Here is a 72,089-nt window from a genome sequence, read left to right on the forward strand (position 1 = left end):
GATGTAAAAGAGTTAAGGAATCTGACATCGTATGTATTAGATCCCTTGGGTTTCAAAGCTCGCTATGGGAAGCTTCTACCCTGCTCACCACTCAGGTTGACGAAGGATTGATGAGTACTCTGGCTCAGTTCTACGATCCGTTGCATCACTGCTTCTTATTTCCGGACTTCCAGCTATTGCCAACCTTGGAGGAGTATTCTCACCTTATTGGGATTCCAATTCTGGATCAAGTGCCGTTCAGTGGCTTAGAGAGTATTCCATCTGCTCGAGATTGCTAGCTTGTTGCATATAGATGAAGATCTGATTAGAGCTAACCTGACTACCAAAGGCGGAATTCAGGGTTTTTCCTTCCGAGTTCCTCATTGCCCAAGCTACCTTTTATGGGAAGCCATGAGTGAGGATGCCTTTGAGGCTCTATTCGCGTTACTCATCTATGGATTGGTGCTATTTCCCAACTTCGACAAGTTCGTGGACATGAACGCCATTAGGATCTTCTCGTTCTTAATCCAGTTCCGACTTTGTTGGGTGATACATATGTCTCCTTGCACCTGAGGAATATGAAGAATGGAGGAGTCATTGTCTGCTGTTTACCCCTGCTGTACAAGTGGTTTATTTCGCACTTGCCGCAGACAGTTGCTTTCAAGGAGAACAAGGGATGTCTACGGTGGTCTCAGAGACTCATGTCTCTCACCAATGATGATATCACTTGGTATGATCGCGTGTACGATACCGTCCAGATCATCGACTATTGTGGTGAATTCCCTAATGTGCCCCTTCTTGGTACATGTGGTGGGATTACTACAATCCTATTCTTGCACGTCGGCAGCTTGGGTTCCCCCTAAAGGATAAACCTAATAGCATTCTGTTAGAAGGTGTGTTCTTTCAGGAGGGTAAAGATCCCAAGGCCTGAAAGCCAGATTTGTCCGTGCTTGGCGCAGTATTCACAAGAAGAGTAGGAACGAGTTGGTCCAAAGAACTGCATTGCTTTGGAGCCATACACCTCTTGGGTCAGACAAAGAGCTGCCACCTACTTGATGCCGTATGATCATCCGAGACCTACACCGTTGGATGTGGCTGGGCCTTCAACCCTCCCTACCCAACGTGTAGAGGAGTTGAGAGAAGAAGACCTTTCGCGTGCTTGGATCCGTGAGAGGGAGGAATTGCTGCAGCAGCTCAAGGAGAAGGACGCTATGATTGAATTCCTCGAGCACTGAGTGATCGATGATCCGAACGACGCTTGGACTTCTCTGCTTCCTCAGTCTTCCAAATTCTGGAAGAGGAGGTATGATCGACTTGCAAAGGAGAAAGCTGACATAGAAGCGGCCTATGAGAGAGAGATCAAGAAGTTGTGCACTTCTCGTCTTCCAGCATCCCGAGCTTTTAGGGATCCATAGGATGTCATTTACCTTTTCTCTTTGTAATTTAAATGCTGTACTTTTTGTCTTGATGTATTGAATGAAATATTTTCCATGAGGAATCAAAAATGCTTAAATTAATCAAAATATTGCAAAAATACCCTAAGGGTTCCTTGAAAACAAAGCATTTGCACAAGCATTTCATGCATCATTCTTGCATAAACAGGTACCCTTTGTTTCTGGTCTTCTTGTCCTAACCTCTGTTCTTCATTTATTTTGAAGACAAGCTGATTCACCGGTATTATACACGAGTCAACTCTGCAAGAATCATGGAGCAGTTGGAACAAGAGAACAGAGAATTGAAGGAAGAGGTCGCCAGACTTGGCGCTTTGATGGAGCAACTCCTTGCCGCTCAGAATCAACCTGCTCCGACGCCTGCAACTCCTGCTCAGAGGACAGTCATTTCAGAGGTAGCTACTTCTACAGTGCCAGTCAGCACCCACGCGCCCAATGCCATGCCGCCCGGGTTTCCTTGGGGCATGCCCCAGGTTTTATGCCAGATATTCCTGCGCCAACCTTCGCTCAAATGCCGGCGTCTAGCTCGGTCCCTATCGCCGCTCCTCCTGTCGTGCATACCATGCCAAGGGTAGACGACATCATCTATCACTCCGAGCCATCTGAGGGCGCAGACGTTCATGAAAAGATGGATGCCATGAACGATCAATTCCTTGAGCTGAGAAAGGAATTGAGGACTCTTCGAGGCAAAGACCTATTCGGCAAGTCTGCAGCCGAACTCTGCCTAGTTCCCGGTGTCAAGATACCGATCAAATTCAAGGTCCCGGACTTTGAAAAATACAAAGGGAACACCTGTCCGCTTGCTCACCTGGTCATGTACGCCAGGAAGATGTCAACACAGACTGATAATGATCAACTCCTGATTCATTATTTCCAAGACAGTCTATCTGGTGCCGCGCTCAGATGGTACATGAGCTTGGACAGCGCCAACATCAGATCTTTCAATGACCTTGGCGAAGCTTTCGTCAAGCAATATAAGTACAACGTCGATATGGCGCCTGACCGAGATCAACTCAGGTCCATGTCCCAGAAGGACAAGGAATCGTTCAAGGAGTACGCCCAGAGATGGCGAGAGCTGGCAGCTCAAATCACTCCACCGCTGGAAGAGAAGGAAATGACCAAGATCTTTCTGAAGACTCTTGGCTCATTTATTATGAGCGGATGGTAGCAAGCGCTCCCTCTGATTTCACCGAGATGGTGAACATGGGGATGCGTCTCGAAGAAGGTGTCCGTGAAGGACGGTTGGCTAAGGATGATAGCTCTTCCTCTAAACGATATGGGGCGTTTAAGAGGAAAGAAGGTGAAGCACATGCCGTTCAATCTCAGCCCAAACACAGAAGACCCTCTGCTCAGAGGAATCCTGCACGACATGTCAGTCATCAGCACCAGGTGGCTCACGTAGCACCTGTTTTCAAGGACAATACTCCTCAACATCAGCAATATCAACGTCAACAGTATCAGCATCAGCAACAATACCAACAACCGCAGTACCAACAACAACAATCTCGTCCACAGCAACAGGCTTATCAGCCTCGTGGGAGTACGAGTAATCAGGCAAACATGGGTTACGAAAGGAAGAAGATCAGTTTTGATCCGATTCCTATGTCGTATGCGGAGTTATATCCCTCTCTAATAGAGCGGAAGTTGGTTTCTCCGAGAGATCCTCCGGCTATACCGGTCAACCCTCAGTGGTGGTATAAGCCTGACCTACACTGTGTCTATCATTCTGGTGCTCCGGGCCATGATATTGAGAATTGCTTCCAGCTGAAGACTAAGGTGCAAGACCTTATGAGAAGTGGAATCCTGAGTTTTGAGGACTCAAGCCCGAACGTCACCAAGAACCCATTGCCTGCGCATGGGAAATCTGTCAACATGATTCAAGAATGCCTTGGGAGGTACAAGGTCAAGTATGTCAGCCACATCAGGCAGTCGTTGGTTGATTTACATAAGATGCTGTGTCAGTACAGTTATTTGGAGCATAACCACGACAAGTGCCGCGTTTGTTCGGTTAATCGTCTGGGTTGCGATCAAGTATGCAGAGAACTTCAGAAGTTGTTGAATGAAAGTACCATTGAGATTCTGCAGAATCGCAATGTTGATGAAGTCGAACCTGAAGTGAACGTCATTTCACCAGTGTTCAAGCTGCCTGAACCAGTTGTTATTTGCTATGATAGCAACAAGCCGAAGGCTTCCCCTTCCTTGGTCATTAAACCAGCTGGCCCTGTGCCCTATTCATCTGACAAAGCTGTACCCTTCAGATACAATCCTGTTGCTGTCCAGGATGGGGTCGAAGTGCCTTTGCCTTCAACTTCCGTAACCAATATTGCTGATGTCAGTGGGTTGACCCGAAGCGGTCGTGTGTTTTCTGCGCCTGCTAAGGCTACTGTTTCTGATACCGTTGAGCGCCCTGTGGGAACCGCTGTGAATGTTCAGAATCCGGCACTTGATGTTGCCCAACCATCCTCCTCCGTACAAAAGACTCCTGTTTCTTCAGTTGGCCCAAGTGGCATTGTTGATGAAGAATCTGATGAGATGCTGAGGCTCATCAGAAAGAGTGAGTACAATATTGTAGACCAGCTTCTACACACGCCCTCCAAGATTTCTATTCTTTCTCTACTGCTGAATTCAGAACCCCATAGGGAATCTCTGCAGAAGGTCTTGGACCTGGCATATGTTGATCACGACGTCACCCTGGAACAATTTGATAGCATTGTTGCAAACATTACCGCTTGCAACACTTTGAGCTTTTGTGACGCTGATCTCCCCGAGGAGGGAAGAGACCACAACATGGCTTTGCACATCTCTATGAATTGCAAATCTGATGCAATGTCCAATGTGTTGGTGGACACTGGATCTTCTCTTAATGTATTGCCAAAATCCACACTCTCTCGACTATCATATCAAGGTCCTCCTATGAGGCAGAGTGGGGTTGTTGTGAAGGCGTTTGATGGGTCGCGCAAGACCGTGATTGGGGAAGTTGATCTCCCAATCAAAATAGGACCAAGTGATTTCCAGGTTACTTTCCAAGTAATGGATATCCACCCATCTTACAGCTGTCTCTTAGGCAGACCATGGATTCACGAGGCTGGCGCCGTGACATCCACCCTACACCAGAAGCTGAAATTTGTGAAGAATAAGAAATTGGTTGTAGTAGGGGGAGAAAAGGCTCTCCTGGTTAGCCATCTGTCTTCTTTCTCGTATATTGACGCAGAGGATGAAGTTGGAACTCAGTTCCAAGCTTTATCTATTGATGAACCAATCGAGAAGAAGTCTCCTTCATTCACTTCCTACCGTGATGCTAAGCTGGCCATTGAATGTGGTGCAGTTGCTGGTTTGGGGAAGGTGATTGAACTTGAAGACAACAAATCCCGGGCTGGCATTGGCTATGGTTCTGGGGCATGCAATGAGCAAGGTCTGTTCAAGAGTGGAGGGTTCATTCACGCCAATCAACATGAAGAAGAGGAAGCTGCTGCCATCATTGAAGAGGAAGCAGAGGACTTGAACAATTTTGTTATTCCTGGTGGTGTCTGCCACAATTGGGTCGCTGTAGATGTTCCTACAGTCATCCATAGATCAGAGTAAATTGTTCATTTTGTTTAAAACCTTCTCCCATGCCAAAAGGAGAAGTGATGACATTGTTGGCGGCATTTAATACAATGATGTTTTCATTCAATTAATGCATTGTTTAACATTTGTTTTTCCTTTGTTTTCACTTTTTGCTTTTCTGCATGAAATCAGTGATCACAAAAAACCATAAAAACAAAAAAAAAGAGCAAACATTTTTTCATCTGCATAATGGTTTGCTTGTTTAAATGCTGAAGTTTTTTCCTTAACCAAAATCATTATGCAGATTGATCCTAAAACCCACTGAACATAATGATCCAACGCTATCTCCCAATTTTGAATTCCCTGTATTTGAGGCAGAAGAAGATGACGTTGAGGGGGTTCCTGATGAGATTACCCGTCTCCTTGAGCACGAAGAGAAGATCATTCAGCCGCATCTCGAAGATTTGGAAACAGTCAACTTGGGGTCTGAGGATTGTGTTCGTCTGGTGAAGATCGGGGCACTTCTTGAAGAGTCTGTCAAGGAAGATTTGATCAGTTTGCTACGAGAATATTCAGATATCTTCGCTTGGTCCTATGAAGACATGCCGGGTTTAGATACAGATGTTGTGCAACATTTCCTGCCTTTGAAGCCTGAGTGCGTGCCTGTGAAGCAGAAGCTCAGAAGAACTCATCCAGATATGGCAGTGAAGATCAAAGAGGAAGTTCAGAAGCAAATTGATGCGGGGTTTCTGGTGACTTCGACATATCCTCAATGGGTGGCCAATATTGTGCCTGTTCCTAAGAAGGATGGAAAAGTCCGTATGTGCGTTGATTACAGAGATTTGAATAAAGCTAGCCCAAAAGACGATTTTCCTCTACCCCACATTGACATGTTGGTAGACAATACAGCTAAATTCAAAGTCTTTTCCTTTATGGACGGATTTTCCGGTTATAATCAAATTAAGATGGCACCAGAGGATATGGAGAAGACAACATTCATCACACCTTGGGGAACATTCTGTTATCGAGTGATGCCCTTCGGTTTGAAGAACGCCGGAGCCACGTATCAACGAGCTATGACTACCTTGTTTCATGACATGATGCACAAGGAGATCGAAGTCTATGTTGATGATATGATCGCTAAGTCCCGAACGGAAGTTGAGCATGTTGAGCATTTGTTGAAGCTTTTTCAGCGTTTGAGAAAGTTCAAACTTCGCCTGAATCCGAACAAATGTACATTTGGAGTCCGTTCCGGCAAATTGTTGGGTTTTATGGTAAGCGAAAGAGGTATTGAGGTTGATCCTGCAAAGGTCAAAGCAATACAAGAGATGCCTGCACCCAAAACTGAGAAGCAAGTCCGAGGTTTTCTTGGCCGCTTGAACTACATTTCCAGATTTATATCCCACATGACTGCCACATGTGCGCCGATATTCAAGCTCCTCCGGAAAGATCAGTCTCATGATTGGACCGAGGATTGCCAGAAAGCTTTCGACAGTATCAAAGATTATCTGTCTGAACCTCCGATTTTGTCTCCGCCTGTGGAAGGAAGACCTCTGATCATGTATTTAACAGTTCTTGAAGACTCGATGGGTTGTGTACTCGGTCAACAAGACGAATCAGGGAAGAAGGAGTTTGCTATATACTACCTCAGTAAGAAGTTTACTGATTGTGAGTCTCGATACTCTACACTTGAGAAGACGTGCTGTGCTTTAGCTTGGGCTGCTAAGCGTTTGCGCCAGTACATGATAAATCATACAACTTGGTTGATATCCAGAATGGATCCGATTAAGTATATCTTCGAGAAGCCTGCTTTAACTGGGAGGGTTGCCCGTTGGCAGATGTTGTTGTCTGAGTATGATATTGAGTATCGAGCTCAGAAAGCTATCAAAGGTAGTATCTTGGCTGACCATCTAGCGCACCAGCCGATTGAAGATCATCAGTCTGTTCAGTATGACTTCCCTGACGAGGAAATTCTGTATTTGAAGATGAAAGATTGCGATGAGCCTACACTTGATGAAGGTCCAGAACCTGGTTCCAGATGGACGATGGTGTTTGATGGCGCTGTTAATCAATATGGAAATGGAATTGGGGCAGTGATTATCACTCCTCAAGGTTCACACATTCCGTTTACAGCAAGGCTAACTTTCAAATGCACGAACAACATGGCGGAGTATGAAGCCTGTATAATGGGACTTGAAGAATGCATTGATTTGAGAATCAAGTATCTTGATGTCTATGGTGATTCGGCCCTAGTTATCAATCAGATCAAGGGTGAATGGGAGACGAACCAGCCAAGTCTCATTCCGTACAGAGATTACGCAAGGAGAATTTCGACATTCTTTACAGAAGTTGAATTTTATCACATTCCTCGAGAGGACAATCGGATGGCGGATGCTCTTGCAACGCTTGCTTCCATGATAGTGGTCAGAAGGTGGAATGATGTCCCCAATATTACTGTGATGCGCTTGGACAGACCAGCTCACATATTTGCAATCGAAGAAGTGAAAGATGACAAGCCTTGGTATTTTGATATCAAAAATTTCCTCCAGAACCAGGTCTACCCGCCTGGGGCATCTGTGAAAGATAGGAAAACTTTGAGAAGGTTGTCAGGCAGTTTCTACCTCAGTGGTGAAGTGCTGTATAAGAGGAATTTCGATATGGTTTTGCTCAGATGCGTGGATAGACACGAAGCAAACCTATTGATGACTGAGGTCCATGAGGGTTCATTTGGTACTCATTCCAATGGACATGCCATGGCTAAGAAAATGTTGAGAGCGGGCTATTATTGGCTGACAATGGAGTCTGACTGTTGCAAGTATGTGAAGAAATGTCACAAGTGTCAAATTTATGCGGATAAGATTCATATTCCTCCGACACTCCTGAATGTGATTTCATCACCATGGCCTTTCTCTATGTGGGGAATCGACATGATCGGCATGATTGAGCCGAAAGCATCCAACGGGCATCGGTTTATTCTCGTAGCGATTGATTACTTCACCAAATGGGTTGAAGCCGCTTCATACGCGAATGTAACCAGACAGGTGGTTGTGAAGTTTATCAAGAACCAGCTGATTTGCCGTTATGGTGTGCCAGAGAGGATCATTACTGATAATGGATCCAATCTGAACAATAAGATGATGGATGAGTTGTGCGCTGAATTCAAGATTGCACACCATAACTCCTCTCCTTACAGACCTAAGATGAATGGGGCTGTTGAAGCTGCTAACAAGAATATCAAGAGGATCATCCAGAAGATGACTGTCACGTACAAAGATTGGCATGAGATGCTGCCATTTGCTTTGCATGGATACCGTACGTCTGTACGCACTTCAACAGGGGCAACCCCTTTTTCTCTTGTTTATGGCATGGAAGCCGTTCTCCCAGTAGAGGTGGAGATCCCATCAATGCGAGTCTTGATGGAAGCCAAGTTGACTGATGCTGAATGGATTCAGAGTCGTTATGACCAGTTGAATTTGATCGAAGAGAAGCGATTAACTACCATGTGTCATGGTCAGTTATATCAGCAGAGAATGAAGAAAGCATTCGATAAGAAGGTCAAGCCTCGTGTGTTCCGAGAAGGTGACCTCGTGCTCAAGAAAGTTTTGTCTTTCGCGCCCGATTCCAGGGGCAAGTGGACTCCAAACTACGAGGGTCCATATGTTGTTAAGAGAGCCTTTTCAGGCGGTGCTTTGATGCTTACAACAATGGATGGGGAGGATTTCACTCGTCCTGTGAATTCAGATGCAGTCAAGAGATACTTTGCCTAAAAAAAAAAAAAAAAAAAAAAAAAAAAGAGTATACGCAAATGAAAAAACAGAATAGCTCGCTAAGTTGAAAACCCGAAAGGGCGGCTTAGGCAAAAATAAGCGTCTCGGTGGAGAACCCGCAAGGGTAATCCAGGCAAAAATTAGAGACATGAAAAAAGAGAGAATATTTGCATCCCGCTAGATTGAGTACCTCACCCTGGGGCAATCTAGGCAAAAATTAGGGATTTGGCAAGTAACTGCATCCTGACAAGACTTTCTGGTTCATCAGTCGTCATTTCGTCAGAAGATTCTCGATTCGCCGTCAACCGAAGCTTCGAATACATCGAGATTCAAATTGGTAGAGAAAGGATCATTATGTTCAATGTAGCCCTCTTCCAATATATATCACTGATTTCAAATTTGTACAGATCTATGGAGTCTTGCCATTTGCAGGCTACCATTCCATCAAATCAATTTGAGCTTTTATCCAATTATTTGCACTCTTATTTGTTTCAATTCAACAAATGTTTTGCGTGTTTTAAATTGATAAAATATCATTGTTTTAAACAAATCAAAATTTTTCAAAAAAAATTGTTTTAAACAAAGTGAACATTCACAAGATTGAAAGGATACTCAAGAATATCTCAGTGCTCTCCCGAGGGTGGCATGATTTCCAACAGGTAGGACATTGGTTCATATTCCTGGTTTGGTGGTATCTTCTTTCTTCAGATCTTTGTTGGGATTGTTCCTCAAACAGAGTTGTTGTTGGGGTTGTTCCCCCAGTATAGTCGCAAGCAGAGTGTTGTTGAAGACTTCGTTTTCTCCAGCAGCAGTTTTCCCAGCATGGGTGTTTCCTTGTGAGTTTCGGCGGTTGATGGTTTGTCATCTTGGTGCCCCGTCACTTTCACCAGTGGGTCGTATGCCCCAGACTTTATTTGTCTCCTCGGCAGTCATGAGTAGAGCTGTTATTGATATCCCCATCGGATTCGCGAGCAGAGTTGTTATCACTCTTCCCAGTGCAGTTGCCAGCGGAGTTGTCTGTTTCCTCAGCACGATCGTTTTCTTTTGAAGACTCGGTAAGTCAGCGGTTTGATACCCGGTACTTTACCTTTTCCCCGGCGAAGTCGTCTGCGGAATTGTTGCTATCTCTCCATCAGAGTTTGTTCTCTTCAGCAGAGTAGGATTTATTTTCCTATTCAGCGGTTGATTGGGTCGACATCCCAGTGTTTTCAACCATCTTTTTCCTCAGCATAGTCTGCAGAGTATTTGTTATGGCAATTTCGCCTGTTGAGTACTCCTTCAATCCCCGGTATGGTCGGATGATGGCTCTACCATCCAGAGAACGGATTAATTTCCTGACTGTTTGTGATCCCCAGTAGAGTGGCTTATATTGCAGAATCTATTTGTTGTGATCAGTTTGCTATGCATATTCTTTCCCAAGTAGAGTGGTTCGTTGCAGAATCTACTTGTTTGATCTGTCCTCCCTCAGCGGGTTGTTCCCCAAGAGAGTAGCCGACAGTTTTCCCCAGTAGAGTTGCTTATGCAGTTAGATTCTATTTGGATGATATCACTCTCCCTCAGTGGGTTGTTCCCCAGCGGAGTTATGTGGAGTTGCTTCTACAACAGTTCGTGCTTGTGCAATGCATCCTTTTGTTTCTCAGTTGACACTGAGATCCCCTGCAGATACTTTGGGACTTCTCTTGTTCCCCTACGGATTCGTCTTGGTGGCTGCTTTGCCCATTGTGACTTTCTGTACCCTGATTGGGTTGTTTCCTGATATCTCTGATCCTCTGCTTCTTCAGCAGTACCCGCAGATCTTTGCTTTACAGCATGAAGATCTCCGCAGATTGGCTCTCCAGCTGGTTGTTCCCCTGGAAGTATAATACCGGACGTTTTGATTCCTGAACCTGTTTGTGTTGGAGTTGTCTGTTTTGTCAGCATTCATCAAACATAAATCACGCATATTCATGCATATTCATAAACATTCAGATATTCATGTTGCATTTCTTGCCATGTATCTTTTGCTTGTCGTGTTCTCCTGCACGGGTGATATAGATCTCTTTATAGATCTCCCCAAGCAGATGTCGGGTGTTTAAAATCTCTCCATATAGAGTCAGCCCCATAAGCAGAAAATGTTGCCTTTCCTTCTGCAGTTCCCCACTGAGATATATCCTCGTGGATGACGGTTTCTTCTGTTTCCTCCCAACACATATATTGGGATGGATGTTCCTATTTGAGTTACATCCTCATTAGGACGTGTCTTGATTCAGCCTGTCTTTTCGGATTATTCCCGAATTGGCTATTTGTCAAATGTCTTGTGCTTCCCAGTGGGTTGTTCCCCAGCGGAGTAATTTTGGGCCGCTACCCTCATACCTGTGGTTATAAGTCCTACTTTTCCTGGCTTTCTTGACAGAATTTGTGGTTATACACCTTTTATTCTCCAGCCAGAGTTTTGGTTTTCTACCTAACAGTCGGTAGTTGTAAATCCTATTTTCCTGCTCTCCAGCAGTTTGTGGTTTGTTATAAACCCTATTTTGGTTTCCCGTGCGGATTTGTGATTCGTTCTATCCCCACGTGGAGTTGTTGGTCTTCTATCCCGTATTCGGTAGATGTAAACCCTAATTTTGTGGTCATCTCCACCCTTTTTGGCCCTCTGCCTACAAACCAGCAGTCGTAAGTCCTATCTTTGCGGTTTTTCTACTTACAAACCGGTAGTCATAAACCCTGTTTTCTCCACTTGCAGAGTTAACTTTGTTGTTCATCTCAACCGATGACAATTTCCCTTGTGGTTATCTTCATCTAGTTCTTGATGTTGATTTTTCCTTTGCTTGGATAAGTTGCTCAGATCAGCACTTATATCCCTCGCAAGTCTTTTGTGGATAATTGCCGTATGCTAGCAATTTTATCCCCAGTGGGTCCTTTCACCTTGTGTCAGTGATTGTGTTCCCTGGATCATTGGTTTTCACCAGTGAATCCTCAGCAGATCGCCTTTCATTTACCCTTTTGTCGGTAATGTCTGTTGCTCCTTTTGATTGGTCATCATTATATACCTATTCTGGTATCCTGATGCCTTTCTTTTCGGATTTTTATCCTATAAACAACCTACAACCCGGTTAAGGATAATCTTCCATGCGAGGTCATTATTCACGTTTTGACGGCTATGAATAATATGTCTCATGCGCTCTTTGGTCGGAATCCTTTGTTGATCTTCCCCAGTCGAGTAAGATTCGTTTTCCCGTTGTGGATTCGAATGTCCATCCTATAAACAAGTCTGCTGTTCTAGCTTTCTTCAGGGTGATGAGTGTTTTGGAACACAAACCAATTCACGTCTTCGGATTTTATCCTACAAACAACCTACAACCCGGTTCAGGATAATCTTCCTTTGTGAGTATATTATCCACGTTCTGACGGTAATGGATATTATATCTCGTTCACTCTCGAGTCAATCTTTTGATTGTTTTCTCCACAGAGTCAGATTCGTATTCCTTGTGGAATCGAATGTCCATCCTATAAACAAGTCTGCTGTTCTAGCTTTCTTCAGGATGATGAGTGTTTTGGAACACAAACCAATTCACGATTTCGGACTTTATCCTACAAACAACCTACAACCCGGTTCAGGATAACTTTCCATGCGAGTACATTATCTACGTTTTGACGGCTATAGATAATATATCTCATGCACTCTCTTGTCGAACACTTTGTTTGTTTCCCCAACTGAGTAAGATTTGCATTCTTTACAGAATCAAATATCCATCCTATAAACAAGTTTGCTTTCGCTCTCTTCAGGGTGATGAGTGTCTTGGAACACACACCAATTCACGTCTTTGGTCGGTCACCTGTTACATACCTACAACCCGGTATCCTTGGTGTTCCTTCCTGATTTTTGTTACCCTCATACCGGTAACACCTCATTGTTCTTGTGCTTCCCTAGTGGAACTTCTTTTTGATTCTCCCCAAGAGTCAGCTTGTGTCTTTCCAATGGATTTATTTTCCTTTGGAGTTCTTTTCCCAGTGTGAGTCCTTCACTCCCCAGTGAGGCCTCCAGTCTGTTTTCTGTTATCCTCTAATCAGAGTTATGTCTTGTACACGCTGTGTCAGTTTTGTTTATCCCCAACCAGAGTCTTGTTAGAGTCTCTGTTCCTGGTGAGTGTATTACTCCGATAGGATCGTCTTTTCTTCTGTGTTAACCATATTCGCCACAGAATTTGTGTCTTTTGCATACATACATTTGCATCATGAGGTCTCTTAGGGACCAAAATTTGTCTCATTACTGTTATTTAAGCCCATTCTACCGCGTCGAGATGAAGATTTCTAAACTTCACTTCTCCGGCTAGCATGACCTTAAATAGGGGCATCTGTAAGACCCCAATTTTGGCCCTAAGATCCCTCATGGCCCATATCATCTCATATCATAGCCTCAAGGATCATTGCATGCCTTTGCTTCCCTCCTAGTGGGTAGGTTGCCTTGTGTGTGTGGTTCTTGATCACCAAGCATGTTTTGCATTTGTATATTATTGCTTTTCATATGTTTATCATCCAAAAAAGTACAAAAAAATTGTCAGTCTAACCTTGTTGCTTGCAGTTGAAGCAATTATCAGCAACTAGGTCAAAGACAGTCAACAGTCAGTCAAAGCAATGGACGATGGCCATTCTTGCAGAATTTGGGCACCATGACCAATAATCAAGAGTTCACACAACTTGGGACATCATTGGAAATCAAGGTCTCAAGGAATTAGGGTTTGGAATTCATCAGAAGTGGTTCAATCATGCAAAACCCTAGAAAAGTCAACAGAAAGTCAAACTTGGTCAACTGGCCATTTAATCAGTGATTTGATGGATGGAATTGATTTGAAGGAGTTCATTCATGTCTATACAAGCCTCATATGTCATGTCCAACCTCATCATGGAAGAATTTGAAGTCAAACAGAAAATTTCCAGAAATGGAAACTGGACCTGTAACTGAAACCTGCCATAAATGGAAAGTCTTGATCCTCAAACTTACATCATGATACAAGCTTCAAATGAATTTTTGCCCAACATGAAAGTTGAAGATCATGTTCTCCCATTTCCAAAAAGTCCTAGAACTCTCAATTCCCATGTGTGGTTGGCAAGTTATGATCGAATCGATTTCAGAAAATCTTGAACTTCAAAAGGCCATATCTCTCAAACCATTTGGCCAATTTTGGTGGGGTTTTTTCCTACAAGTCACATTTGATCCCCTCTTTCCAAAAATATAAATTTCATGAGCCAAAACTTCACCAATCAAAATGGCATATTTTGACATTTCTCATTTAAATGCAAGTTTGACCAAGAGTTGACTTTTTGATATAAACATTTTTTCAACATTTGGCCAATTGGGACAGCTCAGAAATATCATTTTAAGTGTGTTTGCAAGCTCATTTTCTGCAGTACATGTGGCCATTGCTTGGTTGCTTGAATTGTAAGGAAAGTACAATTACTCCATGCCATCCATACTTGCATTTTAGCCATGCCTTGTACTCATCAAAACAGAGTTTTTAGAGGCCATTCTCTGTCATTTAGAGCCTCATCTTGCAGCCTAAACCAACAACAATAGAAGGCCATGCTTAGTTGCTAAAAATTGGGCAAAAGTACATGTGTTCATCATACCTCCATACCATACTTGTACTGTCCCATTGCAGAATTTTCTCCATCATTTTTCTGTTTTGGATAAACACATTTTGGACAGCATCAAACCTGCAGAAAATGACTCATCCAATAGGTCATTCACCTTACCTTGGCCATGTCCAAAACACACCTGTCATGAAAAACCAATGGCAGGCACACAAACAAAGGGCAACACTCAACAGTAGGGGTTTTTTTTTTGAAAAGATGGCAAGGGCATTTCAAAATAACAGGGCAATATCTTAATCCCATTTTTTCTGTCATGAGAGACGATTAGCAGACCAGCAAAAAGTCTCACTCACCTTGCTTTGCATTCCCCATTTTTTTTTCTCCAAGTTTCCAAATGACATAGACCCTGCCTTGCCTTGCCTTGCACAATGCTCCTCACCATTTTTGCTGCTATGAAAAACAGTTAGCCACCAGCACACAACAGGCTCTTGGATGCAAAAGGATCACATCTTGCATTTACAAAAATCATTCCAAACTTCCAAAAAGAACTAAAAAACCTGGCACTGTTATGTCACCATCATTTTTCATCATGTTAAACTACTAGCACATAACACAACAGCAAAAAGGCCATTATTCACACTCTCTCAAACCTCACCCTCTCATTTTGCATTTTGGCCAAAACAGAATTTCTGAGCAAACCCTAAAACCCTTGAGCAACCTTTGGCTCTTGCTTCACTTGGACAACCTTTGGAACTCTCTTGAACCATCAATCATCATCTGCACAGCCCTTTCCTTGCTCTGTTTCTTCAAGATCACTTCCATGGCAAATCGAGCTGTGAGAGTTTTCAAGCACTAGTGAGCTAGCATGCTTCAAGCGTCCATCATTATTGACCATTAGCAGCATCTGTTCCAAGCTGTAACACACAAATAATCACTGCTACTCAACTGAGCTTCATTTTTGGTAAGAGTTCGACTCACTTATTTTTCCAAATGATGCCATGTTTTAGATAGCTTGTGTTGTGCTGATTTCAATGAGCTTCAAATGGTTAAAAATGGTCCAGTATTTATTAAGATATGCTGATCTAAAGTTTAATGTTCATGTGTGTTTTTGCTCGAATCTTGGTTGTTTGTGTGTTTTGATGAAAATGGCTAATGGATTCATGATGTACAATGTTTACTGAGTGCATTGCCATGCTTGACTGTTGTTTCTGGGGATGTTGTTCATGGTCGATTCTTGAAGATGATGATGAATACTGCTGTGTTTGAACCTTAAACTTGCCAGAATTTTGCATGAATGTGTATGGTTTATTGCTGTCTAGATATGCATGAACATGGTTGTGTCATTCCCCTGCTGTTTACCATGATTGGAATTTCGATTGTTGATGAATCATGAGTCTGAACCATTGCCTTGCTGTGCTAAAACCCTAGGGTTTATGTTAAAACCCAGAATTTGAACTGGATTGGTGGGTTTACTGTTCCATTGGGTTTGGACCAATGAGAACATTTCGTTCTCCCCCCTGAAACGCTGTGTTTAAGTAAGTGATGCCCAGAATTACATCTATGCCACCGTTGACCCCATGTTTGACTCCATACCATGCTATCTTGTTCATGCTTCATCCAATTTATTCCTCAACTTGCCAAATTCATTTTTAATTCATTTCAACTCCAAAAATTCTGATTTTTTTTGCATCATGTCCATGAGAGTGTCTAGTATTTGATTGTGATTTTTAATTAATTTTCCATTGGCTGGATTTTAATTGATAATTATTTTCTTGACATGTATGCATAATTGATACCTCTTTCCATTTCTTTTGTGAAATAATGATGATGCATCCTTTGGCCCTGAAATTTTTTGTGGTGAAATTAGACTCACTCATCTTCATTTTGGTATAAAGATTGTGCATTTATCATTTGTGGTTTGATAGTTGTGAATTTTTGAACTAAGGTGTGACAATTTGTGTCACACCAATGATGTGCATCTTCTTGATTTTTGTTCACATGTCTCCTGGCCTCCAAATGATCTCAAATTTTGCATGAATGATCTATCACATGTCTAGTTTGTGTATGAATTTTCTTGGATTTAATCATGCTGTTTTCCATTTGATTGTGAATTTCCTTCCATGCTTAGTCATTTGTTGACTTTATGTGGTACATGTTGCCAAATCTTTTGTGAAATTCTCAAATTTTATTGTATGACCATGAAATTTCATATGTGATAACTAGACATCTTGACCTTTGCATTGGTGTTAATCTCATTCATTTCTCATCTGTTTTCAATTTGATATGATTTTTTGAAGTTGACCCATGCTTGTTGACCTTCATTGTGCTTACTTGAAATTATGTTGACTTCATGATTTTAATTGACTGCCTTCCTCTCATCCAAATGCCATGAAATTTGACATGCTTGCCATGCTAGATGTTAGGATTGAATGTGATTTATTTGATAATTTTTGAGATTGTTTGGGTTGACTTTTGAATGAAGTCTTGCTGTTGACCTATTTGTATGCTTCCCTTGCCATGCATTGCCTTCCTATGTTCATGAAATGATAATAATGCATGATTTGAATGTGAATCCAATTGAGATTGCTTCTTAAATGTTTGAACATGAATTGGGTTGACTTTCCTTTGCTGTTTGACTCTTTTCTTTCACCCTTGACCCTAGGCTAGTCCTAGTGGTCTTCTGAGCTTACAATTGAGCTATTGTTTCAGGTTAAGTACCAGTGCTTCAAAGATCATTCAAATTTGATTGAGTTGAATTGTTTATCATGTGCTAACCATTGTTTTGTAGGTAGACTCATGTAATTTGAGTCTTTGTGCCTTGCACAATTGGTCCCTCTGTGGTTGACCATTGGTTCATTTCTTTTGGTTTGAACTGCTGACTTGTTTACTAATAAGTTTGACTTTTTCAGGTACACTTTAGTTGCTTTAGTTGCTTTGCTTTTCTATTTAGCAATTGCTTTTGAGGTATAAACCTTTCTTCTTCATGTAGTCTGGAGACCCGGTCTGTTATTTGACCGGGCAAACTGTCTGAAGTCCTCCTTAAGAGGCAATGCCTGTGTTTGTTTAAAATTGTCCCAAGCAGGAAAAGTCCTCATTTGAGGCAATTGGTGGAAGGTAGGGATAAGCAATCTATCCCCCACTATTCAGTGTGTCCTCTCTTTGCTCCCATTATATGGTTGAAGCATTGAGATAAAAACCCAAGATCTAATCGAGTCAATAAAGGGGAAAGAGTTCCATCTTTCTGAACTCCCCCACTTTCTATTATTTGATGCTCTCTCTGACCTGAGATAGAAGCAATGAGGCACACCCCTCATCTCCTATTCATCTGCTTCACCTTAGCCTCTCAATGGCAAGGTTAAGAGCGACCTTCACCTATTACAGTGGACTTTCAAAGTCAAACCCTCTTGTGTGAGCCCCCCCATTGTTTGGCTATAGAGTGTGCTGTTTGCTATTCATTGATTGATTGATTGCTTCATATGCACTTGTTTGCCTGTATGCTATGCATTTATCATCATCAATTGCCATTAATGCATGATCATCTCATTTGCTTTTGTGATGCTATCATTGTTGTTTGCCCATTGAGGACAATTGTAAGTCCATCTCTTTTGGCCATTTGCTCCTATGATATGGAAGGATAGAGTGTAAGACCTCATTGGTCACTCATAGCTTTTGTTTTGTTTGTTTGATTGTGAGGAAGCAATTGTAAGTCCCTGCAAGTTGGCATTTGCTCTCCTGTGATCATGTTGCATTGTTTGATTGTATGTGAGGATACAACTGTAAGTCCCTGCAAGTTGGCATTTGTTTCCTAGGATCATACTGTGTATGTGAGAGTAAGCCCAGACAGATTGGCATCTAACATCCATGTTTTGCTTTTGTTTGTTTATGTGAGGATGCAATTGTAAGTCCCTGCAAGTTGGCATTTGCTTTCCTATGATCATATGTTGGATATTGGTATAAGTCCAGACGGATTGGCATCCGGTATCCAAGTTTCATTTTGTTTTAGGAGATTAGTATAAGTCCATTGAGTGGCCTCTGATATCCAGTTTTGTTTTAGGATCGCGGTATAAATCCATTGAGTGGTATCCGGTGTCCGCTTTTTGCTTTTTGTTTGTGAGATTGGAGTAAGACCATTGAGTGGCATCCGGTATCACCTGTTTGTTTACATTATTATTACCTATTGCTTATTCCAAAGGACACACTTGAATCATCTGCTATATGATTTCAAGAAGTGAACCTTCTAAGAAGTTTTACTATCCATCTTCATCCATTCATCATTCATTATGTCCTAAACCTTTTCACACTTCAATTTTCAAACTTGACATAGATATTGTGCAAACATCTTCATGTTTTCCAAACTAAAAACCTGGACCCAAGTCCTTGACCTTTTTCAAACTTCATTTCATAATACTCATTTGAATTAATCTTAATCATACTTTGACTCCATTTTCATAATCACAATCAATTAACTTCACCCACTCACTTGTTTTGGCTTTGTCCATTGTTAATCTTTTCACACATTAGCCATAGGTTTCAATTATCATTGTGGTTGATGTAAACCTCACCTTATCTTTAGTGAGTCGACTATAAGACTTCCGTACTGAAAACAGGGTTAACCCCTCTAGTGCGTCGAAGCTATCCTCACATGGTGGATGTTGGTCTTGGTCGAGTTTTCTCCCATTGATAATGAAAAGCCTCAGTGCTATTGTTTAAAATTGAATCCACCAACCTTTTGGAAATCTTTTAGCCGAACTACGGCGTTTTGATCCTTACCTTTGATGGAAGGTACGTAGGCAGCGGGTTTATCCGTTCAAACCCAATAATAAAATTGTATATTCTTTTCTCATCATCCCAATCATGTTTGCACAATACTTATGTCATAACAAATAACAATTTAGTACAACAAGTGTGAAAAGGGCTCCCTAGGAGTACCTAGGACGTAGTGGGTGCCTAACACCTTCCCATTGCGTAATTTACCCCTTACCCAGACTCTCTGATCCTTTTATTAGTTTTCTACGTGTAAAACTTCTTAGGCTTTTGTTCGCTTTTTAGCCAGTCCTTTGGATAAATAAAAGTGCGGTGGCGACTCGAAAATCATTGTATGCTTTGCTTATGGTTTAATCGATAAATCATATAGCGACGAATACACCGCTACAATAAGTACTAACTTAAGTAGAGTTTCATGGTCAGAAATGATTTTAAGTCCTAAAGAATATCAAGGAAATCTTCACATCATTATAGTAAATTTTATCAACAAACTAAATTTGAAAATTTGGTATATATGGGGCAATTTTAAGCATAGGCTCAAGAATCAATCAAATCAATTTCTTTTGTGCATCAAAGATATTTTCAATTTCTTTTGTGCATCAAAGATATTTTCAATGGAGGATCTGAAAATAATCATTCCAAATATAATGATCTATTTAAGAGATTGACACCTTTCAACAAATATTCTTTTATATAAATTGGTTAAGAATTGAGTTCATTGCCACATATATTAAGAGATCTAATTCTCCTCAAATTGTGTCACATTACATTTGTCAAAAATCAACTATTTGATATCTTAGAGAACTAACATCAATTTGATCATTGACAACTTTAGGATCACCCCATGGTTCCTTCCTACCCCAAAAGCTTCCAAATCCAAACTCTCCCTTCTCACAAAGTTCCTCCATCACTTTCTCAACTTCATCTATACAACAACCACAATTATGCACATCATCATCTTGAATTCTAAATGATTTTTCATGAACTCTCAAAATGACATCTTTATATGATCCCATTTCTCTTTGCACCCCCTTCCTTTGGCAAAATATCCTCTTACCATATTCTCTTGTTTTCCTCACCATCTTTCGCAACAAAAGCAGAATAATTTGCAGCATCAAGCACTGGCAGCAGCATGAAATGACGACACAATCGGCCGCAAGCAAGTTCAAATCTTCCATGGTTGTGAAAGAGAAGGAGAAGAAGGTGGGGGTGTTGGAAGTAATTATTGAAAGAAGGCATACCTTGTTTAAAGAGTAGGTTCCTTTAATTTCTTTCCCCTATTCCTTGGTCTTGGTAAGGAAGAAGCAATAACAATACTATGATGAGGAAAAGCTAAGATATCTTTGCCTTCATTAAATGATTTGGTTGTGGCCTAAACGCGAACGATAGCTTCTAATAAGGGTTATGACATATAAAAGAATATTTAAAGTGAAGAATACAATCATTGTAAGGTATATATACGTGTCAATAATGATTGGTTATATGATTGTAACTTGTGAAGTAGGATTCTAATTTTTTGGTAGAAGATTTCTTATTCTTTCGAAGGGGCTTCATAAGACTTTTCAACCCTTGTGGTGATTCCATCAAAGTACTAAATCACCTTACTACTCATTTTTAAATAACAAAAAAATCGTGACACTCTTTCACAAGAAAACTTGATAGAGCATTTCTTTAAAAATATATTGAATTTATATAAGAAATATATTTGATATAGACCTCATATGAGATTAGAATCAATACATGTCAAGAGAAAAATAAAATAAAAATGGACGATAAAATCTCAAAGGTTCGTTTAATAATAAAAACTTCAGTCTTATAATGAGATTGATCGTAATATCAGATATCAAACTTTGAAAAAAAGTGATGTGATAAATACAATATGCAATATGAATAGAAATAAATATAAAAAGACATTTATCCATTTATCCATTTCAAACATTTAAATTAGTGTACATATAACATTTATAATATCAGAGTAATGTGATAAATACAATATGAAAATTAGTGTAGAGATAACATTTATCCATTTCTTAAATTAATAAATTAGTAATGAAGTTTAGTGATTGTGCGAAAATCAGAAAAGTATGTGTAAGTTCCTTAAAAGTTCTAAATCATATCTTTAATTTTTATTTTTATTTTATAAAAAATGGAGGATAAGATAGAAAAAATAATCGTTGACATCTCAAATAGATTGGCACTTCAAACTTGTCACCTAACCATTCAAATTTAATATTTATTAATAGATAAAAATTGAAGATTCAACTTGGAGGACTAACCCAAAACTCAAGAATAAATAACAATTAGCTCATAAAAAACCTTACATGGACAACTCATTGTCATTGAGATAAAACTAAATTTAAAAAATAAGCGTGTATGAAAAATCTATATTTAGATAGCCAAATTTATTTCTATTAAAAATATATATAAAATTATAAGAAATAATGTCCCGCCAATAATAGAATATCAAAGATCATCATAAATTTGCTAACATGTCTATTAAGAATAACAAGTGTGAATTAAAATTTTTGAGAAACAAAATGTGATAAAGTTTCACATTGATTAGAAAAATGGAGATTTAAACATTCATAAGTGAAAGAACTCACGCACTTATCACCTAGATTTTGGATGAGTTTGTGGTGTGTCTTTCATAAGGTGTGTTGCTCATAAAGTAAGACCCCAATGTAAAAATTATCTCTCGTGTTGAACCCTGAATTGATGTCCTAACAGTGGTATCAGAGTCTGGTTCGAGTGAAGAGCTGACTCATTTGTATTGAAAGTCCTCCCCACATGATGGTGGATAGAAGGCATGTCTTTTCCACATGATGGTAGATATGAGGCATGTCTCGTTGAAGAATGTTAATGGCGGTACAAGTGTATGTGGATGAAATAACTTCCGCTTGAGGGAGAGCATTATGGATAGACTCACACTTGAGGGTATTGAGAATAACAAGTGTAAATTGGAAACTTTAAGAAACAAGGTGTGGGAAAGTCCCACATTGATTAGAAAAGTGGACCCTTAAACATTTATAAGTGAGCGAACTCACACAACTAGCATTTTAAGAATTTGGGTGAATATGCAGTTTGTCTTTCATAAGGTGTGTTGCTCATCAAGTAAGATCCCAATATAAAAATATTTCATCGTGTTAATCCAAAAAAATTGATGACCTAATGTCAGCACAATTGATTTTTTTTCCTATATTCGAAACATAATACAAATCATCTATAAAGTCAGAACCAAACAATTATCTCATCTATTTTCTTAAGTAGTAACGATGGTAAGATTTTGAGTAAAATTACATAAATTGGAATGTAAAGGTATCTATATAGAATCTTCATTAGTGTGGCATTTTATCCAATAAAATTTAGAAGATTTCAGAAGATCCTATAAGCATTAGGGGATGAAGCTTATTGTTGAAATATTTTAGAATTTGAAAATCCTCAATAGAAGAGGAGACAACAAATTTTATATGATTACGAGTGAGATAAATATTGTTAGTGCATGGGGCACTTGTGTGAGAGAAGGGTTTGTATCGAAAACAGAGAGAGAAGAATAGAGAAAATAGAATTATTATTGAATGAGTAGAATAATACACTTGAATTATAAGATATATTTATTTATATATATGCTCAACCCTAACTAACTTTTAGGCTTGGACCTAACCAAGTAACTAACTTGGATTATATTCACAACATACCCCCTTATAATCCAAGTTGTCGAACGCACAAGCTTGTCAAACACATTAACTAGTCGACCTGAACTATTCCTAACTTCTTTCTCAACGTTAGAAATTTGTCGATCTTCAAACTCTTGGTGAAAATATCGGCCAACCATGCTTCACTAGAGCAATGCCTCACTACAAGTTCACCTCGATTCACCTTCTCATTTAAGAAGTGAAATCTAGCTTCGATGTACTTGCTTCTCCCATGCAGAACTAGATTCTTTACAAGATTTATGGCTGACTTGTTTTCAATCTGTAACACTATGAGTTTCTTCACTTTGACCTTCATTTCGTCTAACATGGATCTGATCCAAATTGCTTGACAAGATGCATAGGATCCAACTATATATTCAGCCTCACATGACGACAATGCCACCACAGGTTGCTTTCTCGAGCACCATGAGATTGGTGCACCAAACACTTGAAAGAAATGTCCAATCGTGCTTCTTTAATCTTCCTTATCTCCACATCAATCAGCATCTGAATAGCAATTAACAACAACTTCTTTGCTTTCAGAATCTCGTGGAAACCAAATTCCACAATTTATTGATCCTTTCATGTATCTCAGGATTCTTCTTGCAGCCTTCATGTGTGACACTTTTGGTTCACTCATGTATCTGCTCACTAATCCGACTGAGAAACCTATATCAGGTCGACTATTGTATACATACCTCAGAGATCCGACTATTTGTTTGAACAACGTTTCGTCGACTCTGTCTTCTTTTCCATGTTTTTCCAATTTCAGGTTTGTTTTGATAGACGAGGATGCAAGATTCGACTCATCCATCCTGAATGTCTTGAGTATTTCTTTGACATGCTTTCTTTGATATAACACCATCCCTTGCTTGGAAATTTGAAATTCCATGCCTAGGAAATATGACAAATTTCCCAAATCCGACATTTCAAATTCCCTCTTCATCAGCTCTTTGAACTTAGACAAGTTTTCCATGCTATTTCCTGTTACCAGCAAATCATCGACATACAAATAGATGATGGTTATATTTTGTGCCTCGACCTGTACGTAGACACCATCTCCGACCTACATTTAATAAATCCCAATTCGACTAAGTAAGAGTTGATCTTCTTGTTCCATGCCCTAGGTTCCTATTTAAGACCATAGAGCACTTTGCGCAACCTATATACTTTCCTTACTTCCTTTTGAATCACCAAACCGGGAGGTTGTGTGACATATACAACTTCGTATAAAGGACCACTCAAAAATGTTGATTTCACATCTAAGTGAAATGTCGTCCAGCCTTGCTTGCATGCCAAGGCTACCACTAATCTGATAGTTTCCAATCTTGCTACTGAGGCATATACTTCAGAATACTCGAGTCCTTCTCTCTGAAGAAATTGTCGAGCTACCAATCTTTCTTTATGTTTTTCTATCAACCCATCAATATTGTGCTTCAACTTGAACACCTACTTCACCTTAATAGCTTTTGTATGTGCTGGAAATTCGACTAATTCCCATGTGTTATTCCTTTCAATTGCTTGCAACTCTTCGACCATAACTGACTTCCACAGTTTATTCTTTAAGCTCCGTTATAGTTGATTGGTTCAACACCTGCAAGTAAAGCAAAATGATCTAATTCTCCATTTGGTGTAACTTCATCATCCCTAGCAACTTCATAGTCTTGAAGCCTTGCTGGAAGAACTATAGTTCTTTGTGGTCTTTGGCTTGTAACAGCCACACCCTCTCGACTATTTTCTTCGATGTCGACTATATCTGGAATCTCAGCAACATCTTCGACTTCGGCCTCATTAGTTTCTTCGTCAACGCCATAACCCATCAGTGGCTTGTTAGTTACTTCACTAGAATTCCAATCCCAAGCAGAATTTTCATCAATCACAATATTTCGACTCATTACGATCTTCTCATTTATTGGATTCAACAACCTGTATGTTCCAGTCTTATGATATCCTATCAGAATCATAGGTTCACTCTTGTCATCAAGCTTCCTTCTTCTTGCATCAGAAACATGCTTGTAGCACATAGAGCCAAACACCTTCAAATGACTCACTGAGGGTCGTTTGCCACTCCATACTTCTTCAGGAACCTTATTCTTCAGCTTCTTGGTAGGGCACATGTTCAGTATATAAACAACAGTCGAAATAGCTTCACCTCATAAGGATTTTGGAAAATTCTTTTGCTTCATCATGCATCTTGCCATGTCCAATATGGTCATGTTTCTTCTTTCTACTATTCCATTATGTTAAGGAGTATAAGGAGTAGTTACCTCATAATCAACATCATGTTCTGCACATAATGCTTCAAATATCTTGGATGTGTATTCTCCACCTCCATTTGTACGTAAAACCTTGATCTTTTTTTCTCTCTAGTTTTCAACAAGCTTCTTAAATCTCTTAAAATTTTCAAATACTTTGTCCTTTCGCTTGATCACATAGATCCACATCTTTCGACTATACTCATCAACAAATGAAACAAAATACCTGTTTCCACCAATGGTATGATCCTCAAACTGGCCACATACATCTGAGTGTACTACTTATAGTATGTAAGAGGATCTCATTGGTAGAATCGAAACAAAAGAGTTTCTGGATTGCTTCCCTACTAATCAATCTTCACAGAGCTTGTCGGGCATCACAAGAATTGGTATGCCATTTACCATCTCTTGAGCAATAAGTTGATTGAGTGGCCTAAAATTCAAATGGCCAAACCTCAAATGTCACAACCAACTATCCTTGTTGCCGGCAACTGTCTTCAAGCATTGTATCTCTGTCGAGCAGATCTTGATCTTAAATGTCCTATTCTTTGACAACTGAGACTTTAAGACCAGATTATTCTTTGTGTCGAACAGTTCTAAGGCTCCATTTTTCATTACGACCGAGAAACCTTTTTCGACCAGTTGTCCAACACTAAGCAAATCGCACTTCATTCCAGGTACGTAGAGTACGTCTTTGATTATATATTTTCCATCATTACTCCTCTGAATAACTATGTTGTTTGTACCTTCTGCTTGCAACGGGCTATTATCTGCAAGATTTATCTTGCTCTTCTTCGATTCGTCAAAGTCTGCTAACCACTCTCTTCGACCAGTCATGTGGTTTGAACTGCCTGTGTCGAGGAACCAGATCTTGAAGTCGACATGTTCATCGGCAACTGCGGCCACAAACACCAAATCTTCAGAATCATCTGAATTTTGACGTACAAGGTTTGCTCATTCGTCCTTGCCTTTTTTTGCTCCCTTGTCTTTTCTGGACAAACAATGTTTGGCCAAGTGATCCCATTTTTCACAATTGTAACACTCCACACCTTTCTTTTCTTCTTTATTAGTCGAAGTTCCTTCTCCTCTTTTGGAGGATCCAAAATTGACCCTATGCTTCTGAGGGTTCGACCAAGACTTCTTAATCTGAGTCTTGCCTCTGAACTTGTTAGAACCACCATGCTTCTTTCATGTTTGAGCATGTAGTGCTTGTATCAAATCTTGAACGCCCTTTCTTTCAATAATTCTCAACCCATGCGCCTCCAATGAACCAGTCAAATCTTCCAACTTCAGTGTTTCAAGATTGTTGGATTCTTGAATAGAAACGATAACGTGATCAAAGTGAGAGGTTAACGTACGCATTACCTTCTCAACTATCATCTTATCAGTTATGGTTTCACCACAACCTTTCATGAGATGAACAAGGTTTTTCACCTTAGCAACATAACCTGCAATCTTTTCGTCTTCTCCCATCTGCAGTAATTCGTACTGTCGTCGAAGCACCTGTAACTTGACGCCTTTAACCTTCTCACCACCTTCGTAATATTTCACTAGAACATCCCATGCCTCCTTTGCTGATTCGGCATGAGAAATCCGATCAAAATTCGTCGAGTCTACCGCTGATTGAATATAGAACAACGTCTTGCAATCTTTCTTCTTGGCATCCTTGCGGCTGACTCTCTGAGCATCAATTGCATTTGCAGCAAACACACGAACACCATTGGTAACCACTTCAAGGGTTTCATGGAAGCCAAACAAAGATTGCATTTGTTTATTCCATCGAATCTAATTCTTGTCGTCAAGAACCGGAAGAGGGTTTGGAATACCACCATTGTTGTCGTTCATCTTTGCAGCGGCCAATTAACAATCCACAATCCCAGAAACACGATCACCAACATGTGATTCTTGAAAACATGATCAAGAAAACCAGAGCTCTAGATACCAATTTGTTAGTGCATGAGGCACTTGTGTGAGAGAAGAGTTTATGTCCAAAAAGAGAGAGAGAAGAATAGAGAAAATAAGATTATTATTAAATGAGTAGAATATTACACTTGAATTACAAACTATATCTATTTATATATATGTCTAGCTCTAACTAACTTTTGGATTTGGGTCTAATCAAATAACTAACTTGAATTATACTCACAAACATATTTTATTGGTGAGAACATGAATTGAGAGAATTTTTTCATTGAACCTGACATGTTATCTGCAAAACCAAAGTGCGAATGATAATGATAATGGAAGCAAAACTTGAGAATTTTTTCATTGAACCTGACACGTTATCAAGTGCGAATGATAATAATAATGGAAACAAAACTTACATCGTTGTATTGTTTGAACCATCTTTATCATAATAGTTGAGGGTTTGGTTAGTGGAATAATAAGTCGAGTTAAATTTGAACAAGCCGCTAAGCCAAAGTCAAATATCTTAAGCAAACCTACAAAGAAAAATAGAAGCAAGCCTAGAAGAGAAAAATAGATGAACATTACAATTGATATCTTGTTGGCATAAATTACACCTTAAACTAACTAACATCCTCTAAATCTAAGATTATCATTAGTAGGAAGTTTGTTGGGGAATCTTTTTGAGGACATTCTTTAAAATACAAGAGATTTAGATGGGAAATGTTAACATGCCAGTCATTTTAGTCCAAGGCACGTGACCATTTGATTTGTAGAACAAGCAAATATTTTTAACTAAAATTTCTAGATGAGGATGACTCTAAATAAGATGATTAGAATTATCAAACATAAAAATGAGAGTCTTGCTCAACAAGTTAATCAAATTGGGATAACTTTCAACATTCAAACTAAGTATTCTTCAATTTCCACTATAAATTAAGTGATTAACTTCAACCACCAGATGAACATGTCTTATAGAATCAATATGTAACATATGAATCAAGAGTTCTTGGAGTCATTCGTCAATCCAAAAATTAATTTACCTTGTTAATTTTCTCAATCAATCATGTCCTTAATTTAATAATTATAGACTTAAAGTGACTCCTTCCCAAAGAAATGAAGCTTAAATGTATAGAAGAACTGTGATCAATCCAATAGAGTTTCCTATAAATGGAATGATATTTTTCTAATTTCTTAATCTTTTCTCTACCTCTCTTCTTATTTCAAAAGTTGCATAATTTGTCAATAAAATTACAAGTAATCATTAGTACATTATAACAAGGGATAAACTAGAACAGGTAGATATACATACAAGTACTGTTATATGAATAGTGAGAAAAACAAGTCTAAAAGATGTACTCAAACATCATGCATAATTATTCAAATCAACAACCAACGACAATGGTACCTCAAGTCATCCAAGTACCATAAAAAAAGGCCAGAAAAGTATTTTACTTAAAAACACACACAAAAAAACATGAAAGACACTAAATTGATATACTACTCTCCCCCTTCGTCTTTCCAGCATTTCAGAGTTGAAACAGGTGAACCGCAACGAGAAATCTTCGTAAATTTCTGGAAGAGAACACAGCCACCTCTTCCAAGTTCTTGGTAAAACCTCTCTTCGCGTGAGTATCCTTTAACATTCGCCAAACAGTTCTCCGCAAATGAATTGCTTTCAACGTCAACGTGCACAGCTATCAGAAATTCATTGGGCTGGAAGCATGTCAACACTCTCTCAACCAATTGATTCAGATTCATCAGGTCCAAATTATACCCGCATGTCTCAAAGCTGGCGTAACTGAAGCCATCTTCCGGAGTAACATGAATTGTAGAAACAGCAGCTCCTTCTACAGAATTCATTGAATATCCACACGGTTCAAAATCAAAATCACATATTTGTGAATCTGGAAGAATGTTTCTAATACCAGAATTTGCAGTCATCAGGACTGCTGAACTAAATTGTTCTTTGTAGAAAACCGATGCTTTCTCTCGGTCTAAACCGATCATGCACATCTCGAGAGTATAAACAGAATCAATTAAGCTCACAGACTCTGAAACAGCAGCAGAGTAAACATGCCATTTCTGTGAGCTGTCTGAACCACCCATAACATAAGCCATGCTTCCTGATCCAAGCTTCCCGAAATAGCTATCAAGGACTGCAACTTCCTCGGAGAAGCTGCGATGTGGAAAAGACTGAGCACATGGAAAAGTGAAACTTCCACGGGTGTATCTTACCGATCTAACCCCGAGGGAAAGCGTCTCGGATAATTTCAACATAGGTGGGATCGAAAGCAGCAATTTGGTAGTACCACAGGTTTTGATTATGATCTTGTATGGATAAACAAAAAGGCTGGACTCAGAGAGAACATAAGAGTCTACCTTTTCATTTGATAGTGAAGAAACAATAGTGCATTCTGCAGGTCCCAGAATCTCATCTATCTGCGACTTTGTTAACGACCTAAGACCCTTACCTTCAGGGTCCACAAATATTCCCGGCTCGAAAAATGATATCTCTAGCCTCTTTTCAAACCCTTCAAAACCGATTGCAGAAACTTCCATGGCCATATTAACACCACCACAACCCGAAAACAGAGAACAGAGAAAGCACAATTGAAGTAGAATACTGAATTATGATAAGCCTAACGAAAATAAAAGCAACTAAATAATCGGTTCCACGCAAAGTAGAGATCAATTTCAGGATGGCTTCCTAGAGAACTGCACAAAATTAGAAACTACATGGATTAGCATAGCATAGCACAGGTAACTAATCAAAAAAGTTTTTCTCTCTAACAAATCTATATAATTAGCATCATCTAATCACGAAAATTACAACTTACGTTGGAGTAAGCAGCTGATCGGAACTTCTTGATTCCACCGTTTGGACGAACGTATTCAATAGTGTAGCCAAGAGGAGCTTCGTAGAACAATGAATTACTACTACTGGATTTCTTCTTACTAGCTTTGGATTCCATTAGACCATTCAAACCTGCTTCACAACAGACAATAGAGAACAAGAAAACGCGAAATAGCTTAAAGATTAAGCGATTGTAATTAACAGAGAAAAAAGTGCTTATTTACGTTACGAATACGAAATGGAAAGGAGAATATAGAGAACGAGAAGAGTAGGAAATGAAAGAGAAGCAAGAGAGAAGAATGTGTTGAGTTGCTTGGTTCCGATGGAAATGAAGTCTATTTATAGACCTTCTTCAAAGGAAGCTTGCAAAAAAAAATTCGATTGAAATTTAAGTTAGTTAAAATATAAAACTTTGTGTTTCTATAAAGAAAAATATAAATTTTATAATAAAGATGCTTAAACGTTTATAAAGTAATAAGAAAAGAATCACATTCTTTGATGTGATTGGGATAACATAAAAATGTTTATAGATTTATATTCTTTTTATTTTATTTTATTTTATTTATTTGTTTGAAATATAAATAATAATATCATATATTTGTGTAAGTTGTTTTAAACAAATATTTTCTTAAAAATATTATTATATTTAATTTTTTTAACTAATGATTAAGTAATGAACATGAGGTTTTATGTGTTGAATAAGTGTAACAAAGTTTTGATGGTGATAAAAAGATCAAAACAAATATCTAAAATATCATCAAACAAAGAAGAAAGTTTTATACAAATTAAAAAGCGAGAAGTTTTCGGACTATTTGTGCAAAAGAATCAAATGCTAAAGAACATCATAAACAAAATTGTCATCTACTAAAAACTCGCATATGATTATGTCATGTGTTGTTTATTTGTTTCTCTAGGATCAAAAATGTAATATTAAAAATGTCACGCTCAAAGTACCAAGATCATAACACACACGAACTCTTTTTTCAAACTTTATATGTTTTCAAAACTTCTCTTAAAATCAATTTGGTTTTGACAAATCTCTTTAAAATCGAAGCATAATTGATTATGATGTTTACTTAATCGATTATATAGCAAAATTTGGTATATAATCGATTGTGGCACTTATGCAATCCATTATGGAGGCGAACTCCCTCAATAATCGTTTAAGGAAGTCTTATAATATATTATGTTTTGTATATGGTAAAATCTTCCATATATTTACGAGGTCATAATTCATTATGGTCGTAGACTAATCTATTATGAAGCGGATCCGACCCTACAAATACTCTTTATTGGCCAAATCTTTTACTATATAAATAGGTCTTGTGTTCTTTTGAAAACACATAATTTTTTTGAATATTTCTCTTATACATTTAAAATGTCATTTTAGTGTTGAGATTACAACAACGAACAAGCCTTATCCCACTAATTGAGGTCGGCTACAAAGATCAACTTCAACCATAATGTTCTATTTCGAACCATGTTTTTATCCAAATTGTTCATTTCAAGATCTTTCTTAACAACTTCTCTAATATTTTTTCTAGGTCTTTCTCTACCTCTAACTTTTTGACTCATTTCCATATAGTGATGAGACAACAAACAATAAGTTGAGTTTTTCTTCTATAAATGTGGTTTTATCCTTTATATCTGTAATTATAAAATAAGAGAGGAATTCTCTTTTGAACTCTGATATCTTATAAATGTTACAAGTTGTATCTGAGATAAATGTTTGGTAAGGAGGTTGTGAGTTAATCTCGTGTTAAAAGTCCTGTAATAGTGTAAATCTCAAGGTAATCCTTGGAGGCTAGACGTAGGTCTCATGGTTTTTGGCCGAACTTGATGGGAAATTAACACACAATAACAGACCTATACACAGCGGATATAAAATTCTCCAAATTTGTAAGAACCTATTATGATGAACAACAAATATATGACAACAAATCAAACAAATAAAGACACAAAAAAATATCGATATTTTAACATGGAAAACCCCTCAATATAAGAGTAAAAACCACGATTCTTCCAGACCAAAGAAATAGCTCCACTATAATCAAATAAGGGTACAAGAGAGTCTTAAAATGATTCACAAACTAAAGCTAACAATCGCAAATCACAAAGCAAAGTAGTTTACAAGTAATAATCAAGAAGCTGAAAAATCACCAAAATATGCAGCTTCAGTACGAAGCATATATCTCTCAGGTTAGACTTCATTTTGAAGAACGAACAGTCATAAGGTAGATACAGGTGTTGCGAACTTGCCCTCCAAATTTGAGCTCGATCCAACGGTTAACAAATCCAAAATTATCGATTTAGTGAGATTGGTTGTAGAAAAACGGGAATAGGGTTCTCTCCTCTTACAGATGATCATAATTTTTGGGAACATATGATCAAACTTTCCTTATACAAATTATCAATGTTAACCTTGATACAGATAGTCACCCTTGTTGACTTACATACAGATGATTAATGCTCTATTTTAAGGCACATGATTACTTCTTCCATTTATATGCAAATAATCATTTAGACTTGAGGTTTATTTGGTTAAACTTTTTGACTCTATTACATATGATTATGTCTTCTATTTGGATGCATATGATCATTTAGACTTGAGGTCTAGATCGTAAAACTTGTTGAATTTGGTACAAATGATCATTTTCTCTGTAGATGATCATGATTTTGTTTATTTGCAATGTTGTTCAGCCACAATTTACATTGTGAGGATTTTACACAGAAATTTAAATTTAAAACATGGAAGCGACTTTTCCGTAACAACGCTTAAACTTATATGCATTCCACATTCTTAGTGTATTCTCCTTTTCTAATGATTGTTCGTACCCCATAAGAACAGTTCTAATTTGATGCGAGCTTTCCTTCTCAAGCATTCCTTCCCCCAACATCAACTCTTTGGAATACAAGGTTAAGGGATAAAACTATATGCGCTTAACCTTTTTGTTGTATTTATATGTTATGTCATGCTTGAAAGCAAAACCAGTGAGGATGATGAAGCCTCTATTTTCATCTATGAAGTCTATCTCTTCTTGGATCGCTTGTTAGTTCTCTTTATTATAGAGGTAACAGGCCCAATGTCGTAGGTAATCCTAAAAGGTGTTTCCCTAGTGGTCAAGTGAGATATTGTCTGGTATGCCCATATGACATATGGGAGTTCTTCCTCCAATAACCCTTTTATTCTTCTAGTCGCCCATTTAATCTTATTAGTAGTGTCGGTTGGCAGACTTTGGTTGGCATTGATGTGAAGTGGTACTAAACTCCAAGGTCTATAAATATTTTCTTGAGTTTTTTGTTAGTGAACTAGGTATTATTATCAATTATGACAGACTAGATAATCCCATATCTCACTAAGATGTCCACTTGAAGAACAGATGAATGTTGGTGGTTGTTATAGTTTCTAAGGCCTCAGATTTATACCACTTAGGGAAGTAATCTCTATCTATAATTAAAAAATTTACCTGCCCTAATCCAATGGTAAAGGATCAAGAATATTTATGCCTCACTAAGAGAATGACTATATCATAATTAAGGAATAAGTTTGGGTGGAGGGGAGATCTGAATGTCTTTCTGTTTTTGGCACCTTTCTCACTTAATAATATACTCCTTGGCATCCTGTACCATTAAAGGACAATAATATCCTGCTCCGAGGACTCTTTGAGTCAATGCCTTTCCTCTTAGGTGCTCCCCGAATATATCCTCGTGGGTTGTACTGATGGTGCATTCAACTTCATCATGCACTAAACACTTCAAGTGGGGAGTGTAAATACCTCATATGTATAATTTACCACTATATTCGAGTACGAGAATGTTCTTATCTTCATAAGTCTAGCTTTGCCAAAATCTATTAACATACTTTATTCTCAATATAGCCATGATCAAGTTGATTCATGATAGCTTTGTCATTCTCATTGTTATAATGGACACAACGACTATTATGGAGATATTGAAGTTTTCAAGTGTCTCTTGGATAAAATAATGGTTGATTCTTGACACTCTTGTTCTTTCCACCTTAGTTAGGACATCATCCCTTGTGTTTTTTCTTCCTTGGCATGTGTGCAATCTCAAATGCTCCAAAATAATTCAGTTTGTCCTTGACCATATTTGCATATTTTTCCAATATGGGGTCTTTGTCATGTGTCTCTCCCATGACATGGAAGACCACTAGCTGGGAATCACTATTTAGTCTAACTTTTTTTCTCCCATTTTATATGTAAGTATAAGCCTAACTATGAAAGCTTTGTATTCTTCTAGGTTGTAGGTGGTGGAAAAGTTAAAATGCAAGGATACTTCTACTATGAGACCTTCGTCACTCTCAATAATTATGTTGGATCCACTTCTTATACTATTTAACGACCCATCTATGAAGAAGTTCCATTTTGTGAATGACTCTAAGGTGGTTCGTGTAAACTCAACAAGGAAATATGAAAATACTTGTGCTTTAAGAGCCTTCGTGGGTTCGAAATAGATGTCAAATTTTGAGATCTCAATAGAAAATAGCACCCTAATTTTCTTGAAGCCACCAACGACGCGAGATAAATGTTTTGGGAACAATTTTTAGGACCTGTCATATCCTAATTTTTAATCCTAAGATCCCACATCTCATTTTCATTTTTTGCATACAAGCAAGGTCACATTTTGGTCTTTCCCCCTTGTCCATCTTTGGGTTTGCTTTTGTAGGGATCATCATGCACCTCTTTGATAATGTTTTACTTTTGTGTTTATTTGATTCATTATTTATCTAACCACTAATAAAAATACCAAAAATATGTCTTGTTTCCCTTGAGTTTATTATGCAAGTTAGGGTTTTTCAAATCAAGAGCATCTCAAAGTTTGGTGGCTTACTTCTTAAGGAAAGTCAAAGGTTCATGTGTTTATTTCCATGCCTTCTTCAACAAGAACCTTCAAGTTTTGAGAAATTTAATCAATAGTAAATCAAAGACACCTTATCTTGATTTTATATGATCACCCATGTGCTTTGAAATGCAAGGAAAATCCAAATACCCAAGCTTGTTCAAAGAAGTTTGACCTAAAAGTCAATATTTTGAAGTCAAAGTTCCAAGGATCACAACTCCTTAAATTCTCAACATCTTTGAATGCCCCCTTTTCTCATATGACTCTTATCACCATCCTCTACAACTTCTCTTTACATGACAGGATCCGATTATGCTTGGAGGATCATCAAAATTTTGGAGACATTATAGGTCATTTGTGGACTTAGTGAAATTTGACCTATTTTCAAGTGACTTTTTCCCAACTTTCAAGGATCATAACTTCTTCAATTTTAAACATATGAATCTGATTCATTTTGCATAATTCCATTGGTGATACCCTCTATAAGTTTGCTTCAAGGACCAAGGTCAAAATATGCTTGGAAGGTCATGGATTTCATTAGAACATTATAGGTCATTTTCAGCCATGGAGCACTCAACTTTTTCCAAGTTACATATCCAGTTTTTCATGCCAACTTCAACATGCCATAACTTTGTGCTTAAACATCCAAATTCAACCTTTGTTGGCACATTATAATCTTGGCCATGATGTCAACACATTGCAAAAAGAATGGGATCAAAAAGCCTCTTGAGTAGGATGCCCCATTGAGTTGAACATGGTGACTTGGAACTGAAGAAATCACCATTGCCCGAAATTTGATCATGACTAATCTTAATTCAAGCCAAATTAGCAAGTGTTTTGGTCCAAAACATGTTTTAACAAGTCTTCATAAGTTAATTGACACTTAAAAGGCATCATTTGGCTGAGTTTTGATGGGTTTCAAGTCACACTATTCACACATTTGGATCAAATTCGTTTTGCATGAATTCTGCATCATTCCATACGTATTTGGATCCAATCACATTCCCTATAAATAGAGGAGGCTATTGCCTTTATTTGCAAGCTTTTGAGAGCCAAGAAACCCCTGCTACAACTTGAATGTTTCTAGAAAAATCAACTATCGTGTTTTGAGTTTCAGCTTGTTTCATCCAATTTCTTGATTCCATTAGCATCTTCGGCATCCTCTGAAACTTTTGCAACAATTCTCAAGCTCTGAGACCTCCTGAAGTGCTCTAACCAGATTGAGCTTCATCAACTTCTGATCACCATCTAGATAAGGTTTGAGCATCATTTGAACTCAAACAAGTTACCAAAATGTAGTCCTTCACTCTCTGATGATTTCCCCTAACTTATCTAGTGTTGATTGATCGTGTTCATCATTTAATTTTATTTTTCGTGGCTTGCTTATTAATGAAACTTCTCTGAAATTCCCTTTGCTCAGTTCACATCAATGAATTTGGAGTATAAGGTTGAATTCGGGGTGAGAAGAGGATCACAATGGTGGTGGTCCCATGTCTTGAATTTACCAAATGATGAAACTCCGGTGAGAGCTCACCGGAGAAGACGACCTGAGTTTTCTCAGGTTGTCTGAGTTTGAACCAGACACGTTGGCAAATTGAAATGTTTTGATTGGTTGAATTCAAATTGGATCCTGTGTTTGGCTTGCAGCGTATTCTATAGTGCATCCTAACCTTTGGAGTGTTGGATCTACCACGTCAATTAATGATGTGTGATGCAACGCTCCATGTTTTTTCTGATTTTAATTCTTTTTCTTTTATTATTTTTAATTTCTTTTTCTTTAAAAAATCATAGTGATTTCATTTTTTATCCAAAAAATCCAAAAATAATTTCTAAAATTCTCTCTTATTTTTCTTCACCTGATTTTTATTTTTCCATATTTTATTTCATTGATTTCCTATTTTTCATGAATTTTCTCTTCCTTCCTTTATTTTAATTTGTTTAAAAATACTTTGTTGCATTTTAAAATTCTGAAAATTTTATTATATGTTTCTTATTTTATTTCCAACCTTCCATAATTTTCTTGGCCATTTATTTGGTGTTTTGAAGGACTTTATGGATTTTTCATTTTATTTCTATTTATAAATCATTTAATAATACCTTTGATGCATTTTTATTTTATTTAATTGTATTTTATATTTGTGTGACCTTGTGAACTTCTGTTGGCCTTGGATCATGATGGTTTGGACTACAAGTCTCATCAAACTCAATGAATCTTGGGTGTTAATGGGGTGAAAACCTTAATCCACCAAAATGGATGATTGATCTTGATGATGACTTGATCAAACTTTTGATCCAATTTGAGTATGACTTATCTTGATTCCTTCTTCTTCATCTCCTTATTTTCCCTTTGATCAATTGGATGACTTATGTCCATCTTGTTCATGATGTATGGATTGGTACTTGATGAACTTTCATCATTTCAAATCTACCTTCTAAGTGATCATGAATCATTTAAGGTGCTTTGGATTGATGCATAAGTTTGTCCTAAGTGTCATGAAGTGTGGATTGAAGTAATGGATCATCCTTCTAGCCTTTGTGCTGGATCATCCCCTTTTTTTGTGGCAACACTTTAGGAGAATAATTTACATATCATTTCTCTAGCATGTATTAACACAAACATTATTATTGACCGGCCTCAGATAGTTGTGACTTCTACTTAAGTCTAATTACAATTGCTTAACACAGTGCTAAATTTGTCCCAAAGGCAATGGCATTTTTATAAGTGAGATTGTAAGTCTCCTATTCCTCATGGTATTATGTGAAAATGTTGCTCATTTTCCATTTGTGAGAGCTAGTGGCATACTTGTTGATTTTATCTAAGTTAGATCCCTTATTACAAATGATATATAGGGTCATATTTTCATGCTTGTGAGTGGATAATGAGTGTTCTCCAAAAAATGACCAAAAACATCTTTTCATATTTACTAACATCCCTTACTAACTCTTCACATGTATTAACTTCTATTTTAATGTCATTTAATTTGTGATTTTATTTTCATGTCAATTACTTTATATTTATCATTTCATATCATATTTGTTTGTGATTATGTCATTTTGTTCTTTTTCCATTTGGACCTTTCTTTTATATCATTATTAAGAAGACACTAATAAGAAAAAAATTAAAAAGAATCTTATTTCTCCTAACTCATGGACTTGTGGTTACTATTCTTGGCATCATTGTGGAGTTATGGACTTAGAATTAGGATCTTGACCCTTGCTTTCGAACTTGTGACTTGATACCTTGGAATTCATCTGATACCTATGACTTTGGACTTCTCTGTGAAGACTTGGCTTGGTTACTTTGGTTTCATCCGATACATGGATTATTATTTGCTTATCTTAGCTTGTTTGAGGCTTAATCCAAAGGAGAAAATTCTTGCTTGACTTATGTCATAAAGCTTGTTATCTCTTTGTTAGATCATTTCCTCCCTAGATTTTACTTTATGTTTTAGGATAATCTCTTCTTCTCCTTCTCCCCTACTTTAATTTTCAAAATCTTCTCTCTTTTTCAAAACCTTCTTGCTTTTTTTTTTTTTAACTTGAACACTTTCTCAATAAACCCTGACTTTTGTCAAGTGGTTTTCAAAAACCTTTTTCTTAATAAATGTTAATTCATCTTAAGCATGTTTATACAAATTTCAAAAGACTTAAAAAATTCCTAACTCATTCAAACCATTTTGTACCCTTGTGCACTTTTCCTTTTAAAACTTTTTTCAAGGCATTAGACATGAGTCATTTCCATAGTTGAGTTATAATTCTCGTATCTCCACAGTATTAGTGATAATCCTTTTCCATTTATGAGATCTAGTGGCATACTTGTTAATCCTCATCCAATTTGGAGCCTTTCTCATGATGATGCAAAGTTCTCATACTTGTGGGTGACTAGTTGAGTATTCTCCTTAAAATGACAAAATGTCTTTTCCATAAAAATGAATCAAAACAAACTCCTTTTGTTACTTTTACCATGAACTACGAGGTTTTGATCCTCCATTGCACTTTGTTGGTACGTAGGCATGAGAGTTCAAAAGTCTTAGCAAACATAGAAATAAAGAAAAATGCTTCTTTTCCCATCTCTCCAATCTTGTAACAAACAACACCTTTTTCAAACCAAAATGTACATATTTTCAAAGAGGTTCCCATGGATTACCATGGATGTTTATGGTGTTAATACCTTCCCTTTGCATAAATAACCCCCGGACCCTTGTTCTCTTTTTATTAGTTTTGGTTTTAAAAAAACTTCTTCGGGTTTTGTTCGTACTTTTTCCCTTTTCCTTTGGAAACAATAAAAGTGCGGTAGTGACTCTTGCTTTGCGACTTAAGTTAATCAATAGCTTAATCTCAAAAAATTTACCGCTACATGAAAGTGGCGACTCTGTTGGGGAGTAGTCACTAGTGGGTTAAGCTCATCTTTGTTTTTTTGTATATATTATGTTTGCTATTGTTTGTTATTGCTTGTACTGTCTAGTGCTTGGTGATCTCTGTGTAGTGAGATAAGTCTTATACCAGGACTTGAGAGCTCTTATGATATGAGGGTGGTATAGTCATGTTTGGCTTATGTGGAGTTAATACTTAATAAGCTGACTTGAGATCCCCCGCTCAGTGGATGCCTCTTTGGGATTACTGATGTCACACGAGTAGTCATAGTTGGCATTACTTTTTTCGACATGGGATCCCGAGAATCTGAGGACCTTAGAACCCTTAACCCATCTTGGCCTTTTAGGACGTAGTGCAGTGGCTATTTAGGTGTAGACTTGAATTAGTTGTTACACAATACTACACTCAGACAAGTTTCTCTTGAGAATATTATTGGTTGACGAGTAGTCGTATAAACCAATAATATCCAAAAGATGGAATTACGACTCTGGGAACTTTTTAGAACCTTGTTGTACAGGTGATTATACCCTTAGTACATACATTGTGGTTTGGTTCTTACCCTTGGCTCCATGCTCGTGACTCCGAACCTTTGGACCTTGTTTGTGTGCTTTATGTGACCTTGTTTGTGATTGTTGCATCATGCACTCATGAAATTCATAAGAATTTTACTCAGTTTTCAAGGAACTTAGAGACACTTGTTGCAAACATCGTAAATATTTTGATCATGCATATTGGAAGGAGGAATACTCGGAAATACAATTTCAGATGTCCCGATCTCATGGAATTAAGGAAGCTAACATCTTTTGTGGATAATCCTAAGGGTTTCAGAGATTATTTTGGAAGACTTTTATTTGTGCCATCTACTGATGTCGAGGATGGTCTTCTCTGTATTTTGGTTCAGTTCTATGATCCTGTTTATCGGTGCTTCACTTTCCTTGGTTATTAGTTGTTGCCTACCATAGAGGAGTATGTTTATCTTTTGGGTATACCAGTTTCTGATAGAGTTCCTTTTAGTGGGGTGGAAGGAATTATTGAATCTCAGGTTATTGCCGAAGACATTCATTTGAGGAAGTCTGACATAGATGTCAATCTCACTGTCAAAGGGGGTATCAGAGGATTGACTTTGAAGTTTATATTGGAAAAGGTCGTTTCTTTTGCTAATGATGATAACATGGTGGCATTCAAGACTTTTTTTGCCTTACTCATCTATGGTTTGGTCTTTTTTCCTAACATTGACAATTTCGTTGATGTTAATGCTATGAGAATCTTCTTGATTAGGAATCCGGTTACAACTCTGCTCGGCGATACTTATTTCTCCATTCATCATAGGACTTCTAAAGGGGGTGGAACTATTATGTGTTGTGTGCCTTTACTATACAAGTGGTTTATTTCGCACTTGCGGCAATCCCTTATCTTCTAAAAAAACAAGGATTGTTTTAGGTGGTCTCAACGACTTATGTCTCTCACCAATGACAACATTAATTGGTACTCTTTTATTTACGATGACGTCAGGATTATTGATAGTTGTGGGGAGTTTTCTAATGTGCCTCTTCTTGGTACACAAGGAGGAATCAACTATAATTCGGCTTTGGCAAGACGTCAACTTGGGTCCGCTATGAAGAACAAACCTAATATTACTTTGTTAGAAGGTTTATTTTTCCAAGAAGGGAAAGACACTCAAGGGTTGAAAGCTAGAATGGTGCATGCTTGGCAGAATATTCATAGGAAAGGAAAAAGTGAGCTTGGATTAAGGAATTGTGTAGCTTTAGAGCCTTACACTAGTTGGGTGAAGAAGAGAGCAAAAGAGTTCAAGATTCCATACACTTATGAAAGACCTATGTCCTTAGTAATGATAAGATCTCCCTCCATTAAAGGCATAGAGGAGTTGCAAGAGGCTTTGGATAGGATGAAGCAAGATAAGGATGATTGGGAAGACAAATTTCACACCTCACACCTTGAGAAAGCAGAATTACAGAAGCAGCTAAAGGAAAAGGACGACTTGATAGAGTTACTCGAGCAACCTGCTGTGAAGAGATCTAGAGGCCAAGAGGATTTATTTTCCTATAAAAGTTCATCATCTAATCACATTCCTACTTCTGGCGTTTGGAAGGGCATTATAGACCAGGTCGTGATAGAGAAGGATGCTATGAAAAACAACTATGAAAGAGAGATCAAAAGACTTTGCAAGAAGTGTCAGCTTGGAGTTGGTTCGTCATCGGACATGATTCCATAGATCTAGCTTCTTTCCGTTTATGGTCATTGAGATTGTATTTCTGATTGTAATTCTTTATATTATTAATAAAATGAGATTTTCAGTACATCAAAATGCGTTATTCCCATTATGATGTTTGCAATTTACGTCTTAAAAGTTCCTTGGAAAATAAACAATAATAACATTCACATTTGCATATCATGCATCATGTTGCATCTTAGTCTTGATTTGAGCAAGTTCTCCAGGGGTCTTATTTATTTCTTGGTCTTCATTCAGACAAGTTATCTCACCGGTACAATACTCGAGCTAATTTGTTGAAAAAGATGGGCCGCCTAGAGCAAGAGAATCATGAACTCCGTGAAGAGGTGACAACTTTGAGGGACAGATATGAGAGGCTTATTCCTATGATGGAAGCTTTGACGACTGCTTAGAATCAACCTCCACCCACCCTCCTCCAACTCCGCTTCAGAGGACCATGATTTCCGATATTATCTCTACGCCCATCTCAATGGCTCCCATCAGTGATCCACAACACCATATGCCTTCTGGTTTCCCTTGGAGTATGCCTCCCAACTTTGTTCCTGAAGGATACCAACCTGAAGTTACAGTAGCTCAACCTATGATGTCAGTACCACCTCATGTGGTTCATGTTGTTCCTTGTGTCGAAGAACCTGTTTTTTACGCCGACGAAAGCAAAATTGTTGGTGTTTATGAAAGAATGGACAAGTTCCAAGATCAATTTCAGGCTATGCAGAAAGAGGTTCAATCTTTGAGGGGGAAAGATCTGTTCGGGAAGAATGCTCATGATTTGTGTTTGGTTCCTAATGTGAAGATTCCACATAAATTCAAGGTTCTGGATTTTGAAAAGTACAAGGGAAACTCTTGTCCTCTGAGTCATCTAGTGATGTACGCTCGTAAGATGTCGACTCAGACTGACAATCATCAATTGTTGATCCACTACTTTCAAGATAATTTAACTAGTGTTGCTCTGAAATGGTATATGGGGTTCGAAAGTACTCATATCCAAACGTTCAATGACCTATGTGAGGCTTTTGTTTGCCAGTACAAATATAATGTCGACATGGCACCTGACAGGGATCAACTTCGTGCTATGTCCCATAAGGATAAAGGAATACGCGCAGAGGTGGCGCGAGATCGCTTCACAAGTTAGTCCTCCGTTGGAGGAAAAGGAAATGACAAAGTTGTTTTTGAAGACGTTTAGTCCATTCTATTACGACCGATGGTAGCAAGTGCGCCTAGTGACTTTACTGAAATGATGAATATGGGTTTGAGATTAGAAGAAGGTGCTCGCGAAGGACGGTTGAGAGAAGGTAGTTCATTTGATGGTTCCAAAAAATATGGGAATGGGTTACCCAAGAAGAAGGAACACGATGCAAACGTTATCTCGCAAGAGAAACGTAGAAGGCTTCCAAGGAACTGTCAATGTCATCAGCACATGGCGTCAGTTACTCCAGTGATTAATTATGCTCCAGTTGCTCAAGCATCACTGAGTTATCAACTACGTTTCAAGCAACACATAAATCAACATAATCAACCAAATCGTGCCCAGAGGGCCTGTATAATTTGACCCATTCCAATGACTTACGCAAAGTTGTTTCCGGCTTTAATTTAGAAGAATTTGGTGCAAATAAGAACTCCACCGACTGTTCCGAAAGAGCTTTCATGGTGGTATAAACCTGACCAACATTGTGCGTTCCACCAAGGAGCACCTGGCCATGATATTGAAAATTGTTTCGCTTTGAAGGCTGAGGTAAGAAGGTTAATGCAAAGTGGTATTTTGTCATTTGAAGATTCTAATCCCAATGTACAAGCTAATCCGCTGCCCAAACATGGTAATACAAATGTGAATATGGTTGAAGGATGTCCTAGAAAGTACCGAGTTTTTGACGTTAATCTAATCAGAAGATCCTTGGTTGAAATGCACACTACTTTATATAAATTGATCTATTATGAGCATGACCATGCTTCTTGTCAAGTTTGTTCCAAAGATCCTTGAGGACGTGTTGTTGTGAAAAGAGACTTGCAAGAGATGCTGAATAAGAATCTATTAAAGTTACGAGAGATAGAAATGAATATGAGCATGAAGTGAACGTCACAATTCCTCATTTTAATCTCCCAGAACTGGTTGTGATTGCATATGATGGTCAGAAGACTGTTGTCTCTCTGTTGGTTATTCATTTGGCGGGTTTTACGCCTTACGAGTCTGATAAAGTTGTGCCTTATAAGTATAATGCTACTATGGTAGAAGACGGAAAAGAAGTGCTTATTCCTACTTTTCCATCTGTTATGAACATTGCCGATGTAAGCGGTGTGACCCGAAGTGGTCGGATATTTGTTGTTGTAGTTCCTACACGGACTGAAGATGTGGTGATAGAGAAATCAAGTCAAGAGAAAACTCCTGTTATACAAGTCGGCCAATCCAGTATTGTGAACCAAAATGTTGATCAAGATGAGGTGCTGAAATTGATCAAGAAGAGTGATTTCAATATGGTGGACCAGTTGTTGCATATTCCGTCCAAGATATTTGTGTTATCCCTACTGACGAGTTCGGAAGCACACCGAGAAGATTTACAAAAGGTCCTAGAGCAGGCCTATGTGGACTGTAACACCCCGATAATAATAAAATAATTATTTAAATTGAGTTAATAATTTATTTATTAATTTAATTAAATAATTGGAAATTTTATTATTATTATTATTGGAAAATATATATATGTTGGAAATAAGGAAAGAGCCCATTTGGAGTAAAAAGGTTTTTACGTGAAAAACAGAGAAGCGATCGTGAAAGAGGAAAAGGGCAAAGAGACAGAGCAAGGGCTGAAGGTTGAAGAGAGAAAAGCTTGGAGCTCAAAGATTCGCCGAATTAACTCAGGTAAGGGGGGTTTATCATCGATTAATGGGTATTATGGGATAATATGTGATGGGTAGTGATAAGCCGTTAATTTGACCCTAATTGGGATTGTTGATGCTGAAGAATTGAATTGGATAAATTGTATTTAGACTGTAATTGAATCTGTGTTTGGGTTAGTTGTGAAATTCCGAACGTATAGCTTTTTACGGAATCGGAATCGGAGGTCCGGAAGTCCTCCAACGGCGGAAAATGCGGAGGATTCTGCATTCTGCCTTGTGTTAGCGCAGAAACTGCTGTTTTGTCTGCGTTAACCGGTTAACCCAGGGCGTTAACCGGTTAACACTGTTATAAATTGTGAAAATGTGCTGTTTTGCCTGCGTTAACCGGTTAACCCAGGGCATTAACCGGTTAACACTGTTACGTTTTGCCAGAAAATGTGTTTTTGCCTGCGTTAACCGGTTAACCCAGGGCGTTAACCGGTTAACACTGTTGCAGAGTGGAAAAATTGGCTTTTTAATGTTGTGTACATAATTGAGAGTTGGCCTATGTTGGCGTATGATGTAATAGGGATTATTTCCCGCTGTTTTGAGCAGTATAGGTATTAGTAGAGTGTGCTAATACTGTGTTTAATTGATTTACATGATAATGATGTGTTGATACATGTGTTGATGATGTATGATGGTATGCATAATGATGTTAATGTACGTATTATGCATGTATTTGTGAATGGACTGTTGTATGTCCATTGTGAATTGTTGTTGATGCTGCATTGCTAGATGATTAGCATGCATAGCATAGCCTTTGGGGCTGTAGCTAATTCCCATGGTGAGGAATTAGTGAGTGAATTATTGTGGAATTGTTGTTGATGTTTGCATGCTAGATGATTAGTGTGCATAGTCTAGCCTTCGGGGCTGTAGCTAATTCCCATGGTGAGGAATTAGTGAGTGAGTCACTAGGTCTCAAATGAGTGGGGCTAGTGAGCTTAGTAGCCGTATCTGGAGGGATCGGTGAGCTTGAACTATATGTTCAAGAATAGTCGGTACCGCATGTGTGGAGTCTCATTGCATAATGTATGTATGGCGTATAATATGAATGGATGTATTCCAATATTATACGTGTGTTTATGTTGTTGTGGAGTATGATTTGAGATTATACTTGTGCTTTATGTTGGTGTTGAGTATGATGTTGAGTTGATGTGCTGTTACTGATTGTATGTTGCGATTAGGGTGATTAATGTGTTCAATTACTTAACATGACATTATATTCTATAATGCTTATTATATTGATTGAGGAACTCACCCTTACAACTATTTTTCAGGTAACGAGAAATGAGTTGAGTAGAAGCGAATGCTTGGAGTCTAGTGTAGTCTCCTTAGTGGGTCGTGCTCTGATAGATGTAACATCGGGAGGGAACCTTTTAATCATGTTGTTTTATGTTGTTGAATAATTTACATGTGAATGTTACATGTTTTACATGATTGAGGAGATCTCTATCCGCTGCGTTTTATGCAAATGTTTATGTTTTGAATTAATAAAAGAGCATGACCGTTATATTGTTGAATGGTGTGAATATTATGTGTGACACCCTTGAATGGCATAATTACTCTGACTTGTTATATGTTTATTATTTTAATTAAATATTTGGGGTATTTTAGAAGGGTGTTACATTAGTGGTATCAGAGCATAGTCGGTCGAGTCGAGTCGTAATTATTCTGTTTCCCCTGTACGGGATAGGTGTTGTATAACCCTATCAGTACTCATTGTTTTAGTTTGTTGGGTTTTCAGAATAGAGATGGCTGGAAGAGGTAGAGATGATGCTGCGATTGCTGAGGCTCTGGGTATGCTAGCTGGAGTACTTGGAGGAAATCCGAATGTTGTGGGAATGGGAGCTGCTCGTCAACTGAGTGAGTTCCAGAAGAACAATCCTCCAATGTTCAAGGGGGCATACGATCCAGATGGTGCTCAGAAGTGGTTGAAGGAGATCGAGAGGATCTTCCGAGTAACTGAGTGTGCCGATAACCAGAAGGTCAGATTCGGTACGCATATGCTGTCAGAGGAAGCTGATGATTGGTGGGTTGCTACCCGCACTGAGTTGGAAACTGCTGGTAATGCTGAGATCTCTTGGGATGTATTCAGAGAGAGATTCCTGAGGAAGTACTTTCCAGAGGATGTCAGAGGAAAGAAAGAGATAGAGTTTTTGGAATTGAAGCAGGGTAACAAGTCTGTTACTGAATATGCTGCTAAGTTCACAGAGCTGTCAAAGTATTATACTCCCTATAATGAGGCTGCTGGAGAATTTTCGAAATGTGTGAAGTTTGAGAACGGGTTGCGTCCCGAGATCAAACAGGCTATTGGATATCAGCGGATCAGAGTGTTTTCTGACTTGGTTGACTGTTGCAGGATTTTTGAACAGGATTCCAAAGCCAGAGCAGAGAGCTATCAGCAACGGGTTGATAGGAAAGGCAAGAATCAGAATGATCGTGGGAAACCGTATGCAGCTGGCAAAGGTTTCCAGAGACAGAGTGGGATGAAGAGGCCTAGTGGGGGAGACTCCAGTGCCCCTGCTAAGTGTTATAGATGTGGTCGGGCTGGACATCGTGTCCATGAGTGTACCAGTGCTGAGATGAAGTGTTTCAAGTGTGGAAAAGGTGGTCATTTGGCTGCAGAGTGCCGGTTGAAGACTGTAACTTGTTTCAACTGTGGAGAGTTGGGTCATATCAGTCCACAGTGTCCTAAGCCGAAGAAAGAGAATCAGTCAGGAGGCAAGGTCTTTGCTTTATCGGGTTCTGAGACTTCTGCAGATGATCGTTTGATCCGAGGTACGTGTTATATTAATGGCTTTCCTCTTGTAGCTATTATTGACACCGGTGCTACTCATTCCTTTATATCTTTGGATTGTGCTGTGAAACTTAAGTTAGAAATATCTGAGATGCTTGGAAGTATGGTGATTGATACTCCTGCGAAGGGTTCAGTGACTACTACTTCAGTTTGTTTAAATTGTCCTTTGAGTATTTTTGGTAGAGACTTTGGGATAGACCTTGTATGTCTTCCACTAGTGCAGATTGATGTTATATTGGGTATGAACTGGTTGGTGTTTAACCGAGTTTCTATCAACTGTTTTGATAAGACTGTGATATTTCCTGAGATTGAGGAAGGAAAGGATTTGTTTCTATCAGCAAGGCAGGTGAATGAGGAAGTAGCAGATGGGGCAGAGTTGTTTATGCTGTTAGCAACTTTGGAGGCTAAAGATAAACTGGTAATTGGCGATCTAGCCGTGGTGTGTGATTTTCCTGATGTGTTTCCGGAAGAAGTGAATGAATTGCCGCCAGAGCGTGAAGTTGAGTTCTCGATTGATTTGGTACCTGGTACTAGACCGATATCGATGGCTCCGTACCGGATGTCTGCTGTTGAGTTAGCTGAATTGAAGAGTCAGTTGGAAGATCTGTTGGATAAGAAATTTATTCGTCCGAGTGTGTCACCGTGGGGTGCACCAGTGTTATTGGTTAAGAAGAAAGAAGGTACTATGAGGTTGTGTGTGGACTACAGGCAACTGAATAAAGTGACGATCAAGAATCGGTATCCTTTGCCGAGGATTGATGATTTGATGGATCAGTTGGTTGGTGCGAGTGTGTTCAGCAAGATAGATTTGAGATCTGGGTATCATCAGATACGTGTGAAAACTGAGGATATTCAGAAGACTGCTTTCAGAACAAGGTATGGACATTATGAGTATTCTGTAATGCCTTTTGGTGTGACTAATGCGCCTGGAGTATTTATGGAGTATATGAATAGGATTTTCCATCCGTACCTGGACAAGTTTGTTGTGGTGTTTATTGATGATATTTTGGTGTATTCGAAATCTGAAGAAGAGCATGCTGAGCATTTGAGGGTGGTTTTAGAAGTTCTACGAGAAAAGAAGTTATTTGCTAAACTATCCAAGTGTGAATTTTGGTTAGAAGAGGTTAGTTTTCTTGGTCATGTGATTTCAAGAGGTGGTGTTGCTGTTGATCCTTCTAAGATAGAAGCGGTGTCTAAGTGGGAAGCTCCGAAGTCTGTTGCTGAGATTCGAAGTTTCCTTGGTTTGGCTGGTTACTATAGGAAATTCATTGAGGGATTTTCTAAGTTGGCGTTACCGTTGACGATGTTGACTAGAAAGGGGCAAGCATTTGTTTGGGACTCAAAATGTGAAGAAGGTTTCTAAGAATTAAAGAGAAGGTTGACTACTGCTCTTATTCTGATATTACCGAGTTCGTCGGAACCATTTGAGGTTTACTGTGATGCTTCATTGTTGGGTTTGGGTGGTGTGTTGATGCAGAATAAGCAGGTTATAGCTTATGCTTCGAGACAACTGAGGGTTCATGAGAGGAACTATCCGACACACGATTTAGAGTTGGCAGCTGTGGTATTTGTTCTGAAGTTATGGAGGCATTATTTGTACGGGTCAAGATTTGAGGTTTTCAGTGACCATAAAAGTTTAAAGTATTTGTTTGATCAGAAAGAGCTGAATATGAGACAGAGGAGATGGTTAGAATTTCTGAAGGATTATGATTTTGGTTTGAATTACCATCCGGGTAAAGCAAACGTAGTAGCTGATGCATTGAGTCGGAAATCATTGCATATGTCTATGTTAATGGTTAAAGAATTGGATTTAATTGAGCAGTTTAGAGATTTGGGTTTGGTGTGTGAGAGTACTCACAATAGTGTTAAATTGGGAATGTTGAAATTAACGAGTGGTATTCTGGATGAGATTAGAGAGGGTCAGAAATCCGATATGCTTTTGGTTGATAAGTTGACTTTAGTGAATCAAGGTCAAGGTGGTGAATTCAGAGTTGATGAGAATGGTGTTTTGAAATTTGGTAATCGGGTGTGTATTCCGGATGTTACCGAACTTAAGAAGAGTATCCTTGAGGAAGGACATCGTAGTGGCTTGAGTATTCATCCTGGAGCTACGAAGATGTATCATGATTTGAAAAAGTTATTTTGGTGGCCGGGAATGAAAAGAGAAATTGCAAGTTTTGTTTATTCCTGTTTGACTTGTCAGAAGTCAAAGATTGAGCATCAGAAGCCGTCTGGGCTAATGCAACCGTTGGCTATTCCAGAGTGGAAGTGGGATAGTATCAGTATGGATTTTGTTTCTGGTTTGCCGAGGACAAGTAAGAATTTTGAAGCTATTTGGGTGATTGTTGATAGATTGACGAAATCGGCTCATTTCATTCCGATCAGAATGGATTATCCGTTAGAGAGACTAGCCGAGTTGTATATTGAGAAGATTGTAAGTTTGCATGGTATTCCGTCTAGTATTGTTTCGGACCGAGATCCTAGATTTACATCGAAGTTCTGGGAAGGTTTGCAGAGGGCTTTGGGAACTAAGCTGAGATTGAGTTCTGCATATCATCCGCAGACTGATGGTCAGACTGAGAGGACGATTCAGTCATTAGAGGATCTTTTGAGAGCTTGTGTTTTGGAAAAGGGAGGCGCTTGGGATTGTTATTTGCCTTTGATTGAGTTTACCTACAACAATAGTTTTCATTCGAGCATTGGTATGGCACCGTTTGAAGCTTTGTATGGTAGGAGATGTCGGACGCCTATATGTTGGTATGAGTCCGGTGAGAGTGCTGTGGTTGGACCGGAGATTGTTCAACAGACTACAGAAAAGATTAAGATGATTCAGGAGAAGATGAGAATTGCTCAGAGTCGTCAGAAGAGTTATCATGATAAGAGGAGGAAGTCACTTGAGTTCCAAGAGGGAGATCATGTGTTTCTTCGTGTTACTCCGATAACTGGTGTTGGTCGAGCTTTGAAGTCGAAGAAGTTGACACCTCGATTTATTGGTCCTTATCAGATTTTGGAGAGGATAGGGGAAGTAGCCTATCGTATCGCTTTACCGCCGTCACTTGCGAATTTGCATGAGGTTTTTCATGTGTCTCAGTTGAGGAGGTACATTCATGATCCGTCGCATGTAGTCCAAGTAGATGAGGTACAGGTGAGAGATAACCTGACTGTTGAAACATCACCTATGAGGATTGAGGATCGAGAGTTGAAGCAGTTGCGGGGTAAAGAGATTGCCTTGGTGAAGGTAGCTTGGGGAGGACCAGCAGGTGGCAATGTGACTTGGGAACTGGAGAGTAAGATGAAGGAGTCTTACCCAGAGTTATTCGCTTGAGGTATGTTTTCGAGGACGAAAACTCTTTTAGTGGGGGAGAGTTGTAACACCCCGATAATAATAAAATAATTATTTAAATTGAGTTAATAATTTATTTATTAATTTAATTAAATAATTGGAAATTTTATTATTATTATTATTGGAAAATATATATATGTTGGAAATAAGGAAAGAGCCCATTTGGAGTAAAAAGGTTTTTACGTGAAAAACAGAGAAGCGATCGTGAAAGAGGAAAAGGGCAAAGAGACAGAGCAAGGGCTGAAGGTTGAAGAGAGAAAAGCTTGGAGCTCAAAGATTCGCCGAACTAACTTAGGTAAGGGGGGTTTATCATCGATTAATGGGTATTATGGGATAATATGTGATGGGTAGTGATAAGCCGTTAATTTGACCCTAATTGGGATTGTTGATGCTGAAGAATTGAATTGGATAAATTGTATTTAGACTGTAATTGAATCTGTGTTTGGGTTAGTTGTGAAATTCCGAACGTATAGCTTTTTACGGAATCGGAATCGGAGGTCCGGAAGTCCTCCAACGGCGGAAAATACGGAGGATTCTGCATTCTGCCTTGTGTTAGCGCAGGAACTGCTGTTTTGTCTGCGTTAACCGGTTAACCCAGGGCGTTAACCGGTTAACACTGTTATAAATTGTGAAAATGTGCTGTTTTGCCTGCGTTAACCGGTTAACCCAGGGCGTTAACCGGTTAACACTGTTACGTTTTGCCAGAAAATGTGTTTTTGCCTGCGTTAACCGGTTAACCCAGGGCGTTAACCGGTTAACACTGTTGCAGAGTGGAAAAATTGGCTTTTTAATGTTGTGTACATAATTGAGAGTTGGCCTATGTTAGCGTATGATGTAATAGGGATTATTTCCCGCTGTTTTGAGCAGTATAGGTATTAGTAGAGTGTGCTAATACTGTGTTTAATTGATTTACATGATAATGATGTGTTGATACATGTGTTGATGATGTATGATGGTATGCATAATGATGTTAATGTACGTATTATGCATGTATTTGTGAATGGACTGTTGTATGTCCATTGTGAATTGTTGTTGATGCTGCATTGCTAGATGATTAGCATGCATAGCATAGCCTTTGGGGCTGTAGCTAATTCCCATGGTGAGGAATTAGTGAGTGAATTATTGTGGAATTGTTGTTGATGTTTGCATGCTAGATGATTAGTGTGCATAGTCTAGCCTTCGGGGCTGTAGCTAATTCCCATGGTGAGGAATTAGTGAGTGAGTCACTAGGTCTCAAATGAGTGGGGCTAGTGAGCTTAGTAGCCGTATCTGGAGGGATCGGTGAGCTTGAACTATATGTTCAAGAATAGTCGGTACCGCATGTGTGGAGTCTCATTGCATAATGTATGTATGGCGTATAATATGAATGGATGTATTCCAATATTATACGTGTGTTTATGTTGTTGTGGAGTATGATTTGAGATTATACTTGTGCTTTATGTTGGTGTTGAGTATGATGTTGAGTTGATGTGCTGTTACTGATTGTATGTTGCGATTAGGGTGATTAATGTGTTCAATTACTTAACATGACATTATATTCTATAATGCTTATTATATTGATTGAGGAACTCACCCTTACAACTATTTTTCAGGTAACGAGAAATGAGTTGAGTAGAAGCGAATGCTTGGAGTCTAGTGTAGTCTCCTTAGTGGGTCGTGCTCTGATAGATGTAACATCGGGAGGGAACCTTTTAATCATGTTGTTTTATGTTGTTGAATAATTTACATGTGAATGTTACATGTTTTACATGATTGAGGAGATCTCTATCCGCTGCGTTTTATGCAAATGTTTATGTTTTGAATTAATAAAAGAGCATGACCGTTATATTGTTGAATGGTGTGAATATTATGTGTGACACCCTTGAATGGCATAATTACTCTGACTTGTTATATGTTTATTATTTTAATTAAATATTTGGGGTATTTTAGAAGGGTGTTACATGGACCATGACGTAAAAATTGATCAATTTGATGGCATTGTGGCCAGTATTACCGCATGTAACAATTTGAGCTTCAGTGATGAAGAACTACTTGAGTAGGGGAGGAACCACAACTTGGCCCTGCATATCTCTATGAATTGTCAGGAAGATGCCATGTCCAATATGCTGGTGGATATTGGGTCCTCTTATTCTGCTGAAGTCTACGTTGTCTAAACTTGCTTACCAAGGTGCTCCGATGAGATTCAATGGAGTTATTGTGAATGCCTTCGATGGCTCGAAGAAGACTGTAATTGGGGAAGTTGATCTCCCAATAAAGATAGGTCCGTGTTTATTTCAAATCACTTTTCAAGTGATAAACATTCATCCTGCCTGCAGTTGTCTCTTAGGACGTTCGTGGATTCATGAGGTCGGGGCAGTTACATCAACTTTACACCGAAAGTTGAAGTTTGTGAAGAATGGGAAGTTAGTGATCATGGGTGGCGAGCAGGCTATGTTGGTGAGTCATCTCTCTTCATTTTCATACATTGATGCCGATGAAGCTTAGAGAATGTCGTTTCAAGCTTTTTCTGTAGATGATATCGATGTTGAGAAGAATGGTGAATCCATGTCATCCTTAAAAGATGCCCAGTTTGTGGTGGAGAATGGTCAATCTGTCAAGTGAGGACAGATTGTTGAGCTTGCTGAGAACAAGAACAGAGTTGGTTTGGGTTTTTCACCTGGTGCAACCCAAAGAGATCTGAAGCGAATTCAAGAAGTGTTTCACAATGTTGGCTTTATTTATTCTAAGGATAAGTCTGCGACCGCAATCTTAGAAGATGATGAAAAGCAATAAGTGCCTAACTTTGTAACACGTGGATCGATGTGCCTGAATTGGATTGTTGTTGATGTTCCTTCTGTTATTCACTTGTCGAAGTAATATGTTTGTTTTTTTTATTTTCAAAATCCTTTCACTAGCCCAAGGTGAAAGTGAATCTATGTGGGCTTTCTTTCAAATTTCATTATCATTAATAAAATTTTATTTTGTTTATCCATATTATGTTTTTCCATTTTTCTTATTCTGGAAAAATGGCAACATAAAAAACAAAATAATAATCATTTTTATTTCTGCATCACAATGTATGTTTATTTGTTCATATTCTAAAATCAAGCATAAAATCATTGTGCATATTAATTGTTAAACCCATTGAAAACAATGACCTTATGCCCTATCCCATCTTTGAGTTTCTTGTGTTTGAAATGGAAGAAGAGGATGACAAAGAGATTCTTGATGAGATTTCTCGGTTTCTTGAGTACGAAGAGAAGACCATTCAGCCTCATAAAGAGCTGTTAGAAGTGATTAATCTGGGTTCCGAAGATAACAAGAAGGAAGTCAAGATTGAGGCACTACTTTGTCCAGATGTTAAGAGGAGAACGGTATAGCTTCTTAGAGATTATATGGATGTGTTTGCTTGGTCTTATCAAGATATGCCAAGTCTTGATACTGATGTTATGGAGCACCGATTGCCGTTAAAGCCAGAGTGTTTGTCGGTTAAGCAGAAGTTAAGAAGAACTCACCCTGATATGACTGTCAAGATTAAAGAAGAAGTTCAAATGCAGATTCATGCCGGATTCCTTATTACTGCTGAATACCCTCAATGGATGGCTAACATTGTACATGTTCCAAAGAAAGATGGTAAAGTTCGGATGTGCGTTGATTATAGAAACTTGAACAAAGCTAGTCCAAAAGATGATTTTCCTCTACCGCACATTGACATGTTGGTAGATAATACAGCTAAGTTCAATGTCTTCTCCTTTATGGATGGATTCTCCGGTTATAATCAGATCAAGATGGCTCCCGAACACATGAAAAAAATAACATTTATCACACCCTGGGGAACATTCTGTTATAGAGTGATATCTTTCGGTTTAAAGAATGTTGGTGCGACGTGAAGGAGAAGGGCGATCCAAAACGCAGCGGAATTTCAAATTTCTCCTTTAGTGATCCTTACGAATGGGCATGATCAGTGATAGAATTGTTACCTCTTGTGGCGATTGTAACCTTTGATGCAGATCTACGGAGCGATCACGAACATTGAACGATGACAACGCCTCTACTCAGTCCACACGAACGGATTCCTTCAATCTCAGTGCTAGCTGCTATGAATGAAGGCTTTGAGTGTGTGTGTGTGTGTGTGTGTGTGAGAGAGAGAGAGAGAGAGAGAGAGAGAGAGAGAGAGAGAAACAAAATTGCAACTGCACAAATGATTCTACACAAGGGTTATATTTATAGAACCACTTGTGTGGGTTGCAAGCTAAAAAGCCCACTCAAGTGTATGTGACCCATATCTTATAATATGCCAAAATCACTTAAGCGCGTGGTACCTTACCATATTTCGTATTCTGCTTAAGTACACCGTACCTTACGATGTTCTACAATTCACTTAAGGACACCGTACATTACGGTATTCCTTAGATACTCTATCTCTCATCAATCTGTCCTTTTGTGTGTGACTCTGTAGGTTTTCGCGACATTGGTAATTATATTAAATCACGTATTTAACATAATAAACAGTGAGCGGTATCTAGCAACACATCACTGCTACCCAAGACACGAAAATGTCATGTGATCTGACAAATCCTTTTGTGATAATACTTATGTGTACAATTACCCTTTTGCCCTTATGTCTATATTGAACACAAGGCATAGACCGTGTCATCCTTGTCCAGTTCAATATTGGGCCCATAGATATTTATCCTGTTACACGGGATGGGAAAATTCCATCTAGGTCACTCATGTCCCTTAGAATGCTTCGTGGAGTACCCATCAACTGTATTTATGGTCATCCAGTTATGGACAATGTTTGATCAGCAATAAGGCACTCGACTCTACATCTAGGGTCCATAGTGGTTTCAGGTCTAAGGGTGCTATACACCATTATCACCATGAGAATAACTTATGACACTTTTCATAACATTCTATATAGTATTCTCATAGCGGGTCAATCCAGTATAAATATTACTCTTAATATTCATACCTATGTTTAAGACTTGATAACTCCTTATCCATGATCCATGAGATGTGATCATCTGTCTATATACATAATAGTCTTAATGCTTTAATGTTATCCCACTTCACAATAAAGCTCGACTACGGATACTTTGAGAATAGTGTCCTTATGTTTAATGTGATCTCATGATTAAGTCACACTTGATACATTAAATGGACTAGCTATTCTAGGGACTTTATTAAACAAACATAATAAAGAAAAAGCCTTTTATTATTAATAAATAATTCGATACAAGTACCAAAAGTATTGGCCTCTAGGGCTTACACCAACACAACGTGCCAAAGAGCCATGACTAATCTTTTCCATGACATGATACAAAAAGAGATAAAAGTTTATGTTGATGATATGATTGTTAAGTCGAAGACTGAAGAAGATCATATTGAGTATTTGTTAAAGCTGCTTCAGCAGTTGAGAAAGTTTAAACTCCGGTTGAACCCTAATAAATGTACTTTTGGTGTTCGTTCAGGAAAGCTGTTGGGTTTCATTGTCATCCAGAAAGGTATTGAAGTAAATCTTGATAAAGTCATAGTTATTTAAGAAATGACTGCACCGAAGATAGAAAAAGAAGTCAGAGGGTTCCTCGGGCGTCTAAATTACATATCCAGATTTATATCTCACATGACTGCCACGTGTGGACCAGTCTTAAAGCTTCTCCGTAAAGATTAAGGTTGTGTTTAGACAGACGACTTCCAAAAGGATTTTCACAACATCAAGGAGTATCTGCTTGAACCTCTTATCGTGTCTCCTCCAGTAGGAAGACCTTTGATTGTGTATTTCACTGTGTTAGAAGAGTCCATGGGTTGTGTCCTTGTCCAGCAAGATGAAACTGGTAGAAAAGAACATGTTATCTACTATCTGAGCAAGAAGTTTATAGATTGTGAATCTCAGTATTCCATGCTTGAGAAGACTTGTTGTGGTTTAGCCTGGGCTGCCAAACGTTTACGCCAGTATATGATCAATCATACCACTTGGTTGATATCTAAGATGGATCCAATCAAGTATATCTTTGAAAAGCTTGCTTTGACTGGAAGAATTGCTCTTTGGAAAATGCTATTGTCTGAATACGATATTGAGTACCGTACTCAGAAAGCGATTAAAGGAAGTATTCTTGTAGATCATTTGGCTCACCAGCCGATCGATGATTATCAGTCCATCAGGTTTGACTTCCTTGATGAAGATGTAATGTACTTGAAAGCTAAAGATTGCGATGAACTGTTACAGGACCAGATCCTGGATCCTGTTGGGGTTTAGTGTTTGATGGAGACGTTAATGCTTATGGTAATGGAATTGGGGAAATCATTATTACTCCTAAGGGTTCTCACATCCCTTTTATTACAAGACGGATGTTTGATTGTACGAATAATATGGTAGAATATGAAGCTTGTACCATGGGTCTCAAAGAAGCCATTGATTTGAGAATTAAAATCCTTGACGTATACAGAGATTCAACCTTGGTGGTCAATCAGATTAAAGGAGAATGGGAGACGCATCATCATGGCCTGATTCCTTACAAAGATTATGCAAGAAGGTTGTCAACTTTCTTCAATAAAATAGAATTTCATCATATACCTCGTGAAGAGAATCAGATGGCGAACACTTTGGCTACTCTATCTTCTATGTATAAAGTAAATCATTGGAATGATGCTCCCAGTATCACAATCATGTGCCTTGACAGACCTGCTCATGTGTTTACAGCAAAAGAAGTTACAGATGATAAGCCCTAGTGTCATGATGTTAAACGTTTCCTCCAAAGTCAGGAGTACCCGCTTGGGGCATCCAGCAAAGATAAGAAAACTTTGAGAAGATTGGCTGGCAACTTCTTTTTCAATGAAGATGTGTTGTATAAGAGAAATTTTGACATGGTTTTGCTCAGATGCGTGGATAGACACGAAGCAGACATGTTAACGCAAGAAGTTCATGAAGGATCCTTTGATACTCATGCCAATGGATATGCAATGGCTTAAAAGATGTTAAAGGAATGTTACTATTGACTGAAACTGGAATATGATTACTGTAAATATGTCAAGAAGTGCCATAAATGTCAGACTTATGCTGATAAGATTCATGTGCCTCTAACGCCTCTCAATGTTATTTCATCCCCATGGCCTTTCTCTATGTGGGGAATTGATATGATTGGTATGATTGAGCCCAAAGCTTCGAACGAACATTGTTTCATCCTGGTAGCTATTGATTACTTCACAAAGTGGGTTGAAGCAGCATCTTATGCTAATGTGACCAAGAATGTTGTGGTCAGATTTATCAAGAATCAGATTATTTGCCGATACGGTGTTCCAAGTAAGATCATTACTGATAATGGGCCGAACTTGAATAATAAGATGATGAAAGAACTTTGTGACGACTTCAAGATTGAACATCATAACTCTTCTCCCTACATACCTAAGATAAATGGGGTTATTGAAGCTGCAAATAAGAACATTAAGAATATTATCCAGAAGATGGTTGTGACATATAAAGATTGGCATGGGATACTCCCTTTTGCTTTGCATGGGTATCGTACATTCGTCCGCACTTCAACATGGGCAACCCCTTTCTCTCTTGTGTATGGCATGGAAACAGTGCTCCCTGTAGAGGTTGAGATCCCATCAATGCGAGTCTTATGGAAGCCAAGTTGTTTGAGGCTGAATGGTGTTAGAGCAAATATGATCAGTTGAATTTGATTGAAGAGAAAAGAATGACAACCTTGTGTCATGGTCAATTATATCAAAAGAGAATGAAGAAAGAATTTGATAAGAAGGTTTGACCTCGTGTATTCAGAGAAGGTGACCTTGTGCTCAAGAAGATCTTGTCTTTCAACACTGATTCTAGGGGAAAGTGGACTCCTAATTACGAAGGCACATATGTTGTTAAGAGAGCTTTCTCTAGTGGTGCATTGATTCTTACAACTATGGATGGTGAGGAGCTCCTTGTCCTGTGAATGCCGATGCAGTCAAGAAATACTTTGCCTAGAAAAATAAAAGAACAACTCGCTAAGTTGAAAACCCGATAGGGAGGCATAGCAAAAATGAGCGTCTCAGTTGATTGAAAACCTAAAAGGGTGGTCCAGGCAAAAGTTAGAGACATAAAATAGAAAATAACCATCCCGGTAGATTGACCCTGAAAAGGCAACCTAGGCAAAAGTTAGGGATTATGGCAAGTAACTGTGTCAGACCAGAATTTATCATTTGAAGCAACAGTGATAAATTGTTAGGGAGAATACGGTCATCCTCGACTACAGTCCAGAGCATAGTGGAATTCAAAGTTGTTAGGGAGAATACGGTCATTGTATTTCAATGTAGCCCTTTCCATGTACTTACCATTTTCCAACTTTGTAATGATCCATGGAGTCACGCCCTTTACGGACTACCATTTTATCAATCAAATTTGAGCCTTTTCCCATTTGTTTGTTATTCTAATTTTGTTTCAGTTTACGAAATTTCATTTTTGATGATTATTTTTTAAACAAAAAATATATTTAAATAATCCTATTTTGAAGATTTACAAACAAATATATGTATTTTCCTCGACTTGTGAATACAAAAGAGGAATATTAATGACAACCCCAAGGATGGTAAGATCCTGAAGAGTGGAATTCAGTGACTTCCCCGGGCCGAATCTTCTTTTATAACAGTCTCCCCAACATCAGATTACAAGAGTTGTGGAATCCCTGACGAATCTCTGCCAGCATCTCCATCTTGTTGAGATTATCCGAGTATCTGGTTGTATTGTGTTATCAGACTCGCGCCTTTGTGTTTGTTATCATAATCATATGTACGTCCATAGCATCATGACGTTTATTTGTGCATTTTGCATTTTCTCAATAAATTCCACACCACTCTCTGGAAATTTTCTCCCCGCAGATTGTGTGCATCCTCTCTCCAATAGAGTGTCGACCTTAAGCAGAAAGAGTTTATCCTTTCTAATTCCCCACTGAGTCTGATCCTCGTGGAAGATTTTGATTCAGTTTTCCTCTCCAGTTCATCATCTGGATGGGATCAATCTCCAATTAAGTTCATGCCCTCATTGTATTGAGTCCTCTTTGACCGCTTTTCTCCAGTTCATTTCTGGTTTGAGCTTTGGTCCCCTTTGTCTGGTTACCTTTGTTAAGTTACCACTTGTCTGGTAGTTGGAAATCATCCTTTTGAGTTTATTACCTTTGTTAAGATATTACTCGACTGATAGTAGGTAATATTCCTTTTACCTTTGACTAGTTACCTTTCTTAAGTTACCACTTGGCTGGTAGTTGGTAATCATCCTTTTGAGTTTATTACCTTTGTTAAGCTATCACTTGGCTGATAATAGGTAATATTCCTTTTACCTTTGACTGGTTACCTTTTTTAAGTTACCACTTGGCTGGTAGTTGGTAATCGTCCTTTTCAGTTTATTACCTTTGTTAAGCTATCACTTGGCTGATAGTAGGTAATATTCCTTTTACCTTTGACTGGTTACCTTTGTTAAGTTACCACTTGGCTGGTAGTTAGTAATCATCTTTTTGAGTTTATTACCTTTGTTGAGCTATCACTCGGCTGATAGTAGGTAATATTCATTGTACCTTTGACTGGTTACCTTTGTTAAGTTACCACTTGGCTGGTGTCTCGGCGGGATTTTTCACGAGATTAAGTATTGATTGAACTTAACCCGTTTGAAAAATATTTTAAATGCAAGAGTCGCCACCGTCTTTTATTTTATCCAAAAAGGGGAAGGGAAAAATAACGATAAATCTCTTTAGAGTTACGGGTTCGGGGGTTGGTTATGCAAAGGGAAGTTATTAGCACCCTCTACATCTGTGGTACTCCACAGGAACCTTTTTGCTTATGTTTATGTGAATGCTTTGCTTTTTTCGCTTTGATCGTTTGATTGGGGAGATGAGAAAAGAACTTGATTTTATTGCTTTTGGACTCGATAAAGTCGTAGACTTCATGCCTACGTATCTCCAAGGCGCAAATGGAGAAATCAGAATCCACGTAGTTCTCCCAAAAGAAAAGGGGAAAGTCTGTTTTGTTGATTTTAGATTGGCGTGTCTTGCCATCTCTTGCTCGACCTAGGCGGGAGGCTTCGAGACTGACACGTCCTTTTGAAAATGTTTTTAAACTGAAAAGCCAAAGCTGGCAAAAGATTTGAATGAGCCTAAACCCTGAAACAATAAATAAATGGGCTCATTATAAGGAAGCCCAAGAGTAAGCTTGTGAGTGTGTGAAAAGGGTTTCTTAAACGGCGACCGTTGGAATCGTATCGGGTTTCTCTTTTTTGGATTTTTCGATTTTTTAACATAAAACGTGAACAATACGATTAAACACACAATACAAAACATAAAAAAAATGCGAGAAAGTAAATTATTACAACACAGTTAGCTATGAATAGTTAGTATTACGAATAGTTAGTGGAGTTAATCGAGCTGAAACTGAAACGAAACGGTTAGTAACAACATAAACAAATATAAAAAAAAATAATATAAACATTTACTTTAGACAAAATAAACATTTGATATAAATAAATATTTAAACAAATAATTAATTTAACTAACATTTAAATAAAACATATATGCAAAATAATAATAAAAGATAAACAATATTTAGTAAACAAAAGTAATATATATATATATATATATATATATATATATATATATATATATATATATATATATATATATATTTATATTTTAGACAATAAATATATAGTAGACAAAAATAATATATATGTACATTTAGACAAATAATATATAATAGACAAAAATAATATATATATATATATATATATATATATATATATATATATATATATATATATATTTATTTATTTATTTATTTATTTAGATATATAATAGACAAAAATAATATATATATATATATATATATATATATATATATATATATATATATATATATATATATATATATATATATTTAGATAAATAATATATTAAAACACATGTCGGCAAGTCGGAACTTTGCCGATTTCAGAGATAAGTGAAGAATATTACCTTGTGTGAAGAGGATGAACTTCTGATCGTCCAAATGATCGACCGAAAGCTGGAAACCGTCACCGACGCAGTGCTGGCTGCCTTCGTGAGTACCTGACTTCAACGTCGCTTTTGATCGGTGAAACGACGCCGGAATGACATGAACCTTGGATATTTGTGACCTGGACTCAACGAACTTCAAAGATATGAAATCGATTTTGTGTTTCGGTGAATAATCGAGACGATTTTGGGTTACCGAAAATGAAGAACAAGTGAAATACGGTAACCTTTTGGACAAATATTTCTTTTCAATTCTCTGTTTCTCTCACCACACGTTTTTTTCTTACTGATCCACCTCTTTTCTTCTTTTCTTACTAACCACATCTATATATATATATATATATATATATATATATATATATATATATATATATATATATATATATATATATATATATATTTAGATTACTTAAACAATAAGAAACCTAAAAAATATCTAACATAAATTAATAATATATATTTAGATTACTTAAACAATAAGAAACCTAAAAAATATCTAACATAAATTAATAATATATATTTAGATTACTTAAACAATAAGAAACCTAAAAAATATCTAACATAAATTAATAATATATATTTAGATTACTTAAACAATAAGAAACCTAAAAAAATATCTAATATAAATTAATAATATAATTTATATATTATATAATAATAATAATAATAAACTAATATAATATTAATCCTAATTAAATAAACTAATTAACAACTAAACACAATTAATATTAAGCACAAATAATATTAAACGGCACACGATTAAAATACGATAAAATCGAGCGACACGAACGCGATAAAAACGATGACAATTTGCACAGCAAAACAGACAAATTGATAAAACCAATAAACCAGTAAACCGGTAAACCAGTAAAATCAACAACACGACTCAAACAGACTCGATTAAATCACACGGCACAACACGTAATTAAATAAACAACCCTAGGCAATAATAAAATCAACACGACATCACGAAAACGCTGACAAACACAATCACAAATAATCAGACAATACGAAAACTCTAATATATTCGAAATACAGTCAAAATACCGACAAACAAACAATTAAATAGATAAAAACGCACAAAACCTAATCGAAGCGATGCCACGCACAAAAGAGATAAGCGAGATAAATACGAGGCAACGATATCGGCCAGGTTTTGCTAAAACAACGAAATACAACACGGTAAGCAACGAAAACACACAAAACCTAATCAAACAAGTTGTCACGTGAAGTTTAAGAAATTGAGATGAATACGAGACAACGAGATTAATCAAGATGTGGTCAACAAAGCCAAAGTCAAATTTTGGGGTGCGACAGATGCCCCTATTTAATTAATTTAGGCCAGATAGCCGGAGGCTATCGAATGGCGTAAGGTAATTAAATATGACAAACGCCACAAAATTTGACCGCAAATGCCTGTATGCATGATGCAAAAGACAGACAGACACAGAGACACAAGAGTGAAAACTCTACTGGGGAAGGACATACACCGACTCAATGCATGAAGGTAAACACTGAGAATACTCAGTTGGGGAAGATTCACTACCTATTCATAGATGGAAAATAGGAGGAAAAGAGATATCGACTCAATGTTGACGATACATCACTATCTCATAGATGAAAGTGGGAAAAGATCAATATAACAAGAGTACTGATGTGACAGTACATTACCAACTCAAAGATGGAGGTAACAGAAAAGATGAATACCAACTCAAGGATGAAGGTATAACAAGGGCATAATAAGAATCGAACTGCGTTGACTCATGGTTGACAGCTCACTACCCACTCATTGATGAGGTAAACAGGACATGCCAACTCAAAGTTGAAGGCAAGCTTCAAAAGATTGATAATAACACTGCTAGGGAAATCAAATTCCAACTCATTGATGATGGTGTAGATGAAGAATCAGATCTAAGGATCATTGTGCAGACTTACAGTTGAATGCGCACTACCAACTCATTGATGAGGTAGACAGAGAAATGCCGACTCAAAGTTGAAGGCAACCACCGATTCATTGACAAAGGTGTTTAAAAGAATTTAGAACATATTCTCCTGGAGATGTTTATCATTACCGACTCAAAGATGACGGTGGAAGGACAAAATGTACCTAACTCATAGATGAAGGTACTCCATCCACTCAAAGACGAAGATGGAATCAGAAGTTATCTGTGCAGACTCAAAGATGAAAGCACACTATCAGTTCAACAAGGATCAAACATACCCTACTCATAGATGAAGGTACTCCATCAATTCAAAGACGAAGATGGAATCACAGGAAAATGTGCGAACTCAAAGATGAATGCATATTACCAGCTCAAAGTTGCAGGTACTTCACCAACTCAAAGACGAAGGTGGAATCAAAAGGAATCTGTGCTAAACTCAAAGACGAAAGCACGCTACCAGCTCAAAGTTGCAGGTAGAACCATGGAACTTTCTGTGAGGATGTTATCAACTCATAGATGGAGATAGTAATTAATTTATCCGAGGGATAACAAAGGTTACCACTCATGGATGTAGGTAACTCAAGTTTGTAACGGGTACCAACTCAAAGATGAAGGTATAAAGGACTTGGACACAATATCTGTCATGTCTGTTTTACTGAATGAGAGTCACAAAGACTATATTGTTGCCTTCTTTTACTGGCAATTTCTGAGCTTTATCTGGAGACACGAGGTTCAAACTAGGATAGAACTAGAATGAAACTGTCAAACAAGACTTCAACTGAAGAGGAATGAACTCATCAGGATCTACAACTGAAACAACCATCTTCCACGAGGCATAGATCTCTGTGGGGAACATGACCAATAAAAGGTATTTTGCTGCTTATGAGGATACTCTATATGGAGAGATTGACTCAACCCACAATATAAACAAGGAAACAAGGTGCATATGAATGCAAGCATGATATGTCATAGATATGCATGAATATTTAGTAATGAATGCATGATGGACAGACAAAACTAGGAATAACTAAAAATGTTAACAGCTGCATAAGGACTTGCTGGAGATTTGCACTGAGACTCACTAGGGAGTAGTACAAAGACTTGCTGGGGAATTGGTACAAGAGCACTATATCCAGGTTTCTTTAAAAGTCTGTCTCTGCTGAGGATTCCGTAGAAGAATGGAGACGCCTTCTACTTCAAAAATGCAGGAGATTCCCTGTGGTTCTTGAATTTGTGAGGTATATGAGGATTGGACCTTTCTGAGGACTCCGCTGGGGATACAAGGTGTTATCCTCTGGAAATAAGATGATATTGTAAGAGAAGTCCTGCAATTCTTGAATTTGCTGATAATGCAGAAGGGATCATTCTTCTGGAAGACTCTGTTGGGGATAAAGTCCGCTGGGGATAGGTGGTATCTTTCCAGGGAATAAGAATATAGGGGAAATCCATCCTTGATTTTTTTTGCTTTAATTATCATGGAGACTTTCTGTATCTGAAGACTCTGCAGGGGATTATGGTGTCTGATATCTGGTTACGAGATCTTTCCTCTAGGAGACTCTGCCGGGGAACAGTGATGTCTGACCTTTGAATGTAAATGAGAATTCAGGAGGAATCCTGTAATTCTTGAATTTGCTTAAAATGCAACACACTCTTCTTTACTACAAAACATTACTGAGGAGGAGACATATCCTTCTATTGAATGGACAGAGAACAACAGGAGATTCCCTGTAGTTTCTGAATATCAACTTTCTTCACTCGCTGAGGGATGGAGACCTTTGTATTACTCCTGCTCAGGGAAATCAAATCTTCCTTCTCATCCTCTGCTGGGGACATTGCTGATCCCGCCTTAATAAATTACTGGGGAAATACCTGTAGTAATCCCATAGGCCACATCTGTAACTTAAAACCTGGATCAAAGTCTTCATGATCAATTAACCGGGGAGTCTTCATGCCCCAAGTGAAGGGAATAAACTTCTTGAAATATTTCTTGCATGATCTCTTGAGGAAAACTAGGAAGCATAGCTGGGGATATCCAGAATCACAACCTCTACTGGAGAAATATTACTGCCAAGACACCTGTGGAGATTTTTTCATCATATACATATAAGGATAGTAATATGAACATGTCTAGTTGGAATCACATGATTTCAGAATTACTGGGACCACATGTCTCAATCCTTTTATTGATGTCCACAAATCAAAATAAATAATCTTTATATTTTTCAAAAACTGTTTCTAATTCAAAACTTTTGTTTCAAAACATATCTGTCAAAGTAAAAGAACTTTCGTAAATTGAAATGAAAATTAAGAGTGCCAAGAAATATAGAAAGGCTCAAATTGATTTGATAGGATGGTAATCAGCCAACAGCGTGATTCCATAGATCTTTACAAATTGGAAAATGGTAATTTCGTGGAAAAAGGGTACGTTGAACTACAATGACATCATTCTCTCTTCCACTTTTGACCTGTATTGCAGCCTTGAGAAAGTTGGAGAACTGTTGAAAATATTCTGATACTTCAATGATCTTATCTCTGTTATGCAGTTACTTGCCTGAAATCCCTAACTTTTGCCTAGATTGCCCTTTCGGGTTTTCAATCTACCGGGATAATATTCTCTTTGTTTTTTTATGTCTCTAATTTCTGCTTGGACCGCCCTTTCAGGTTTTCAGTCCACCGAGACGCTCATTTTTGCCTAAGCCGCCCTTTCGGGTTTTCAACTTAGCGAGCTGTTCTTTTCATTTTTTAGGCGAAGTATTTCTTGACTGCATCTGTATTCACGGGACGTGGAAGCTCTTCACCATCCATGTTTGTAAGAATTAAAGCACCGCCTGAGAAGGCTTTCTTGACAACATAGGGTCCTTCATAGTTAGGAGTCCACTTGCCCCTAGAATCATTGTGAAATAGTATCATCTTCTTGAGCACAAGGTCACCCTCTTTGAATTCTCTCGGCTTAACCTTCCTATCAAATGCCTGCTTCATTCTCTTTTGATATAACTGTCCATGGCACAAGGCAGTCATTCTTTTTTCTTCAATCAAATTCAACTGATCGTATCTGGTTTGACACCATTCAGCCTCTGACAACTGAGTTTCCATTAGTATCCTCATTGATGGAATTTCAACCTCTATCGGTAACACAGCTTCCATACCGTATACAAGTGAAAATGGGGTTGCCCCAGTTGAAGTACGGACTGATGTTCTATATCCGTGTAGTGCAAAAGGCAGCATTTCATGCCAATCTTTGTAGGTAACAACCATCTTTTGAATGATCTTCTTGATATTCTTATTTGCAGCTTCAACTGCCCCATTCATCTTGGGACGGTAAGGAGAAGAGTTGTGATGCTCGATCCTGAAACTTTCACATAATTCATCCATCATTTTGTTGTTCAGATTGGAGCCATTGTCAGTGATGATCTTGTTTGGAATGCCATATCGGCAAATGAGATTATTTTTGATGAATCTGACCACCACTTGCTTTGTCACCTTTGCATACGAAGCTGCTTCCACCCATTTGGTGAAGTAATCAATTGCCACGAGAATGAAACGGTGTCCGTTGGAAGCTTTGGGTTCAATCATACCGATCATGTCAATGCCCCACATTGAGAATGGCCAAGGAGCAGAAATCACATTCAAAAAGGTTGGTGGTACATGAACCTTATCAGCGTAGATCTGACATTTGTGACACTTCTTTACAAATTTGCAGCAATCTGATTCCATGGTCAACCAGTAGTAACCAGCTCTCAACATCTTTCTTGACATAGAGTGGCCGTTTGCATGAGTACCAAAGGACCCTTCGTGAACTTCTTTCATCAACATTTCTGCTTCCTTTTTGTCAACACATCTGAGTAAGACCATGTCATAATTCCTCTTATAGAGCACATTCTGATTAAGGAAGAAACTTCCTGACAATCTTCTCAAAGTCTTTTTATCTTTTTCTGTTGCTCCAAGAGGATACTCCTGAGTCTGAAGGAAATGCTTGATATCGTGGTACCATGGTTTATCATCAAAACTGGCCTCAGCTGTAAACACATGTGCTGGTCTATCAAGTCGCTTGATCACAATTCTGGGTACTTCGTTTGGAAAACCCACTTGATACATTGAAGACAACGTAGCTAGAGCATCCGCCATATGATTCTCATCCCGAGGAATGTGATGCAATTCAACCTTGGTGAAGAAAGTCAACAATCTTCTTGCATAGTCTTTGTATGGGATCAAGCCAGGGTGGCGTGTTTCCCATTCTCCTTTGATCTGATTGATAACTAACGCTGAGTCACCATAAACAGTAAGATTTTTGATGCGGAGGTCAATGGCTTCTTCAAGACCCATGATACAGGCTTCATACTCAGCAATGTTGTTTGTACATTCAAAGCAAATTCTTGCCGTGAAAGGAATATGAGAACCTTCTGGAGTGATAATGACTGCACCTACTCCATGTCCATAAACGTTGGAAGCTCCATCAAATACTAAACCCCATTGAGAATCTGGTTCAGGTCCTTCTTCAGGAAGTGGCTCTTTACAATCTCTGAATTTTAGGAACATGACATCTTCATCAGGAAACTCATCCTCATTATCATCGTGATCTTCAACGGGTTGGTGAGCAAGGTACTCAGCCAACACACTGCTCTTGATAGCTTTCTGGGTATGATACTCAATGTCGTATTCTGATAACAGCATCAGCCATCTGGCAATCTTACCAATGAGTGCAGGCTTCTCAAAAATGTACTTGATTGGATCCATTTTGGATATCAACCAAGTGGTGTGACTTAACATATACTGCCTCAATCTCTCAGCAGCCCAAGCCAATGCACAACATGTCTTCTCGAGTAAGGAGTATCGTGATTCACAGTCAGTAAATTTCTTGCTTAAGTAGTAAATGGCATGCTCTTTCTTTCCAGTTTCATCTTGTTGACCCAGAATACAGCCCATAGAATTCTCAAGCACTGTCAAATACATAACCAACGGTCTTCCAGCAACAGGTGGTAACAAGATAGGAGGCTCCATGAGGTATTCTTTGATACTGTCAAATGCTTTCTGACAATCCTCTGTCCAAACAGAATTCTGACTCTTTCTCAGCAATTTGAAGATAGGTTCACAAGTGGCAGTCATGTGAGAAATAAACCGGGATATGTAATTCAATCGTCCTAGAAAACCTCTCACTTGCCTTTCTGTTTCTGGTGCGGGCATCTCTTGGATAGCTTTTACTTTATCTGGATCAACTTCAATGCCTTTTTGGCCGACAATGAAGCCCAAGAGTTTACCTGACCTGACGCCAAATGTGCATTTGTTCGGATTGAGGCGAAGACGGAACTTCCTCAATCGTTGAAACAGCTTCAATAGATCTACTAAGTGACCTTCTTCTGAACGAGACTTCGCGATCATGTCATCCACATAAACCTCAATCTCTTTGTGCATCATGTCGTGAAAGAGCGTTGTCATGGCTCGCTGGTAAGTAGCACCTGCGTTCTTCAACCCAAACGGCATCACTTGATAACAGAATGTTCCCCATGGTGTTATGAATGTAGTTTTTTCCATGTCTTCGGGAGCCATTTTGATCTGGTTATACCCGGAGAATCCGTCCATGAAGGAGAATATGTCAAACTTTGCTGTATTGTCTACCAACATGTCAATGTGAGGCAGGGGGAAATCATCCTTTGGGCTTGCTCTATTTAAGTCACGATAGTCGACACACATTCGTACCTTCCCGTCCTTCTTAGGAACTGACACAATATTTGCTATCCACTCTGGATACACTGAAGTGGCAAGAAAACCAACATCTATTTGCTTCAGAACTTCTTCTTTAATTTTGACGGCCATATCTGGATGTGTTCTTCTTAATTTCTGTTTGACCGGTGGACATTCTGGCTTCAAAGGTAGCTTGTGCTCTACGATGCCAGTGTCGAGACCAGGCATATCTTGATAAGACCAAGCAAACACATCTACATACTCTTTCAATAGGCTGATCAATTGCTCCTTGACCTGTGGGGATAACAATGCTTCAATTTTTGACTTCTTTCACATTTTCTTCCGAACCCAAGTTGACTGTTTCCAAAGGCTCCTTGTATGGCTGAATAGTGTCTTCTTCATTTTCAAGCTGACGGGCGACCTCTTCTGGAATCTCATCCCACTCTTCCTCTTCAGCTTCGAATACAGAATGTTCAAAGTTGGGAGAGGGCATGATGTCATTGTGTTCAAGGGGTTTAAGTAACCTGTACAAACAATTGTTTTTAGAGGACTGACCATGACATGCAAAAATGTGTTCTTTTTAAGGTTTTTTTTGTGTTACCATTTTCCGAAAAAGCTGAAAAGATAAAAGGACACAAGTGTATAGGAACACAAAAGATCTTTTTCATGGATAGTACGTTTTTGACAAAAGTGCCCATTTTACAAAATTAATGCTTCGCGCTTTGGGCTAAAGCGGAAGATTTTTGAAAACTGAAAAGCTTAATTACTTTGATATGTGGACACAATGTGGGATGTCAACTGCGGTCCAGTTCTTCATAACTACTCCAGTCGCCATTCTGTCTTTCCCTCGAAGAGCTTTTATCTCTTTTTGTAATTCCGCAAACTGATCCTGGAATTCATCCATTCTATCATTGAGACCAGGATCCTCACTTGGGGTAGGGCCGTGATAGACAGGTTCTCCTAGGTGAGGAGTATAGTGAACAACGGGAGGCACATTAGTGAAGACAGGAGCATTTGGTGGAACGAACTCTTGTTGATATCTATCTTGATTAAGATCCCTGGGTATTTCCCAAGGACGGGATGCTGTGATGGTAACAGAAGTGACTGGGACAGCGTGGATTCTTGAAGCGATGACTGTAGTGACGGGTGCTGCTGTTGTCTGATTCTGAATTTGAGGTTGATTCGGTGCCGAAGTCTGTCCTGAATTATGAACTTGAGCCCTAGCCTGGGCTTCCTCTGCTTGTAGACGGGCGGTTAACATTTGGTTGCGCATCTCTGCTGCCTGTGCTTGCGCCTGGATCTGTGCATCTTGTGCTTCGGCAACCTGAGCTTGTGCTGTTTGAAGTTGAGCAGCTTGGGCTGCTTGGTTTGCTATCAATGTCTCGACCATAGCAGAAAGGCGGTCAACCTGAGCTTTCAATTCTCGGTTCTCGTTATCTGTTATCTCCATTCTTCTTTTGTAGTTGGCTCTTGTGTTGTAATTATGCGTCAGCTTGAAATGGATCTTGGCGGCGGGAAGCAACTGTTAGAAGACTGGACCAAGACAGACAACCCGTATGCACGTGATGCATGGATATGCAAAATGAATGATTTTCCAAGGAACTCTAAGTGAAGGAAAAGATAGAATTGCAAACATTTTTGATAACAAAACAAAATTTTTCATTTTAAGCATTTTTTTCAAAATATACAAAGTTATCAACCCAAAATACAACCAAGAAAACCATTTAAGGACATGTGTCATCAGGACGAGCATAAACAAGTAGGAGTTGTCCTTCAAGTCTCTCAATTCTTTCTTCATAGGCCTTCTGCATAAAAGCTTTCTCCTTCACCAAACTGTCTACAAGACCTTTCCATGCACCTGAGGACTGTGGAATCTGGGAGTAATCTGTTGTGCCTGAGGAAAATAAATCCTCTTGCACCCTTGGACGTTTACCTGCACGATCTTCTCCACTCTGCTCCTTTAACTGTCTCTGAAGTTCTTCATTTTCCATTTCGAGCACCTGGGCCTTATCCTTCCAAGCGTCTCTCTCTTTCTTGACCCTCTCCAAGGTGGCTTGGAGTTCTTCTTTGTCATCTAGCGGAAGGTAGGGGGTCTTCAACGGAGCGGGTTTGATAGGATCATGATGTGGGTATGGCATTTTCAACTGTATAGCTCTGGCTCTGATCCACTGGAGGTACGGCTCATAGGAGGTACAATCTTTCTTACCCAATTCAAGTCTCCCTTTGCGACAAACACGATGCCAAGCTCTTACTACTCTCTCTTTCATGGTAGGGTCCTCCTCGTTATCCCTCAAGAAAATACCTTCTAAAAGAATGTTAGGAGGCTTGTCCTTCATAGGGTAACCGAGTTGTCTCCTAGCAAGTACTGGATTATAAGAAATGATTCCCTTTGTGCCCATGAGGGGCACATTGGGGAACTCCCCGCAACTATCAATGATCTTCACATCGTCTAAAACTCTACTATACCATGCAATATCTGACTGGGTAAGAGACATAATCCTCTGTGACCACTGAAGTCCTGACTTGCGATCCCAAAAAGTAGCTGACTTAGGAAGATGAGAGACAAACCATTTGTAGAGTAACGGTATACAGCAGACTATGGTTCCTCCTCCTTTCAAAGTACGGTAATGGATGGAATGATAGGTGTCTCCGAGCAAAGTTGGAACAGGATTACCACTTAGGAAGATGTGTATAGCATATGAATCCACAAAACCTTCAATATTAGGAAATAGTAACAAACCGTAGATCAACAAGGCGAACAGATGCTCCACAATAATATCACAACCTTGATTGGCAAAATAAGAAACCTTCCCCATTAAGAACTTGGCAGTGAAACCTGGAAGTCCTCCTTTGGTGGTGAAGTTATTCTTGAATTCTGACTTCTTCATGTACAACACTTTTGCAAGAGAACTGTGCTCGGGTAACTTTTCTGAACCAGAGAAAGGTACTGTATCAGCAACTGGGATGTGAAGCAACTGGGCATACTCTTCCAATGTAGGCATGAGTTGATAGTCTGGGAATGTGAAACAGTGATAGACTGGATCATAGAACTGTATTAATGTCTGCAATAACCCTTCTTCCATCCTAAGTGTCAATAAAGATATAAGTGCCCCATATCTGTCTCTGAAACCAATAGGATCTGCGATCGAAGAAACCAGTTTCTTTAGTTCATCTATCT

The 72,089-nt window shown here is 38.5% G+C and overlaps 3 protein-coding genes across 3 annotated transcripts; all 3 read right to left on the reverse strand.

The window, feature by feature from the left end:
- Positions 1-19,750: 19,750 nt before the first annotated feature.
- Positions 19,751-20,490, reverse strand: LOC127135406 (uncharacterized). The gene has a single exon (XM_051062127.1). It carries the CDS (start codon positions 20,254-20,256, stop codon positions 19,852-19,854), a length of 405 nt encoding a protein of 134 aa, XP_050918084.1. The 5' UTR covers positions 20,257-20,490; the 3' UTR covers positions 19,751-19,851.
- A 2,776-nt stretch (positions 20,491-23,266) lies between these two features.
- LOC127136923 (uncharacterized mitochondrial protein AtMg00810-like) lies at positions 23,267-24,309 on the reverse strand. Its single transcript, XM_051063434.1, has 2 exons — positions 24,229-24,309; positions 23,267-23,836 (listed from the first exon to the last, which is right to left on the reverse strand). Exons 1-2 carry the CDS (start codon positions 24,307-24,309, stop codon positions 23,267-23,269), a joined length of 651 nt encoding a protein of 216 aa, XP_050919391.1.
- Positions 24,310-28,235: 3,926 nt separating this feature from the next.
- On the reverse strand, positions 28,236-30,113 carry LOC127074906 (S-adenosylmethionine decarboxylase proenzyme). Its single transcript, XM_051016318.1, has 2 exons — positions 29,771-30,113; positions 28,236-29,648 (listed from the first exon to the last, which is right to left on the reverse strand). Exon 2 carries the CDS (start codon positions 29,496-29,498, stop codon positions 28,431-28,433), a length of 1,068 nt encoding a protein of 355 aa, XP_050872275.1. The 5' UTR covers positions 29,499-29,648; positions 29,771-30,113; the 3' UTR covers positions 28,236-28,430.
- Positions 30,114-72,089: the final 41,976 nt, after the last annotated feature.

The sequence above is a fragment of the Lathyrus oleraceus genome, chromosome 4 (genome assembly GCF_024323335.1).
Source record: "Lathyrus oleraceus cultivar Zhongwan6 chromosome 4, CAAS_Psat_ZW6_1.0, whole genome shotgun sequence".
Lineage (NCBI taxonomy): Eukaryota > Viridiplantae > Streptophyta > Magnoliopsida > Fabales > Fabaceae > Lathyrus > Lathyrus oleraceus.

Coding starts and splice junctions, on each gene's coding strand:
- LOC127135406 (XM_051062127.1), bottom strand. CDS start 20,256: ATGGAAGATTTGAACTTGCTTGCGGCCGATTGTGTCGTCATTTCATGC.
- LOC127136923 (XM_051063434.1), bottom strand. CDS start 24,309: ATGGTCGAAGAGTTGCAAGCAATTGAAAGGAATAACACATGGGAATTA. Junction 23,837..24,228: donor CACATACAAAAGCTATTAAG/GTGAAGTAGGTG, acceptor TATTAAATGTAG/GTCGGAGATGGTGTCTACGT.
- LOC127074906 (XM_051016318.1), bottom strand. CDS start 29,498: ATGGCCATGGAAGTTTCTGCAATCGGTTTTGAAGGGTTTGAAAAGAGG.